Here is a 72,089-nt window from a genome sequence, read left to right on the forward strand (position 1 = left end):
ATTGAGATAATCATATGGTTTCTGTTAGTTTTGTTGTTGATATAATCAATAATGCTAACAGTTTTTCTAATATTGAACCAGCCCTGCATTCCTGGTATAAATCCTACCTGATCATAATGTATTATTCTTGTAATAAATTGCTGTATTCTTTTTGCTGATATCTTATTTAAAATTTTGGCATCTATATTTATTAGAGAAATTGAGTTATAATTTTCTTTCTCTGTTTTGGTTCTTCCTAGTTTAGGTCTAAGAACTATATTTGTACCATAAAAAGAATTTGGTACGACTCCTTCTTCCCCAATTTTCCCAAATAGTCTATATAATATTGGAATTAACTGTTCCTTAAATGTTTGATAGAATTCACTTGTAAATCCATCTGGCCCTGGAGATTTGTTCATAGGGAGTTCATTGATGGCTTTTTCAATTTCCTTTTCTGAGATGGGGTAGTTTAAGTATTCAACTTTCTCTTCTGTTAATCTGGGCAATTTGCATTTTTAAAAATACTCATCCATCTCATTTAGATTATTGAATTTGTGGGCATAAAGTTGGGCAAAGTAATTTCTAATTATTGTTTTAATTTCCTCCTCATTGGAGGTGAGTTCACCCCTTTAGCATTTTTGATATTAGTAACTTGATTTTCTTCTTTTTTTAACCAAATTGGCCAAAGGTTTATCAATTTTATTAGTTTTTTCATAAAACCAATTATTGGTTTTATTTATTAATTCGATAGTTTTCTTAATTCCAATTTTATTAATCTCTCCTTTGGTTTTCAGTATTTCTAATTTGGTATTTACTTGGGGATTTTCAATTCATTCTTTTTCTAGCTTTTTCAGCTGCATGGCCAAGTCACTGATCTCCTCTTTCTCCATTTTATTTATGTAGGCATTCAAAGATATAAAACTTCCCCTAAGAACTGCTTTTGCAGGATCCCATAAGATTTGGTAGGCTGTCTCATTATTGTCATTCTCTTGCATGAAATGGTTGATTGTTTCTATGATTTCTTCTTTAACCCATTCCTTCTTTAGAATTAGATTATTTAGTTTCCAATTGATTTTTGGTTTATCTTTCCATGGCCTTTTATTACATATAATTTTTATTGCATTATGATCTGAGAAGAATACATTGATTATCTCTGCCTTTCTGCACTGGATTGTGAGGTTTTTATGTCCTAGTACATGGTCAATTTTTGTATATATGTCATGTACCACTGAGAGAAAGGTATATTCCTTTCTATCCCCATTCAATTTTCTTCAGAGTTCTATCATATCTACCTTATCCAGTTGTATTCACCTCCTTATCTTCTTTCTTGTTTATTTTGAGGTTAGATTTATGAAGTTCAGAGAGAGGGAGGTTGAGGTCCCCCACTGTATACCTTTGCTGTCTGTTTCTTCCTGTAACTCCCTTAACTTCTCCTCTAAGAATTTGAATTCTATACCACTTGGAGCATATATGTTTAGTAATGAAATTGTTTTGTTGTCTATGGTGTCTGTTAGCAGGATATAGTTTCCTTCCTTATCTCTTTTGATTAGATCTATTTTTGCTTGCTTTGTCTGAGATTAGAATTGCTACCTCTGATTTTTTTACATCAGCTGAAGCACAAAATATTCTGCTATAATCTTTTACCTTTACCCCATATGTATGCCCCCATTTCAAATGTGTTTCTTGTAAACAAAATATTGTTGGATTATGGTTTTTAATTCATTCTGCTATCTATCTCTATTTTATGGGAGAGTTCATCCCATTCACATTCACGGTTATGATTACTATCTGTGTCTTTCCCTCCATCCCATTTCCCCTTGTTTATGATTTTAGTTCTCCCTTCTCCACAACAGTTTTAATTCTTGACCACCCTCAGTCTTCCCTCCTTTCTTTCAGACCCACTCCCTTATAATCCCCTTTTCCTTTACTACTTCTTCCCTTCTTTTTAGCCTCCCCTCCCTTTTCTTTCCCCCTTCCCCTCCTACTGCCTATAGAGCTAGTTTCATTTCTACACTGAACTGTTTGTTGTTCCTTCCTTGATCCCAGTCAGATAAAAGTACCTCTCAAACAATGCTCATCTCCCTCCCCTCTTTCTTTCTACTGCAATACATTTTTGCGCCTCTTCCTGTACTGTAATTTATTGTTTTTCTGCCTCCTCCTTTTCACATCTCCCATTACAAACCCTTCACACTCTTAAATTACATCTGTTATCATCACATCATTTAATTTATACTCACTCCCTCTATGTATATCCCTTTTATATGTCCTAATAAATATACAATTCTCAAGATTAACAAGTATTATCTTCCTATATAGGGATGTAAACAGTTTGCCCATATTGAGTAACAAGTTTTTTTTTTTTCCTGTTTACCTTTTTATGCCTCTCTTGAGACCTGTTTTTGAAGATCAAATTTTCTATTGAGTTCTGGCCTTTTCATCAGGAAGTTCTAGAAATCTTTTATTTCATTGAATGTCCAGCTCCTTGCCTGAAATATTATGCTCACTTTGGCAGTGTAATTAATCCTTGGTTGTCATCCCAGCTCCTTTGCCTTACGGAATATCATATTCCAATTCTTTTGACCTTTTAATGTAGAAGCTGCAAGGTCCTGTGTGATCCTGACTGTAGCTCCTTGATATTTGAATTGTTTCTTTCTGGCTGCTTGCAGTACTTTCTCCCTCACTTGACAGTTCTGGAATTTGGCAACAATATTCTTTGGTGTTTTTAGTTTGGGATCCCTTTCAGAAGGTGAATGGTAGATTCTTTAGATGACTATTTTGCATTTGGATCTAGGACTTATGGACAATTTTCCTTGATGATTTCTTGGATGGTATTGTCCAGGCTCTTTTTATCATCATGGTTTTATGATAGACCAAAAATCTTTAGATTTTCTCTCCTGGATCTAGTTTCCTTATCAGTTGTTTTTCCAATTGGATATTTTACATTTTCTACTATCTTTTCTTTCTTTAGATTTTGTTTGACTGATTCTTGATGTCTCATAGATTCATTAGCATCTACTTGCTTGATTCTAATTTTTATCAAATTGTTTTCTTCAGTTAACTTTTGCATCTCCTTTTCCATCTCTTCTATTGTTCCTTTTAAGAAGTTATTCTCTCCAGTTAGGTTTGTACTTCCTTTTCCATTTGTCCAACTTTCCTTTTAAATTGTTCTGTGATTTCTTTTTTCATATTTTAAAGTCATTGGACAATTTTTCTTCTATTTCTCTAATCTTGCTTTTAAAATCCTTCCTGAGCTCTTCCAAGAAGGCTCTTTGTGCTTCAGACCAGTTGATATTCCCTTCTGAAGTTTCAGATGGGAGTACAGTCTCAATGCTGACCTCTTTAGCATTTGTGTTTTGGTCCTTATCCCCATAGAAAGATTCTATGATCTTTTCTTTTCTCCTTTGCTTCTTACTCATGATAGTCACCCTCTTCCTGGCTTTTAAAGTCAATCTCTGCATCTGGGGCACAGGGAGCTCTGTCCCACAGTTCTTGTGCCTAAAACTTGAGGCTTTGTGGCTGTGGCCTCAGCTAGAAGCTAAAGTACTGCAGCTTACCTGGTACTGAACTGGCTGGTGTTGGAAAGCAGAGGCCAGGTGAGGTCTTTTGGGGTTTTCCCCACAGTTACCCTGGAGCTAGCTCGTTAAGTGTGGGGGAGGTTCGATCTGGCCACAAGAGGTCTCCTCTGCTGAGCTAGAGCATAGGCAAGCTCAGTGGTTGGTGATCCCATCTGCGCTAGTGTCTTCTCAATTCCCCTGGGGTGTGGAATCATACCTGAGGTCCTGGTGTTGGTGGTTGCTGGCTTACCCCCCTGGGGCTCAGGACCTTCTCCAGGGTTGCTGAGGTGGGGTTGTCTGGGACAGCTCTGGTCCTGCACTGATCCCCTTCAACCACAGCAAAAGGGATCCTCCTTAGTGATCTTCCTAGCCTCATGGGCTAAAAGACTACTAACCCCTTCTGCTGCTCCCACTGTTCCAGGGTTTTTCCCTGGGAGATATTCTCAGGGCTTGCCAAGGTTAACAAGAGGAGGGAGCAATTACCAATCACTCTACCTTCTTGGCTCCCGGAATCAGAAGTTCCAGCATTTCTATATATTACCAACAAAGCTCAGCAATAAGAGGTAAAGATATTCCTTTTAATATAACTGTAGGCAATATAAAATATTTGAAAGTCTTCTTGCCAAAAGAAAGTCAGGAACTATGTGAAACTATTACAAAACAGTTTTCACATAAAGTTAAATTTAAACAATTGGAAAAATATCAATTGCTCATGGGTAGGCTGAGCTAATATAATAAAAATGACAATTCCACCTAAATTAATTTACTTATTCAGTGTCATACCAAACTACCAAAAATTATTTTATAGGGATAGAAAAAATAATAGCAAAATTCAACTAAAGCTCAAGAATATCAAGGGCATTAATTTTTTAAAATGCAAAGGAAGATGTCCTGGCCATACCAGATCTAAAATGATATTATAAAGCAGCAATCATCAAAACTATTCAGTACTGGCTAAAAAACTGAACAGTGGATCCATAGAATAGATTACATTCACAAGACAGTAGCATATGACTAATAACCTACAGTTTGATAAACCCAAAGGCTTCAGCTTCTGGGATAATAACTCACTTTGACAAACACTGCTGGGAAGACTGGAAGATAGTATGGCAGAAAACAGGCATAGACCAACATCTCACACCATATTCCAAGATAACATCAAAATGGGTATATGATTTAGACATAAAGGGTGATATCATAAGCAAATTAGGAGAGCAATAGTTTACCTGTCAGATTTATGGGAAAGGGAAGAATTCATGGCTATACAAAAGATGGAGAACATTATGAAATGCAAAATGGATAGTTTTACTTACATTAAATTAAAAAAAGGTTTTGCACAAACAAAGCCAGTGTAAACAAGGTTAGAAGTAAAGCAGAAAGATGGGAAACAATTTTTACATAAAGGTCTCATTTCTCAAATGTATAGAGAACTGAGCATATTTATAAGAATACAAGTCATTCCCAAAAAGACAAATGGTCAAAGGATATTAACAGGCAGTTTTCAGATGAAGAAATTAGAGCTATCAATAGTCTCATGAAAAAATGCTCTAAATCCTATTGATTAGAGAAATGCAAATTAAAACAACTCTGAGATATCACCTCACACCAATCAGATTGGCTAATATGACAGACAACAAAAATGATAAATGTTGGAGAAGATGTGGAAAAATTGGAATATGAATGTGTTGTTGATAGAGTTGTGAACTGATCCAACCATTCTGGAGAACAACTTAGAACCACGCCCAAAGGGCAATCAAAGTGTGCATACCTTTTGATCCAGTAATACCACTACTGGGTATGTATCCCAAGAGATCAAAAAAGAATAGAAGGACATACATGTACAAAAATATTTATAGCAGCTCTTTGTGTGGTGGCAAAGAATTGGAAACTGAGGAGAGGCCCATCAATTGGGGGATGGCAGAATAAGTTCTGGTATTATGAATGTAATGGGATATTATTGTGGTATAATAAATGATGAGCAGGCGGATTTCAGAAAAACCTAGTAAGACTTACATGAACTGATGCTGAATGAAATGAGCAGAACCAGGAGAATATTGTTGTACACAGTTACAGCAACATTGTGAGATGACCAACTCTGATTGATTTACTTCTTCTCAGCAATACAGTGATCCAAGATAATTCCAAAAGACTTGTGATGGAAATGCTATGCACATCCAAAGAAAGAATAATGAATAGAAATGAATACAAATCAAATAATAATATTTTCATTTTTTCCCTTGTTTTTCATGGCTTTTCCTTTTTGTTTTCTTCTTTCTCAATATGACTTATGTGGCAATGTGCTTACATGATTGCACATGTAAAACCTATATGATTGCTTGCTGTCTTGGGGAGGGGGAATTAGAGAGAGGGAGCAAGAAAAAATTTGGAATTCCAAATTTTATAAAAAATGAATGTTGAAAACTATCTTTATATGTAACTGGAAAAAATAAAATACTATTTCCAAAGCAAAAAAAAGAAAAGAAAAATGAACCCTGAGTAAAACTGTCAGGAGTGTGGTATTGAATTCAGGTATCTGCCAAAGGAAACTTTGAAGCAGTCCTCATTTACAGAGGGGAAACACCACTGGAGTCTTATCTTCTTTAGCTGTTTTCCTTGCAAAATTTCTAGCATGAACTCAGCATAGTTTCTCACTTGACTTTCAACCTCATGGCCTTTGCCTTGCCAACTATTATTTTCTTTGAGGCCTTTCACACTCCACCCACAAATTTTGTTTTTCAGAACAGTAGTCTCATGTTTCTTCTTGTCACTTTTAGTTTGCAATTCTGGTGTTTTTTTTTAAAGGTCTTGGTCAATAGGCTTCAGAGGTACCTAGAAAAGTAAGGCATTTTCAATGATAGGAAGCTAACCAGGCTGCTGCTGCCCAGAATCTCCTGTGGATGTTTTCCTATACAATCTTGTGGGACAGAAATCAGTCCAATCTTAATGTTGAAGGCAAGGACTATCTTTTGCTTCTTTTTGTATCCCCATTGCTTGGCACAATGCTAGGCACTTACTACAGGTTTGATTGAACGTCCCAGGGCTCAAAGGTTAAACTACCTCCACTCCCTTCTCCGGTCTTTCTTGTTCCCAAGTGCAGCTCCAAAGAGCTTGGACTACTGAGCTGAAATCACTACCCACCATAGTCTAATTTGGCACGCACAGATACGGACTGAAAACCTTTCCCTTTCTTCTCTATTCCCAGTGAGATAAGGAGAGAGTCAGCTAAGGGGATTGCTGTTCATGCACTGAGATGGGTTATTTCCTCCAGAAGCAGAGATGGGAGTGGGGGCGGGGGAGAAGGGAATAAGCAGCAGTTCTCAAGTGATAGGAGGGCACAGGTGCTCCTGCGGCAATCGCTCCTCACACCCATAAAACCACCCACTTCAGACCAACTGCAAAGCTCCTTCCGGAATAATCAGCCTCCACCAGCAAACCCTCTCCCCCTCCTCGCCAGCCGGGGTGCGGGCGGGAGGGAGGGAGACTCCACGCCTCAAGGTGCTAGCCTACTGGGAGAGAACCCATCGATCCCAGGAGAGCAAAGGCTTCCTCCTCGAAACCCACAAACCAAGCAGGACCGAACGTGCTCTTTGCTACTGCCCGGGCTCTCTCAGCCCTAACGGTGAGGAGTCCACCTCTCCGCGTTTTCGTGGCTTCTGGGAGGGGAAGTCTCGAGAAACTGACAGAACTGGGCTTCTACGCGGGAGCTAAGCCGGGAAAGGCGTGGGGCAGTGTACCGAAGGGAAGACGGACAGGCGCGAAGCCAAGGTGGGGCGATGGTTTAGGTCTCCCTGGCGTTGCTCATGTCGTTCCTTGCTGTCTGTCCAGCACGCAGTTTTCCCTGCTAGGTTCCCCCACCTCACTGGGAACCCACATGAAACTAACCGGCAGATTTGGTTTGTTGCGAGACAGGCAACCCTGGACCATCCAAGAGGTGGCTTTTGTATACTACTGCTAATCTAGAATTTCCTTAGAGACGCAAGGTTTGAAAAGCCGTACAGACATACAGATGCCAACAGGGCACTCTGTTTGAGGGTAATCAATCAGAAATGCATGCATTATCGTTGGGGACAGTGAGACCAACTCCCTGGGAATCACTCTTTAAACAAAGGTATCTCTAAGACGAGTCTTTATGATTAGAGAGGAAACTCGTGGGGGCGGGGGCGGGGAAGGAAGAATGGTAGCTTTCCCTCCCTGCTACGTTCTAAAGGGATTCTCTGGCGTTGGGGATAAAACTGCACCGCTAGGGACTAACAATGAAGCCCCATTGTTCTCCTGGAGTGCGTCCTTTACGGTATAAATGAACCCTCTCCAGCTCGGGGACCAAACCTGCTTGGTCCCTCCCTTCTCCTCGCCTAGATCTCAGGGGGGCGACCACTGGACCCTGGCAGCGGCCGGAGGCAGCCCAGGTGGAGTGGGCTTGGCTCCGAGGCTGCTTTCCCCAGCGCTCCTCCCATCTTCTCCTTGGTCCCTCCCCTTCTCCGCGCCGCCTCCACCCTTTTCAGGTTCTGTCCCCTGTGTTGCAGACGAAGCTCCCTCAGTCTCCCTCCCATCTTTTCCCTCTTGGCCTCGGTAAGAACGACTAGAGGGCTGTGCAGTCTCTCGTTCGCGCGGCTTGTGGGAGTGCGGAGCTCAGCCGGCTTTGGAGGACGTCTCCAGATAAACTGGTGCTAGCTGACACCATCCTGTACCTCCACCTTCCTCTCGGTGTTTGTTTCCCCGAGGGTGAAAGCAAGCGAGACAGCGGCACCGGTTCTCTATAGCAACTGCGGCTGCGGGAGAGGCAGAGAGCTCCGCAGCCAAGCCGGGGAGCGAGCCCGGGGACTGGGGGCAGCCGGTCCCAAGGGGCAGCGGCAGCTGGGCGGGGCAGCCAGATTCAGAGGCCGAGACCCGGAGCTCAGCCGGTGGCTGGGGATCACCAGGGATAGACAGCTCGTAAGTTGCTTCCAAACTCACCACCCTTTTTCCTTAAAGTCCACAGGGATCAGAAGCTGCGGTGTCGGGTTCCGGCTGCCGCTTGGCTAGCCCGGGGGTGGGGGTGGGTGGGAGTGGGATTCTCTTTGCATGAGAGGGCTGTAAAGATCTAGGGAGGAGAGCTGAAAAAATAGCGTTACCAAAGGAATCACAGTTTCCAGTGGTCCCAGAAGGACACAAGGGGGCATAAAGCCTCTTGGCTGGGTAGAAGGTTTGAAGGCTTTAAGCCAGACAGCTATATGATTTGTGCCCACTAGTTTTCAGGGTGCGGCTGCCTGGGTACAATGCACTCTCGCTGGTCTGGGGAACAGAACCATTCTTGGATGCCCATTGTGTTTTCTGGTTTGGTAACAGCACCACACATGACTGTGGGGTTCTCTCTGGGCCAAGGGCACTGGGTAAAAAACTGCGGACTCCCACTGTGCCCTGTGATCTAGGGTTGGCATTGCCCCTATTGTACCCTCCCTGAGAGAGAGGGAATTCAGCCTGGTGCTCTAACCTGCTGGCTAGAGCACAGAATTGTGCTTTTTAAAAACTGGTTTCTGAACAGCTGAAGCAATTTGAAAGACTCCCCCTCCCCCCAAAACTTCTAAGTGGCTTGTCTTAAAGGACCATCACTCAGATGGAGAGGCGAGTTGATCTAATTAGAGCCATTTACTGAGGAGGGATTATTATACCGGCTCGATTCTCCTCCATCCACTCCCCCTTCCTGCTTTGAGAGGCATGTGTTTCATCATAAAAATAGAAAGGAGCATATTTTTTTGGCAGGACGTCCTTCTTACTGCTCGGTACAGAAGGGGTCAGTTTAAAAATAAATACATACTTGAACGTTACATTACCTAACCAGACTGAGATTGTGACTTTAGGCTACAGTGTAAAGGAAGATCAAAGCCAGGAATACAGCTGTGCTGAAAAGCGCAAACCCCCCATACTCCAGGGCTCTATTGACAGCCAAGCCGTTACATTTGACTTTAAGACAAAGCAAAACAAGAAACAGTAAGCAAATGGATTAGAATGCTGCTCCAGCAGCAGCGCTGTCTAGGATCTTGATATGTTGAGGTGAACAGGATGCTTTTTGCGTGCACCCTAGAGAAGAAGGACCAGGAGAAACGAGCTGGGCCAATGTTAACTAAGCAAGGGCTCAAAGCACAGAGGTCTTTCAAGTCAGTGAAGAATTCTCTTTTGGGTGCTATCTTTAAAGCAATCAGTGAGAAATCTCCTCCCTTTTAATAAGAGGAAGTCCTAACACCGCAGGCAGATGACAAAGGCGGCTGTTGAAGGTCCTGTAGTAAAGAATCGATGACAGATTTCTTGGTATCTCAGAGGTCCAGAGTAATGACTTGAAAGAAATAGACTAACATTTTTTTTTTTTTTTGGTGAAAGCGCTTTCATTTAGCAGTCAGAGAAAAAGGTACTTCTCTCCCCACTTCAGTTTTGGAGGGGGTTGATCAATGGATAACAAGTATTGCTTAAGTATTATCTGCTGGGTGTTTCAGGATTCCAAAAGAAAAACAACAAAAGTAACCCAATTTAGCCCCTCCCCTCAGGGAGCTTATTTCTATGGTGAAAAACATGTACACTTGTTAGTAAATACAAATATATGTTTATGTATATGATATAGGCATTTAAGAGGCACTAGTAGCTGGGTGGGAGGTGTGGTGCTGGGGAGAGACTATATGCTTGAGAAGCTTATGCAAAAAGGATTTATTCAATTCCTGTATTTCAGGCACAGGGCCAAGCATTGGGAGAGGTCTTTCATGGAAGGTGGTACTTAAGGTGATCTTTGAAGAGAGCTAGGGATTTCAAGCAGCAGAAGTGAAGAGGGCCCTACTGAACTCTGATTCCACTGGTAATCGAGATAGATTTATCGCTCCTTTTTTTTTTTTAAAGGCTGTGCAGTCTTTTATTTAAATGTGTAGATAATAAACTTTCTGAACACCTTTTAAAAACCTAAATCTAAGGTAGGGAAGCTATGTAATTTTTGGAGCTGGCATATTAAAAAAAGTGATAGAGAACTTTGTATTAATATACACAGTATGGTAGTTTCTTCATTATGTGTCCTGGCAAGTGTACATTTTCCAACAGGTCCCAACACCTGCTGAGTCTACCCCACAATTCCAGGTTAACTTCTATCCTGGGTGCAGAGATTAAAGCTTTCGCAAGAAAAATGTCAGAATGGATGAGTTTCTATTTTTCTTGAGGTATAATCAACTTATTCATTTAAGCAGTAAGATGTTGGTCTAGGCACGTATATTTTACATGCAACAGTCAGGAGATGAAATTAATTCCACTCCCTCCTCCCCCCCCCCCCAAAAAAATCCCTGATCATTGAAATAGTATTTTGTATCCTAATTCAGAGAGACTCAGCTAGAGTGCTGTTTAGGGATTTTTCAAGGTCTTTTTATAATAAATTTACATGTGATACAGGATGAATAAACATTCAGTCTTTAAAAATCCTGCAGAAGGGCCTCCCATAAGTTGAATTGCCCTATCTGCAATGCAGACTTTTCTTTAATGTGGTATTTGGTTTTACATCCAACATCTTCCTAAAAGCAACTCTTCTTGCTGACAAAGCCCATGGTGTTAGCCAGCCTTGCCGATAGAGTTGTTTTAACTTTTCCTCCAGAAGTTTTTACCAGACCACAGAACTTTCACAAGCTCATCTGACACTTGTCAGCCATAGCAGTGATGCAGCAGATGGCAATGTGAAAAAGGATCATGAGAAGTCCAGGACCACTGTTCTGGATTGTATCTTCCATTGTAACTTAAATTATTGCTTGAGTCTGGTTTTATTTAGGCCTAGCCCAGTTTCTTTCTGGCCATCACTCAGTGGGCCTGTTCCTGTTTTTTCAAAGAAGGAACAAGAACTTAAAACTATATTTAACTGTATTACTTTTTAAAAAAAATAAAATACAACCTCTGTTAGGATCAGCCATTAAATCTTCTTGCCAAGTATTGAATTCCTGGAATTCTCCAAAAATATCCTGGCATAAGAATCTAGCCTAGTATTAATGGGGGGGGGGGGGATATTTGGAGAGGTAGTTTAAATGGAATTACAACATTGTTCTGACAGCAGTATTACAAGTACACCAATTTTTGTAGGAAGCAAAGTGGACGGTAGAAAAGGTCAGAGGCCTGGGTTCAAATTCCAGTTTTGCTGTGATCTTGGTCAAGTGTTTACCTTTCTTGGCCTTAGTTTCTTAACTAACAAACTTTGTTACGTTTTGCTTTGTTCTTAGAGCAAAGTTGGACCTCTTGTAGTTCCTTATATCTCTAAATCTTTTCTAATACTGTGATCTCTTTTGGTTTTTGGAGAGAGCTTCTAATCATAATCAACCAGTGTTTATTAAGTGCTTAGCTAATGACTCCTTGGATAGAATACTAGGTCTGGAGTCTTGAAGACCTGACTTTATATCAGGGCTCTGATGCTTACTGTGTGGGCAAGTCACTTAACTTCTATTTACCTTAATCCACTGGAGAAGGAAATGGCAAACCGCTTGGGTATCTTTGCCCAGAAAACCCCACAGATGGCTTTGCTGTGAAATGGTCTCGAAGAGTTGTACATGACTGAACACCAACAGCAATATGCCAAACTCTGATGCAAGTTACAAAGAGAGGCAAAAAACAGTTTCTGCCCTTGAGGAGCTTACTTAGAGCAAAGTTACTGTTCAGTCTTTTTTGTCTTGTCTGACTCTTAGCAATCCCATTTGGGGTTTTCTTGACAAAGATCGGAGTGGTTTGCCATTTCTTTCTCAAGCTCATTTTACAGAGGAGGAACTGAAGTAAACAGGGTTAAGTGACTTGGCCAGGGTCACACAGCTAGTAAGTGTCTGAGGCCACATTTGAACTCATGAAGATGAGTCTTCCTGCTTCCAAGCCTCGTCCTCAATGTGCCACCTACTGACCCTTATGGGTTAAGCAATAAAACTCGAGGGAAGTAAGGGAAACCTGTAGATGCTGAGGTAGACTCCCCTGGTACAGGCACAGTAATCTGTGGTAAAGATATAAAAAGGGACTAGACTTATGGACCACAGAATAAGAGCTCTAGAATGCCCTCCACTCTCATTATTCAAGCTTCTGGCTATGAAGCTATGACTCCCCTCCATTACTTCCTGCTAAATGAGAGTTATAGTTACCAGCCTTTGGCAATGTGGTATGGATTGGTTGGTTAGTAACTGTAAAATACCATGTAAGTGTCTTTCTTGTGGATGTGGGAAGTTTACAGTATGACAAGATGGATCAAGACTGAAGAAAATGAAGAACAGTAAAAATGATGGATTTGGAAAGGGTGCCATGCCACGACTAGGAACAAGGATATTTAGGGGAATTCTATTGGAGATAGCAACTGAAATCTTAGTAGGCATAGGGCTGACTCCTGTTCAAGATCAAGAAAGCAAAGGGAAGTAGTTTTCTTGGAATAAAACAAACAAGTCTGTAAAAAGAGCTAGAAATAGCCTTTCTGCAGATGTTTCTGTCAGATGTTTGACTCCCAAGATAACTCACTGACTCACCATCCTTCAGATATTCCAATAGATAAATGTCACAAAACTGGCTAGATAAGAGGCTGGTGCCAAAGATACAGCAAGAAGTCCTTTGAAACTCTGAGAACTAGAGTGGATAACCCTAGTGGCCTCTTCTGGCCAGTGATATCTTTAGATGCCTTAGGTTTGTGATTAGTAATGGGACTCTACTAAGGCAGGCCATGGTTATGTAGTAGAGTAACAATTTAAAAGCAGTTACACTGCCTTTGGAAAGAAATGGAAAAGTCATTGGAGCTGTCCAGCCCTATTTGGATCTTTTAGTTCTTTCTATTCCAGTGTGAGAGAGAGAGAGAGAGAGACAGAGAGAGAGAGAGACAGAGAGAGACAGAGAGAGAGAGAGTTAGTTACTTAATGTAATTAGTCCAACAGTATTCTAAGAGACATTCCTTCCCTCTAAGAATGCTTTGCTGTCTTTCTTCAATGAACTTCAACAGCAACTAAGATTTCATTATATACCATGTACCAATTACCACATATTTGGTGCTTCTAGAAGAATTTGGGTAAGGCTTATAAGCTTTTTCCCTATTCCATTTTAGAAACATAGAATGTAGAAATTAAATGGAAAAGTTGACTTTCAGCAAGAGATGGAAACTGATAAAGCAAATGGTTTTCTCTAGAGAGAATGGGTGGTGTTCACTAATACTTAGTTGTTGTGTATATGAGTTCTAAAGGAGGTCACAGACCTCAGATTTAGGTGGAAAAGAAAGAGATTTTTCATTTATTGTTGTTTCATGTATATGTTTAAATTTTCTTTGGGATTAGTTGTCATCTGGTTTTGGAGTCGCTGTTAAACAATTGTGCCCAGGAGCAATGATCTGGTATATTAAGACATTAGTGGGAATCTACAAATATTTTTGCAACTAATTACTACAAGGTGTACAATCAGAAGCCACAAGATAGATTCTGGTCAACACCCAGAAATCTTTCTATTTGACAAAGCTAGCAAATGGCTCAAAGTTGGAAGGGACCCTGTAATCCTAATAGGGACCTGGGGTCTAGTCTCCGATTTGCTGTCAGGTCAAGGCACTTAATTTTCTTGGAAGCTTAGTTTCCTCACCTGGAAAATAAGTAGATGCATTAGATTTCTAAGATTCATATACCTTTAAAATCCTGTGATTCCCAGTCTCAGGAGAACTTAGGCCTGTTGAGACATTTCATATAGTAAGGTTAAATAAAGTTAAAGTAGTATGTGGACGCCTGTGTGGACAAATAAACACATAAGTAGCTTTTGTGAAAGTTAAAGAAAGCAAATGCAAAGAGCTGTGTAAAGTGGCCATTTGGATAGCCTGTAGTACTATTAAAATGAACTTTACAGTTTATTGGAATCATAAAAATGATAATAAATTCTTGAATACTTCAAGTGATCTATTACCTAGCAGTGTGAATGTTCCCTCCATGGGGTGTATATCAGAACTCATTTATGCCCTTTTTTTTGTCTTGTGCAATTCTTGTTTAGCGTCTTTTGGAAGTATTCCTTAGAGGGTCTGGCTGACATGCTCTAGGCTTTCTTGAGGCTTTTTTACATTCCTTGGGTATGAAGGTAACCCTTAGTCTGTCAATCTGTTAAATTCTCCTCTTTGCTACATGCCCAGCTCTGCTTCTGATCATCTATTTCCTCATATTTTTATGTCAATTATTGTGCATTTTTAGAAACATGCATCACTTATGTGTGCCCACTGTGCATCTCTCCATCACTCCTTGAGTCATCCACAACTCTGGAATTCTTCAGAGAATTCTAATTTTTGAAATCATCCAATATCATTTGTGTTCTTTTTACAAAAGGACTTTTGTGCAGGAAAACAGTTTTGTTGTGGTGGTGGTTCAGCTGAGTCTGACTCTCCATTAATCCATTTGGGGTTTTCTTGGCAAAAATACTCGAGTGGCTTGCCATTTCCCTTCAACTCATTTTTACAGATGAGGAACTGAGGCAAAAAAAGGCTAAGTGACTTGCCCAGGGTGTTCACAGAGTTATTAAGTGTATGAGGGCACATTTGAACTCAGGAGGGTGGGTCTTCCTGACTTCAGGCCAGTCACTTTATCCACTTTGCCATCTAGCTACTCCAGTAAACAGCTTAGTATCTTTGAAAATGCTACATAGTTTTCACACATGAAACTTAGCTTACTCTTAACCTCTGAGTTCTGGGCCTAACTCATTTTCCGTGTGCAGTACCTGTCCCAGATATTTATTGATAAATTAATGCCCTGGAGTGGCCATGCTATGGTATGTGAATAATCTGGGAAAGGGGAATTTTTAATGTATTTCTTTATTCCCATAATGATGGTATGGTGACATTCTTAAGTAATAATGGTTCTCCTTTAGAGCACCTAATAGTCAGGAGACTTGATGCACCACTACAGTATCATCTATAAACAGCAGCATCTGGAGAGTTGGCTTTGCCGTTCACAGGGAGTCCTTCTTCCACCTGACAGTGGAAAACACCTTTGGCAGGCTTGAGTCTTCCTGTCTAATCAGACTAACACTGAATAGAGTTTTTCCTGTGATTACGTTTATCAGTGAACATTTTAAGAATTTACCATGTATCTGAGAGATTCTTTACTGGAGGGGAAGCCTTTAGGACTTTATTTGACTCTTCTATTTGACTTTATATTGACTTCTAAGTCAAATTTTTTTTAATGTAATTAATAAACACAGGAGACATCTATTCATTGGTTGTGTGAACATTAAAAGATATGGTCTGCTGCCAAAAGACCTTTGTAATCCTTCTTATCTTTTCCTCAAAGATACTTATGGTGCAAATGTAGAACATTCTTATCACTATAGAATGATTGGAAAACTAGATACATAGTTGGAATCAGGAAGACCTGAGATCAAACATTGACTCAGACATTTACTAGTTGTGTGACCCTGGGCAAGTCACTTCACCACATCTACAACATGAAGGTAGAGTGGACTTGATGGTCTCTGAGGTCCCTTACAGTTCTAATCTATAATTCTATGAAAATCTTTGTCTTACGGATGGAGAGTTATTGATGTCCTCTGAATCAAAATTTTTGTGTTGTAATATCATCCATATGTTTTTTTTCCTATCTTCCCTTTTCTGATAAATCTTACAAAACATCCCCCTAGAGCTACCAAAATTTTGCTGTTTCTAAGTTGGGTGTTCTCAATGTCTGTAGCAGTCCAGCTGTTCTTGTGAGTTTCATCTCCTACACATCTGGAACTAAGGTGTTAAGAGTCTAAATGGGGGTAGACCCATTGTTACTGATAAAAATAGATGTTATAAAAATGCTGATGGATGGAATTTCTTTTCACTTAGCTGTCTTCTAATAATTTGTTTCATCTTTGAATACTTTGGGATGATGTGGCTTATTGGGCCTCCCATCAGCTCTTTTGTAGACTTGTTAATTCCACTGCTTTCCACTGTCTTTTAGCTCCCACCATTTTGCTCCACAGTGTTTTTGTCATTGTTTAGTTGTTTCACTTATGTCCAATGGAGTAGTTTACCATTTCCTTCTCCAGCTCACTTTATAGATGAGGAAACTAAGGCAAACAGGGTTAAGGGAGTTGCTCAGGGGCATACTGCTAGTAAGTGTCTGAGGTCAGATTTGAACTTGGGAAGGTGGGTCTTCTTGACTCCAGGCCCTGGAACTCTACCTACTTCACTACCTAGCTGCCTCTAAACTGGTACTTGTCATTACTACCATCTATTATTATATATCTATTGATATGTATATAGTATACATTTATGTATAGGATACATATGTAACATATATGTAATAGTAGTGTACATACGATCATAATATGTATGATATATAATACATGTATAATATATAGTATATTAATATTAAATATAATGTATGTTATAATAGATGCATAATATACATATATTTCCACTTGGAAAGATCAACATTTGCAGACTATAGTGGTGTCTTTTCTCTTTTGGTATCCTTGTTATGGCACATTTCACAGTCAGACTTCCAGGAATTGATGATAAAGTTAATATACGTTGTAATTTTTTTCCTTTCACTTTTTTAGCATCACAGCCCACTTGAACGAGTCTGGTTGAAGGTGTTGCAATTGTACAAAGTAGCTTCAAATATTTATATTTTACACTTTGATGATGATTTTGACCTTTGTTCTAAGTAGTTGACAGTCTGACCTCCTCTCCCCAGCATATCCCCACAGATACAGTTGATTTTGCTAGGAGTCACTTCAGCAACGAGTCAAAGCTGGACTTTCTGAGTCTCTCCCAAAAGCTCTTATGATAGATGAAGTTTCTTGGTAGTTCACTCTTTGACCTCTTATATCTCATGACTGAGTCATCATTTTCCAGCATATTTTTCACCATCCTCCCATGCGCCCACCTTCATGTTAAAGTTACCAACATTAATAGATACATCAACTTGCTTTGAATGATTAGTTTCTATCTCTTCAGATAAGCTACAATTATCTATATGGTTGCCTTTTTGCTCATGCTTATTGTGAGCAGAGCAAGACAAGATAATTAAGAACCTTCATGAAAAGACGTTTCTCATTGACTTTGGGAAAAGGATGAAATCAATTCCTTCATCTCTGAAAGAAAACAGGTGTCCTCTCCTCTCATTTAGCTTCAACTTCCTTTTGTCTTTGGATTTTAATTATGAGAATATCAGCGTTGACAGGGCTCACTTATCATACAGTGTGCCAATCAATATGCCAACACTGGACATAATCTCACACTTAGACTACTTACAGTTAAGTTAGGTCAGCTAGATGGTGTAGTAGATAAGAGTTCCCACCTGGAGTCAGGAGGACCCAAGTTCAGATCATCCAGTTCCAGACACTTACTAGCTATGTGACTCTCACCAAGTCATTTCACCCTGTTTGCCTCAGTGTCCTCATCTGTAAAATGAGCCAGAGAAGGAAATGACAAACCACTCCAGTATCTTTGCCCAGAAAACTATGATCATGAAGAGTAGGGCATGACTGAACAACAATATTTGTAGATGATCCAAGAAGTGTAATTATTTTTACCTTTTCTTCCCTTTTCCTCACTCTACTATTCATTGTGAAAGGGTGTTCACATAGGACTGAAGACCACTTATCATATTTCTTTGTTTCATGAGTGGTTGCCATTTCCAAAGAATCCCATTGGTTTTATCGGTGATTATCCTCATACTTAGCTGGCATATAATCCTTGTACAGCAGAATCGATCTTGAAATACATGGAGTATCCTACAACAACAGAGCTCTCCTGTTAAGCCCATTGGCATTGCTTTCAAGAAACCAGTCACTCCTACATTACAGTGAGGAAGAAGATCAGGGTTTTGTGGAGAAATATAATAGTTAATAATGAAATTTACGAAATTTGTCTACCAAATACAACTATTATTTTGAAATCTTCTTTTTTTCATTTTTGGTTTTGCCAAGAGTCAATCTAAATTTCAAAGTTAAATTAATAGGAGACAAGTTTCTGTGTAAAATCCATACAAAACCCCAAACTGAAGTCGACAGATCCTGACCCTTCTCTCATTTCTCCCACTGTGTAAATATGGGCAAGCCAGGTTCACCTCTCTTGGCCTCAGTTTCTTAGTCTGTAAAATGATGAGGTTGAACTTTATACTTTCTAAGGCCCTTAGGAAGTACTATTCTAATATTCAATTATTTTATGTCAAGGTCCACAAACCAACCAGACCAGCCACATCATTATCTGTTCCTTCCCTTGAAATAATCTTCTTTGAAGTTGTTATCTGGTGAGAACATGTCCCTGTCATTTATCTGGTTTCATGTAAGTATTCGACACCATTCATCTTAAGTGCAGAGAAATTGAAAACCTTTGCTGCCCTGGTGAGGCTATGGAACATTCAGTTCCACTGAGTCCACCAAGAGGTTGCTGTAGCCCTCATGATAATATCTAAAGGAGGGGAGTACTCCTCCAGCCAGTCATCAGAACCCAAACTACTGTGAGCAGAATTTGGACTAGTTGGAGTACTGTGCAGAGGAGGATTAGAATTGCTGGGGTTTCTTGGTCATAGGTGGTACCCCATACCTGAGCCAGCTTTTTCAAATATGTATGGCATTTTGGTCATAAGGTAGGTTGGATTCTCATTCATCGGAGGATCTATACAAATCTAACACTAACTTCCCCTCCTCCTACCCCTTACTGAAAAACACCACCCCTTAAAGTGAGAGGTAGCATAGAATAAATAATAATAGCTAATATTTACATAGCACTTACTAAGTGCCAGAAAAATGTACTACATGCTTTATTTGATCCTCACAACAACCCTTTGTGTAGGTGCCATTATTATCCCCATTTTACAGATGAGGAAACTGAGGTAAACAGAAGTTTAAGTGACTTATGGTCATATTATATCATAAGAACATGTTAGTGCCTTCTTATTCACATGAAGGGAAGGAATTAATCATTTATGGAGCACTTACTGTTCATGCAGCATGGTGTTAACCACTTGTTATAAATATTATCTCATTTGAGCTTCACAACAACCCTGAATTTCAGTGACTCAGCCTATGGTTAGTAACCAAAAAAGTGTTAGAAAAGGTATCTTAGACTCGAAAATCTTTATAGCAGTATTTCCTGTGGTAGCAAAGACCTGGAAACAAAGTAGATGCTTATCAACTAAGCAAGGTCTAAACAGTGTGGTACATGAAAATAATGGAATGTCAACTGTTCTGTAAGCAATTATGAACATAATGAATACAGAAAAGCATGCAAAAATTTACATGAACTGATGCAAAGAGCCAAGACACAATGACAACAACTTAATTGGAAATAGCCATCATAAAAGAATTGTAAACTGAATGTCGTAAAATTATAAAGACCCAAGCTTGGTCCCTGAAAAGATATGAGAAGACATCCCTCTGTTCTTCTTCCCTCCCTCACCCAGAGGTAAGAGTGGGTTCCATGGATATGGAACACTGGAAATAAGGTTGTGACCAAGATCACAAAGCTACTAAGTGTCTGAGGCTGGATTTGAAATCAGGTATTCCTAACTACAGGTCCAGGGCTCTATCCATTGCATCATTTACCTGCTGAAAACACTGGACAGAGGGCTAGTTTACACTTACTGCCTCTGTGACTCTGAGCCTCAGTTTCCTCAACTATAAAATGAGGGGACAGGAATAGTTGGTCTTGTAAGCTTTCTTCCAGTTCTAAATGAAATAAATGATCCTATGAAACTGTGATGAGGAAAATAGGTGGCATCATCTCTATAACCATTTCCATGTCTTAGAAAGGATTCCAAGATTAAGTGCATCCCAAAGTAGGTGAGAAGAAATGGACTTTAGTGTAAGATGCTGCTTTGTGGTCTTATTTGCCTTTTACTTTCTATTGTAGCCTCATTTTTTGAAGAAGGAAAAGGGAGATCACTCCACTGGATAGTTAACTGGCAAAAATTCTGCTGGGCTTGGGTCTAGGTTTCTAGGTCTTCTTTCCCTACCACTTTAAAAGGCTTAATCTATTCAGATCATTTGAACTAACACTTGCTAATTTCCTATTTAGTTCTAGGCATTGATATTTCTGGGAGACAAATAGAAACAGACTTTACCCTCCGGGAGCTTACTTGACTCTAAATCTAAATAAAACTGTTTAAGTGCTAAAGGGAGAGGAGGGGGAGAGTGTTTCTTTTTGGGGACTGGGTCACCATGATGAGAAAGATTAAACACTGTTACCTGACTTGTTTTTAAATCTGTCTTGGGGAATAATCGATCAACTTTGATCTAAGACTCTAGAATCCTAGAGTTGGAAGGAACCTTACCCAGTCACCAATATCCTTCTCTGCAGAAATCCCAACATGTCTGACTCTTGAAAATTTTCTCCATTGGCAAGTACCCTACTTTGGAAGATGATTCCATGGTTGTACAGGGTTGGTTTTAAGGAAGTCCCTCCTTGGAAAGAAGGAAGGGAATAACCATTTATGAATTAAGTGCCTACTGTGTGCCAAGCATTGTACTAAGCACTTTACAGATAACTCATTTGAGATTCACAACAACCCTGTGAAGTAAATGCTATCCTTGTCCCCATTTTACAGTTGAGGAAACTGAGAAAGATCCGAGGTTGTGACTTGCCCAGGGTCACACATCTAGTGAATGTCTAAGGTCAATTTGAACTCGGGTCTTCCAGACCTAGCTGTCTCTGTTCAAACTTCCCATGGTAATACTAAATCTATCCTGTCCAGAAACCCCAGAGAAAATGAATCCTTCTTGGACATGAAAACCCTATTTGTATTTGAATCATGTAATCAAAAAGTCTGAAGGGACTTCTAGGGCATCTAGTCTAACTTGTTATTTGAATAATCCTTGAGAACAGAAGCTATTTTTGCCTTTCTTTGTATCTCTAGCCCTTAACCCACTCTGGGAGACATAGGAAGTATTTAATGAATACTCATTGATTGTCAGAATAAGAAGCACTTCTATAGCATCTGCAGCAAGTGGTCACCCAGTCTTTGCTCAAAGACCTAAAGTGAAGGGGGGGGGGAACAACTCGTTCTTTGCCAAAGCAGTACATATTTCAGGTAACTGATTGTTAGGCAGTTTTTCTTTTCATTAAACCTAATTGACCTCTCAGCAACTCCTACCCATTTCTCCTAGTTTAATCCCCTGGAAAAAGGAGTGGAATACTTCCTCCACCTAACAGTCTTGAAGATGGTTTTCATACCTGACTCCTGGTAGACTTTTCCCCGTACTAATTATCTCAGATTTAATAATAACAAATTATGCTATGTTGCCTTTTTTCTTTCTTCAACTAGATTTCATTACAAATCTAGTACATATGAGAGAGAATATTTATTTGGCTTTCCCTCTTTTCTCTTTCTCAGCTCTATAATGGTTCTTCTCCCATATCTCATTTCTCCTTGTGGGTTCCAGTCAGGTCTAGAATATCAGTTCTGTTTGTCATTTGCTTCACCTTTCTAAGGATGAAATGATCATAAAAACCAGCCACATTGTTTAGTGACTGATTTTGGCAGAGGGAGCTGTAGCAGATGTCCCCTATCACCACAGACTCATCCTTCCATGCCAAATTTATGGTGTTTCTAGAACTGTGATTCCAATTCCTCTTTCTGTCTTGGTCATCTGTAGTATGTCCCCCATGACCGAATAGCTCCTGTTAGTCTCTATATTAACACATTCTGGCTGTGTGACCCTGGACAAGTGATTGATCCTCTCAGGGCTTCAGGCAACTCTCTTTAGACTTCCATCCAGAGGAGCAATTTTCTCCCTCCCCTTCCTCTGTTTACTTTAAAGCCTTCTTGATTAAGTTTATAGGAGTCCAGCCAATTTTTTCTCCCTAGCCACTATGTGCAATCCATCCCTACCCAGGAACCTTGGGTTATGATATTTTAATTCAGGGTCCTGAAACCCAAACCCTCTTCTCAGACATCTTCTTGGTCATCTGTTCACTTTCCAAATCCTTTTCTTTTGAATCCCCTACATTCAAATGGGAGTGCGTTTAAAAACATATATGCCCATAAGGTCTTTAGTTTTTTGGGGTTTTTTTTGGTTTAGGTAGGATTTTCATAATACTTAGCAATGCTTTCTAGGTTTCTTATAGTGGCATTTCCCTGCTTCCGCCCCTCCCAAAATGACAAGAAGTGAATAATCATTAGGTTTAATAAGTTTAAAGGGGAAAAAAATGACCAGAAGTGAATAATCATCAGGTTTAATAAGTTTAGAGGAAATGTTTTCCTGGCTAGGGTAAGTATTACAGGAAGACAGACTTTTCTATTGTTTAGTTCCAGTTGACAGATAGCTGCCTCAGTGCCCTTAGGAAGTTCCCCATCACCATTATTCACCCTTCTTCTGATGATTCCTGGATGATCTCTCTACTAATGACACCTGTGCATCCTCATCATCATTTATCAGAGCCCTGGAAGCTGTTTCCTCTTCAGGTGTTCCAGCTGCTCCTGCTACAACATTTCTATTGTTTCACTCCAAATGAAACCTACAGATTCATTTCCTGGTGGTCCTCCCACCTCCTTAGGCTTCTTGGAGTAGTGTTGGACATAGAATCAGGAAAACCCAAGTTTAAATACTGCCTTATGCATTAACTTACTGGCCCTGTCAAGTCACTTGATCTCCCCAGCCTCAGTTTCCTCATTTGTAAAATGAAGATAATAGTAGACTCTACTTCACGGGGTTATTGTGAGAATCATATGAGAACACACATAAAGCTGTTTACTAAGTCAAATATTTATAAATCATTCTCATTATCATCTGTATCACATCCCTCTAGCTTCTAAACTCCTTATCTAGGTTAGAATTCCCCTTTTCATATCCTTTTAATTCTCTTTAGTTTCCTTGAAGTCTTTCATTCTTTCAAAGAGCACTTCATTCTTGCAGATCGCCCAGATCATAGAGAGACATTCCTCTTGCCTGTCCACTTTCTACTCTAGGATTATGCTTTTGAGTATCATGGAAGTTATAATAATTTAACATAGTACTTGAAGAATTGCAAACACTTTGCTATGTATATGTGTGTGTTGTATGTATATATGTATAGGTTGTATGTATATATGTATGGGTATATATATATATATGTTTTGAGAGAGTATGATACCTGTTTTGGAGATGAAGAAACTAGGTTCTCAATTAAGTCATTTGCCCATAGCCCTGTAGCTAGAGCAAGGCTTTTTAATCTGGGTTCTGTGAACAGAGAGGGGTTGGGAGTGGGGGCAGAATTATATACTGATTTTCACTGACCTTTTGGACTCCTTGAACAATCCGATGAAGACTCTGCACCTCTTCTCAGAATAACATTTTTAAATACAGAAAATAAAACAGATAGGATTGCAAAGGAAACCAATTATATTGAAAAGTGTTCATCAAAATATTTTTAAAAGTAATGGACTTCAAGTTAAGAACTTCTGTTCTAACTGAAATTTTAGGATTTCCTTTAATTGTGATTTTTTTAAAAATGATTCTTCTGAGAGGGGATCTGTAGCTTTACCAAACTACTCACGGTGTCCATGATACCGAGGTAAGAACCAATGATCTTGGAGACACAGAGGTAAATCTGGACATAGGGCTTCTCACTCTAATCCAATATAATCTCCCTCTTTCACCTCATTGCTTTATCTATGTGTGTGTGGTGTACATGTGTGTATATGTACACATATGCATTACTTGATATTGACAGACACGTCTTTTTCATCTTTTACTAATAAAGAATTATTTTAAGTGTGTGTGTGTGTGTGTGTGTGTGTGTATGTGTGTGTGTATGTATGTCTATCTATGTCTACGTGGAGGGCTTAATTTCTCCTGTGTTCTCTTGGTCATTTTATAAACCTGAGATGCTTATGTCAAAACTAGGCCTTTGATAGAGAGTGCATGAAGGTGTGAAGTATTTATCAGGTGCTGTCCAGGGCCCACAGAGACAACTGGTAACAAGTACTGCCAGATGGCCCCAAGGTTAGGGGAGATAACAGGAAGACAATGACAAAATGGCAGAAGGGGTCTGAGGTCCAGAACAGGAAGATGCCAGAGACACAACCAAAGACTGGGAAAAGAGCAATAATGAGCTAAGCTTTTCCTAGAGCAGAAAGTGGGCACAGAGAAGAGTAACTGAAGACCTGGCACTGACTGGAGCAGCCGGTGTGTGGGTGTTCTCTTTTTCATGTTTGTATAAAAACTGGGACTATAAGGGGCAGATGGATTTCTCGAGGTAAAGGAAGCCTTCAGAGCCTTGCTATGGGGGTTTCGAGGAAATGTAGCAATTTTAAGAATTTTTTCTTGAGTTTTCAGTCCTGTCTGACTCTTGGTGACCCCATTTGGGATTTTCTTGACAAAGATATTGGGGAAGATGAGGAAACTGAGGCAATTGGGGCTAAGTAACTTGTTGAAGATCACACATCTAGTAGGAGTCTGAGGCCAGATTTCAACTCAGGAATATGAGTCTTCCTGACTTCAGGTCCAGTATCCACTATACCACCTAGCTTCCCCTAGGAAATTTTAGGAAATAGCAATTTTCTTCACATCTTGGGAGCGAATGAAACTATGGTGAGGTTCCAGCCAGGTGCAGTTACAGGAATGTGATTAGTGGGCTGGTATTCTGCCATGCCAGGAGTATGGCAGCTAATGGTTGAAATAGTGACAGGGGAAACTGGTTATGGTACCCTTGGTAGTAAAAACTTATCCTGTTCCATAAAATTACTTTTATAATTTCTGTTCAAGTAGTTGGAATATAATTTTGCCAACTAGGTAAATCCAATTGCTCTAATTGGTGTTATCTGTGTGTTACCTTATTTTTAAACAGATGTAGTTGGGAGGAACAGTGTGTGGATATTGGTGTACAGAGCTACAAAAAGGACCATGGTTTGAGCCCTAATCTCCAAAAGTTCCAGGTTTCCTTCTGGTTTAAAGGCTGAACAAATTGAGATAAAATCTCATAGTTGTGATTCATTGATTTGGGATATGCTTCCCAAAAGGCAGAACTAAGCTGAATCTAGGATTTTCTCTTCTGCTCTTCAAGTTAAATTGAACAACAGCATTATTTTGGTACCTAGAACAGGGCAGAGTATCATGTCATGGGCCTCATTCGTCTTCTTTCTCTCTCTCAAACACAGGTAGAATCACTGGTGACTAAGGATTAGAAATTATTTGATGGGAGAAAAAATATGGCTGGACGTAGCAGTGTCTAGTGTGTGTGTGTGTGTGTGTGTGTGTGTGTGTGTGTGTGTGTGTGTGTGTGTGTGTGTGTGTGCGCGTGCGTGCGTGTGTGCCCGCGCACATGTACACACGTGTTTGTCCTTCGTTCTTGAAGACGACCATTCGATCAGGGAAATGATGACATGACTTGCAGTTGACTTTGATTTGAGTGAGGGAGGGCCGTGCAAGGTCACCAACCTCACCTTCTTCTCCTGAGCCCCATCTGGATCCAGTGGCCTGATATTCATCAGGATGACTGGAGATGGCCCAGGATGCAATGTGAAACCCTTGCCCTTTCAGACTTAGGTCTTATCATAATCTTAATGGCTATATTACAAAGGTGGGAGCCTCAGCAGGGGAGGGAAGGACCTTGTGTGCGAGCGCGCGCGCATGTGTGTGTGTGTGTGTGTGTGTGTGTGTGTGTGTGTGTGTGTGTGTGTGTGTGTGTGTGTGAGAGAGAGAGAGAGAGAGAGAGAGAGAGAGAGAGAGAGAGAGAGAGAGAGACCCCTTTGGCAGTCTGGGGAAGCCCAAGGATTCCTTCCTAGAATTTTTTAAATACATAAAACACATGGGATTATACAGAAAACCAATCCTATTGAAATAGGATTAACAAAATATTTTTTAAAAGCAAGCTCCATTTGACTATCCATACCACAGCCATTAATTATGGAAATCATCTAAGTCAGTGCTGTCAGACTCAAATAGAAACTGCTGAATATTGACTTACAAAACTACAAATTAATATGATCTGTGTTTTATTGTCTTTTAATTGATTTGATTCAACATTTCCCAATTACATTCTTAATCTGGTTCTGGTTTAGCCTCACTTTGACACCTCTTTCCTAGACCACTTTCTTCATTTGACAGATGAAGAAGCTGAGGTTAAGTGACTTTTCCCAAGGGCACACAAGTTATTCTTATTGGCGTTGTTTTTAATAACCTAGGAAACCTATATTCTGAATCTAAATGACTCCAACTGCAAATTCAGCACCCCAGCATCATGCTGATGATTCCCTTTAGATAGTTGACCTATATCAATATATATGGAGAGAGGATAACTTTTCTTTTAATGGCATTTTCCTATTCACTCTCCCCCTCCCAGGGTAGAGTAAAATAACCAAAAGTATGAAAGGCATGCCACCAGAATACTGCTTATTGGATATTTGGCAATAGCTACATTTATTTATTCATCTTGACTTGTCATTGAATTCCCATGTTGGATTTTTCTTTTAGTTTTAATATTTTTAAAATTTAAGGAGACATCTTGTCAATCCCCCTCATACCCACCCTCCACCCCACTGCAACCTCTACCTGCCCCCTCCCCCCCCACAGTAATCTCCAGATGGCTCCTTATCACCTTCAGGATCAAATATAACATCCTGTTTAGCATCCCTCCCCTTCCTCCCCCTCCTTTCCAGTCTTCTTACACCTTATGCTTCAGTTCAGTGATACTGACCTCCTATCTGTTCCATGAACAAGATGCTCCTGGCATTTTATTTGACAGTCCATCATGCCTGGAATGCTCTCCCTCCTCATCTCTGTATCCTGGTTCCTTTCAAGTCCCAACTAAGATCCCACCTTCTACAGGAAGGCTTTTCTAATCCTCCTTAATTCTAGTGCCTTACCTCTGTTAATTATTTCCTATTTATCCTGAACATCCTAGTCCATACAAATACTTGTTAACCTGTTGTCTCCCCTATTAGATTAGGAACTCCCTGAGGGCAGAGACCATCTTTTGCCTTTTTTTCCTATCCTCACAGTGCTTACCACAGTGCCTGGCACACAGTAAGCACTTAATAAATGCTTTCCTTGCTAAGTTCGGGGACAAGGGATGTGAAACACTGTTTACAATAATCAAACTGTTTTGATGTGTTGGTTAGTTGGTTAGTTTTGTTGCCCTTTTCCCCTCCTGGAAAATGTAGGTGATGTTGAAACAAAAGGTGTCGATTTTTACAAACTGAGTCAGATAAAGGTCTGTGAGGATGAGGTCTGAAGGAAGGACTCTAGAGTTCACAGTGAAGGCAGAAGAAGAAAGTGTTTAAAGCACCAAGACCTTTGGGACACTGTCTACATGGACATAAAGCAGAGTCCATAAAAGGAAGTCAGGATGGATTGGAGAGCTGTGGTGCAAGAAACAGAACAAAACTGTACTACTTTCTACAGCAAGCACTCCTCCCACCTGCCTTGCCTCCCTCCTCCCCCCACTCTCTTCCCATGTGTGTTTTAAATTAACATTTCAACCTATTTTGTAAGATGGAAGAAATACTTTTTCTTCTCTCTCCACGGAGAATAAATTTTTTTAACTTGAAAGACAGAACAAACATGCCTTTCTTAAAATAAGTGGAATCTTTGAATACCAGCATCTTTCGCCCAACCTCCCTCCCAACCTTCAGAAGTTGCCAATATAGTCAACTTTCAATTACTCAGTGACTGATTTATCCAGGCTGGCAGTAATCCATACTCTTTGCTTCTCCTCCTTCCTTCTGTTGGCCTTTTCACTGTTCCTTCTCCCCTTTTACCAGAGGCAAGACAGGAGAGAGGAAAGAAAATGAACCAACATTTGGACCATTTGCTACCTGCTGTCTTACCACTGACATCCCCACTGTCGTTCATATTATAGTCTCTGTTCAGCCACTGATCAGAAGGAGTCTGATCCAGTCCACTTTGCTCTGTCTCATCACCATCTCCCTTTGGTTGTGATCATGCCCTGGCCCTCTCCCCTCCCCATTTAGAAGTTGGCTCAGTGTTTCAGGATGCCCTCATGCCCTCCATGCCTTTGCTTTCCACCATAATACTTTCCTGTGGAGCCTGTGCATTTCAGCTGGGGGACCTGCCCTAGAGCAAAGCTAACCACTTCTTTTTGACCTTGACTGAGGTAGAAAAAGGACTTAGCTGAGACTTGAATCTCTTTGTTGACAAAGTCTTTCTAAAGTCTTTCTACCCACTGCCCAGGACCTTTGGTAGGCATCTGTTTTCAAAGGAATCTAATTTCCAGGATGAATATTATCTAGGGTGTCATCTAGAGGAGAGAAGAAAGAAAAGAGCAAACATATTCCCAAGCACTCTGAGAGGCATTAGAGATTGTGGGGAGTTCAGATTTCAGGGTCAAGAGGAGGGTTTGAGAGAGCAGAGGAGACATAAGAAGATTTTAAAGATTGGGGAGAGATAGCTGAGGTGAAGGAATGATGGTAATGTGAAGGAGCTGAGGGGAAGGATGAGAACAGAAAGGGACAAAGGAAGAGTCCTTAATGCCTCAAGTGATGCCAACAACAGGAAAAAACTTCCCCAAACCCAAATATCTGCACTCCAGAGGCAGGGTCTGACACATTTTGGTACTTTAGTAAATGAAAAATGACCACAGAACTGTCACTTGAGAGCTGGACAGAATCTCAGGCTATCTGTTCCAAGTCTGTTATTTTACAGATGAGAATATTGTGTGAGAATATTATATTATATCATTGGAATATTATAAGAGGGAACAAGAAAGAATGTAAATTAGTGTAGGAGCAGTGGGATTGAAAAGCGGGAGGGGTGGTTGGTCTAGGCAGCCCATGGTTGAGTGGACAGAGCATTAGACTTGGAGTCAGGAGGACCTACCTCTGACACTATCTCTGTGACCTTGGGCAAGTGGCTTAATCTCTGCCAGCTTCGGTTTTCTTATCTGTAAAATGGGGATAGTAAATGGCACCTATCAAATAAGATACTATTTCTGAAGCACTTAGCCCAGTTCCTGGCACATAGGAGGGGCTATATCCCCTTTTCCATTACCCCATCTCACTAGGTTGTCATGAGATAAGATACCAAGCACTACATACATACTGTTAATGTTGGGAATGAAGACATTTTTTAAAAAATTTACTTTATATTTAATTTGTGGGATAAAGCAAACATTTTCATAATAGAGTATAATAAAAAAGATGATAGTACATGATAAAATAATTACAAAATTCATTTGGAAGAACAAAAAGTCAGGAATGTCAAAGGAATGAAGAAATTCCATTTGGGGTTTTCTTGGCAAAGATACTACAGGAGTTCACGATTTCCTTCTGCAGCTTATTTTACAGATGAGAAAACTGAGACAAACAGGGTTAAGTGACTTGCCCAGGGTCACACAGTAAGCGTCTGAGGCTTAATTTGAGCTCGTGAAAAGAAGTCTTCCTGACTTCAAGCCCAGCACTCTGTCCACTGCACCTAACTACCTATAATCTTCCATAGAATACCCACAAAATGTTTTTCCTCTGATTCTTTTTGTGCTTTGGGAATAACAAATTGTCTCTGACTGGGGGTGGAACATTTTCTTATGTATGACAAGATCTCCTTAACACTCTTCCAATGCTGTAAATTCTGTGACTCTGCATCTCATCCCTAAGTTCTAAAAATCCTCCCCGTTGTTCAGTGAATCAAATCTAGATTCCTTAGCTTGTCCTTCCAGGTTCTCGACAACCTACAGTTCCCATGATGCTATTGACAAACCCCAGGTTCTAGCCAGATTAATTTGACAAAGTAGAACAGAAGCACTAATTCAGTACTGTACTGTTCCCTCCCCTCCCCGCACCGCACTCATTCTGGGATTCCATCTGTCCCATTTTTGCTGATTTGAATCCTACCTATTACTTTTGGCCCAGCTCCCTTGAGCCTAACAGTATTATTGGCTTTTACCTGGCTCTTCTGTCTTATTAATTGATCCTTCACCTGCTGTTCCAGGGAAGTGTCCTCCAAAATTCTAACTATCCTTTGGCAATCTTATGACTACATGATATCTGTGTATCCCAAGTCTATATCGCTAAACTTTTTCTCTCTCCCAACCTCCAGATCTCCATTGCCTTCTACCTATATAACACCTGCATTTCAAATATAAAATGTCCAAATCCAAACTTAGTGTCTTTTACTCTAAACATTTTAATGATATGTTTTGAAGGTGTAATGAGTATTCTATTTCTTTACTTCTCAATGGATAGAGGAGGAAGGAGAGGAGAGAAAATTTGGAACTGAAAATAACAGATTTAAAAAAGAATACATTCTAATCATAAGAGCTCATTAATTTATCATCCTATTCCTCCTTCCACTCAATCCATAGAACTCCAAAAAGCTGCCCCAGATTGGAGGCACTTTTTGGTTCAACATTCAGAACCATCCTCATGAGTCCCCATCAATGTTTATACTTTACTAAGACATAGGGAAGATGTGTTAGTTCAGAGCAAAAGACATGGACTCACACAGCACAGTATAGCAAATGACAAAAAATTCCTTTATGCCCACAGGGGTACATTCTGCCAAAACTTACTGCATTATCAGTTGGGGAAATGTTTGTATGAAGGGTGTATTTGTGTGTGTGTGTGTGTGTATGTGTGTGTGTGTGATGTATGTAGAGACCTATGTGTAAGGAATACATGTATGTGGTCAGGGCACAGTTAGGATGGGGCTGGGACAGTTCACAAATCTAACACTGTCCTCTGATGGATATTTATTGCCTCCCCTTTCTCTACTATGTGTTGTTATCTCTCTGCCGGTTTCTATGAGCTGCTCTCTGTCTGCTGCTAATCTTTAGCTTAAAGGGTCTCTGTGGGTCATTAGCTGCTCTCTCTCTCCTATCATGTGCAGGGATCTAGTGATTAGTAAACCTCACCCTTTCAAGGGAGGGCTAAAATTCTTTTGCTGTGTGTAACATAAGGCCGATATGGCTGCACGCCTCCAGATGGCTAGCATGAGCCAGCAGATAGGGTCTGGGTAAGGTTTTCTCGCCTTTTATCTGGCACATTCACACAAAATTTTTGGGCCCAGCCAATCACATTAGAGTTAGAAAATTCCTTCATTCATGTCAAATCTGATTGTCAGTTTTCTTTTAAGGGACAATGTCCAACAAAACTGCAAAGACTATTTGGGGCCAGTGAGGTGTCCCTCCTGCCACCTTAATGCTCCTTCCTACCATGCAAATGAATCTGGGACCAGAAAGAATAGCAGGTGTTTTTCTAGGTGAAGTTATGTGGGCTGTTGACCTTGACTTTAGAACCTTTGAAGAAAAATTACTGCCCTTATCCCTAACACCCAGAGACAGAATTGTTCTCTGTTTAGCAGACCTGTCAACCACCATCTTGGATGATCTTTTCATTCTTAGTATGACAAAAATGGCATGTACATAACCAAACATGTCTGCTTAACACATATATACATATATATGTATAAATACGTGCACACATATACATACACATATGTTGTGTAGATAGATAGAGGAATAGAGATAGTTGGTCTTCCTTTCAAGAGAAAAGACCAACAATGGGAGCAGAGCTTCTATTCAGAGTAGATGTGGAAGATGGAAGGCAAAACTACTCAGCTCCTATTTTGCATCTGTTTTTCTCTATTGGAGACAGGACAAAAGTTCAAGGAAAATGACCTCTGGATTAGGAAAGAGGAGGAGGGAAATGGTTAACCGAGGCAGTATTATGTAGTAGGAAGAGAAATGTTCTTGGAATCAGATCTGCATTGCAGTCACATCTCTCATTCATTAGCTGAATAATCTTGGCCCAGGCATCTAATTTCTCCAGGGTTTTTGTCTCTTTATCTGTAAAATGACAGGATTGGGTTTGATTTCTGAACCTTCATCCAGTCCTGAGAACCAAAACAGAAGATAAGAGGGGACCTGATAGGGAACGTATCAGGCTTCTCTTTCTGACCAGCTAAGTTCAAGTCCCTGGGATCAAACTCTCCATCCCCCAAGTCCTGAAAGAATTGGCAGGTGTGATTGCTGTAGTTATCAGCAAATTCAGAAAAATCATAGGGAATATAAGACATTGGTCCCTATTTTCAAAAGAAAAAAGAATGCGGTCTTCAAAGAGTGAAACTGATCTGAATTATGAAAGAATATTTTATTTAAAAGGGGAAAGGAATAAGCATCTCTATACTATATGCCAGGCACTTTACAAATACTATTTTATTAGATTCTCATAGCAGCTCTGAGAGGTAGGTACTATTATTATCCCCATTTCACAGTTGAGAAAATTGAGGCAAACAGAAATTAAGAAACTTGTTCAGGGTCACACAGCTGGTCAGTATGTAAGTATAGATTTGAACTCAGGTCTTTCTGATTGGATAAAGCTGTGAGCCTGGACTCAGAAGGACTTATCTTTGTGAGTTCAGATCCAGCCTTAGACAGTTACGAGTTTTGTGATCCAGAGCAAGTCACTTAATCCTGTTTACCTTAGTTTCCTCATCTGTAAAATGAGCTGGAGAAGGAAATGGCAAATCACTCCATTATCTTTGTCAAGAATACCCTGCATGGGGTCATGAAAAGTTGGACAGGATTGGAAACGACTGATGTCCTGATTCCAGGCCCAATTCTCTCTCCATTGAGCCCCACATAGCTGACCCCATTTAAAAGACAGTTTGTGAGCATTTAGAAAGAGAATCACCTTTTACTAAGAGCCAGCATAACTTTATCAGGAACAGATCATGCTATACTAAACTTTTGGGTTTTTTTGACAATTACTTCTAAACTGTCTAATCAGTGAAATGTGACAGACTTGGATTTCAGCAAAGTATTTGACAGCCACTCATGCTATGTATATGGATGCAAAGAGAGAAGCAGTTGGTAGAATGATTTCATCCAAAGAACAGTCCTTAGTGTATTGATGGCAATGGGATAGGAGGTCTCTGGTGGAATGTCCAAAGACTCTGTCTTTCACCTTGTGCTCCTGGGTATTTTTGTTGTTTTATGTCAAAAAGAAAAAGCACCTAATATAATCTTTCTTCTAATAGTAGAGACGTGATGTTCAAGAATGAGAGAGATAATGGAGACCCTGTCCTTCTATTTATCATTCTTCCCTAGTTAGGACCCTGATTAAGTCTGCAATATTGCTGACAATTCTGGGAGCCACATTTTAGGAAAGGTACTGACAGAATGGAGTAAGCCCAAAAGAAGGTAACTAGAATGGTGAAAGAATGAGAGAATATGCCATTTGAGAATCAGCTCAAGTGTTTGAAGGCCTGTTATGTGGACAGCTAGGTGGCACAGTGGATAGAGTGCCAACACCTGGAGTCAGGAAGATCTGAGTTCAAGTTCAGGCTTTGACACTTACTAACTCTGTGACCCTGGGCAAGTCACTTAACTTTGTTTGCTTCAGTTTCCTCATCTGGAAAGTAAACTGGAGAAGGAAATGGCAAAACACTCCAGTACCTTTGCCAAAAAAAAACCCAAATGGGGTCATGGAGAGTCAGACATGGCTGAAATGATTGAACAACAACATGTGGGAAAGTGATTAGACATGTTCTTTTTCTTGGCCTTAGGGTTTTAAAAAAATTCATCATTATGATATTTTTTTTAAATCAAAGAAATTCTGCTTTCTTTCCCTCTTACCTCTTTCCCCCAGCACTGAGAGAGCAAGAAAAAACAAAACTATTTCAAACCCAGGTAGTCAAGTAAAACAAATAGCTATTTGGGTCATGTCCAAAAAGCCAATGTCTCAGTCTTCATGCACTCTTGAGTCCATCCCTTCTCTATGTAGAAGTGGATAGTTTATGTCATTATTATTGCCCTGGAACTGGGGTTTCTCATTACACTGATCAGATTTCCTTCGTCTTTCAAAGGTGTTTGTCTTTACAACATTGTCATTGTATAAATTGTACTCCTGGTTCTCCTCATTTCACTGTGCATCAGTTCATACAAATCTTCTCAGGCTTCTTTGAAATCATGCCTTTCATCATTTCTTACAGCACAATAGTATTTCATCACATTCATATACCCTAAGTTGTTTAGTTACCCCCCAGAAGATGGGCATCCTTTTATTTTCTAATTCTTGGCCACCACAGAAAGAGCTGCTATAAATATGTCTGTATGTATTGATACTTTCCCCTTTTCTTTGATTTTTATGGAGTATAGACCTAGTAGTAGTGTCATTGGACCAAAGTGTATGTATAGTTTGATAGCTTTGGGGGCCATAGTTCCAAATTGTTTTCCAGAATGAATAGATCAGTTCACAGATTCAACAACAGTACATTAAAGTACTGGCTTTTCCAAAACCCCTTCAGCATTTGTCCTCCTCCTACTTCTTTTTCTTCTTCTTCTCTTCCTCCTTCTACTTTGTAATAAGGGTTCTTAATCCAGGTCTGAAATTCAGAGAATTTTTGAATTCAGATGGGTGGGGATATGGAGAAATCATCTTTATTTTCATTAACCTCTAATTTAAATTTAGAATTTTCTTCAATTATTTAAAAAAAACATGATTTTGAGAAGGAATCCAAAGGTTTGGATTTGAGATCCTTGTAAGGAGCCTCTTACCAAGTAGGGCTATCCAGAAGCAGAATAAGCTGCATCTGAAGGTTGAAGAAGGTTCCCGATGACTGGGGTTTCTAAAGTGGGGGTGCAGTGAGCACTTATCAGGGTTGTTATAGGAGGCATTCCTGTTTTGGGGAAGGTCGGCCTCTGAGGTCCCTTCCAATGCTGCTATTCTGCAGTGTGGTTCTATCCCTGTTCCAACTTGACCATTCACCCAGTCCTCTGTATGCAAAACCTTGATCTTTACTCAGGCCTCACCTCTAGTATCCCCACTGCATGCTTGTATTTGATCAGTTCTCCCTTTGCAGTAGTGCTTATGTATGACTCTCCTTGATCTTTCTACTGCCGCCACCCCGATATCAGGCCTTCCTGCTGAAGTAGTCTAATAATAGACCTTCCTGCTCTTGGCTTCTTCCCACTCTAATCCAGTCTTCCTGCTTCTGCTAGGTGAGGCAAAAATCTTCTTTGGCTCTGTTACCTACCATCTAAAGTTCATGCATATAGATGATTGTGTTTTCCTTGGAAACCATCGAAATGTCTCAAATACCAGTATTTTGCCAAATAACAACTGAATATATAATTGACATTTGCATAGTGCTTTCAAGCTGGCAAATCATTTTGCAAATATCTCATTTGAATGAATCAAATCAGTGGACATTATAACAAAAATGTCACACAAGTTTGGGTGCCACAACAGATGAAGAATCTCATTCTTGCCCTTATCCTGTTCATCTAGAGCATGTACACCATGTTTATGTATGTGTTGGGTGCAGTGCGCATGATTGGTACAGCACTGACATGCCTTATGCTCTGATTTGCAATTCATAAAATATGGTCATAAAATATATATGACTATATAGAGGTATTTGCATGCCTATCTTATCTCCTCTGTGTCAAATAGAATCTCCTTGAGGAAAATGACCTTGTCTTCTTGTATCTTTGTATTCCCAACAGAGTTCATTTAGCTTACTTCCTACCTATGTGACCTTAAGCAAGTACCTTTCTGGGCCTCAGTTTCCTCATCTGTAAAATGTCAGAACTGTAACAAAAGACTTTCAACTTTAGAGCTAAGATCTGTGAATGGGCCATAGTAGATGCTCATGACATTTGCTAAATGAAAGTTTCTTCTTGCTCTATATGGGCTAGACATCCAAAGGGAGATTTTTGGGTTTTTTTGGTTTTACTTGGTGAGCTGACCATCAGTGGTTATGGGAAGTATCTAAACAGATAAGGCTATAGAGCTCTCCAAAGTAACCAAGTACTATTTAGCTTATATCACAAATGGAATCAGACATCTGGCATAGGGGGTCAGAAACACCTGGACTCACGCCTCTCCCTGCAACACCCTGGATAAGCCTCTTAATCTCTCAGAGATCTGGGAAACTCTAGTGGCTGAGAAACTGTTGACCTTCATAGGTACAGGGAGTTTATGAATGAAATCACAGGTCCCATCCCTATCCGCAAATGGGAGAAAGGCTGAGACTATAGAAAGTGCACTTCTGTCCTGGATAGTTTGTATTTTGACCTTTCTGGTGCTCAAGAGAACATATTGCCAAAGAATCAAGCCCTTGGCAGCATGAAAACAAAAATAATTTTTTTCTATTCTTTTCCAAACATTCAAATGCTCTCTTCCTAGGACTCATCTATCGTCCAGTCTCATCCTTATCCTCCTCTCTATGCTAAATGCTTTATATGTGTATGTGTATGTGTGTGTATATATATATACACACACGCACATACATATATACATATGTGTGTACATACACACATATGTTACACATACAATGTAATATATATTATGTATCTATATATTATATATCATATTATATATATATTAAATGTGTGTGCTGTTATTAACATCATCATTATTTTGTGTATCATAGACCCTTTGGCAGTCTGGTGAAGACTATAGACCCCTTCTCAGAATAATGTTTTTAAACACATAAAATACATAGGATTACAAAGAAAACCAAGTATATTGAAATGCTGTCTGTAAACAGAATGAGTGCAGTCTCACACATGAGCCAGCAATGGGTCGAGTAGTTATAGTCATTTTGAAGGAGTGATGAGTTTAAACAATATTTCAAGAGAGTTGCAACAACTGTAATGTGATATGAAAATATCTGATTTCTATTGGTGACAAAGGCACATTTGGTGACATTATCACATCACTACTTATGTGATTTGTTGCTTATATTCATAATTAGGGGAAATGCTAAATTTCAGTTGGGAATTTAGTGAAAATAAAGATGTCATTTTTTTCCCATTCGAGTTCATAGACCTCTTGAAAGTTATTGACAGACCTTATGGGGACCATGGGTCTCTGGTTAAGAGTCTCAGGTCTCTTCCAATTCCCTTAGATTACAGATGAAAAAACTAGGTCCTAAGGAGAGAGGTTAAGCATTAGAAATGGGATTTGAACCCAAGTCTAGTGACTGCAGAGTTTGTGCTTTTTCCATACTGCCTCCTCAATATGGGCAGCTAGATAGTAGATAGAGTGCTGGGCTTGGAGTCAGGAGGACCTGAGTTCAGATCAGCCTCAGATACTTACTAGCTGTATGACCTTGGGCAAATCACTTAACCTGTTTACCTATTTCCTCAGTTGCTATTTCTCAGTTGGTTTTTTTTTGTAATCCTATGTATTTTATGTGTTTAAAAATATTATTCTGAGAAGGGGTCTATAGTCTTCACCAGACTGCCAAAGGGTCTATGATACATAAAATAATGATGATATTAATATTAATAACGGCACACACATTTAATATATAAAAACTGTTTCCTCAGTTGTTAAATGGGAATGATAATAGCACCTCTTAGGGTTATTGTGAGGATCGATCGATTGAGATAATAGTTGCAATACACTTAACACAGTGTCTGGCACAGAGTACACATTGTATAAATGTGTATTCCTTCTTTAGCCCACTGATTCCACTCATCTATCCACGTAGCCATCTGTCCATTGGGATAGTAATATAGTAATAGCCCTCCCTTGCAACATTGTTAGAATCAAATATAATCATCTGTAAAGGATTTAGCACAGGACCTGGCACATAGTAAGGATTTAATAAATGCTAACTAAATTCTCATTTTTTCTTCTCAGGTTTCAGGGTCAAGTTAGCTTAGTCATTAGACATATAAAAAGACATCTCAACCAAAAGTAAGGCCCTATTGTGTGTAAGGCACTGTGCCCTAAGGGTTTCTATCCTTTCTTTGGCCTTTTCCCTTTCTTCTGGGCTTCTTCGCTTTCTCCATCCATCATCTACCAGTTCACTGCCAAAGATCAGGCCTTCTCATGATGGCTCCCTTGAGAATCCTTCTGCATGTGATTCAATTCATAGAATTATTAAACAGTGCTGTACCACAAGATTGGTGCTGCTACATCTTCCTCTGCTTTTGGATTTGCTTGTAAACTTGGTTTGGCATCACTCTCTGTCCCCATATAACCCACACTCCACCAGTCAACCACAGATGGGCCTTTTAAAGCTTCTGAGATGAGGAAAACACACTGCGTGCTCTCTTTTCTATGGCTGCCGTACAAGGGACTTCACCTCCCTGTGGGGATGTTAATCAGGGATCTCCCACAACCTTTTATAGAGATTGGCTCACAGTTGCTGTTGTCTGAGCTTCAGTCACTAATCATGTTAACAGCTTTATGTTTAATGGCAGAAACAGAAATACTACCCAAAGAAGCTCTGTCTTATAGAGTGAGGAGTACAGAAAGGGTCTTTTCTGAAGATTTACTTATGTGGCAGTAAGTAAATACCAGGGAGTTTTTTATGACATTGTTTCCATAGCTGGAGGTGGAATTTAAATACGTTTCTGCTCCACAGGTCCAAAGAAAAAAACAGTAAAGAATTTCATGATTAATATAGCCAGAAGTATGACAACACACTTTATTTTGTTTGATTGCAAACATTTTTCTTTTTTACCTAGATTTGTGAATTCATTGGTATAGAGTAATCCCAAGGTAGGAGCTCAACCAATGTAGATGGGCCCCACTCTCCTCTGTAATGTAAAGTCATAGAGTTGCCTGGGGCTCTGAGGGATTAAGAAACTTGCCCTGGGTCACATATCTAGTATGTATCAGAGGCAAGACTTGAATTTGAGTCTTCATCCTGCCTCTTAAAAGAATATTGCTAAAATTTGATAATGGTCCTTCAAACCTTTTATGGTACTCCAAAAGAAGAAGATGAACTTTAGGCTTTCTACTGACTTCAATCTGGCAAGATAATCTTGAAGCAGTAAAGTGTCACCTTCATAAAACACACATTCATCAAACATCTACTATGTGCACAGAGCATGCAAAAGCAAACAGAAACATTCCCTCAGTGAGACTGTGTTTCTCCAACAGGATACAAAATTTACATAAGCAAGTGAATGCAAAGTAATTTCTAGAGACAGAATGCTAATAACTGGATGAGAATGAAGAGATATGGAGAGCAAGAAAGGCCTTCTATTAGGATATGGCATCTGAACTTCCTGGAAGGAAGCTAGATCTTCTGGTGGAATACATTCCAGAGATTAGGTATCACTCATGCAAAGTTAGGAAAGTGGAATGTCATGTACAGAGGCAAGATAATTTGCCTGGAAAAGAAGGATTTTCGGTTTTGAGCTCGAAAGGGAACTTAGAGGTTATTTATTTACTAATAAAGAAACTGAGGCCCTGAAAAATTCCACAACTTGCCCAAAGACACACAGGTAAGAAATGGAAGAACTGGGATTTGAACCTAGGATTTGCTGACTTCAAATACAGTATGTTTTCCACTCAAATTACTATGGAATACGAATGGTGACATATATGGGCAGCATGAGATCTTGGAGGACCTTAAAAATGTCCAGTTGACCTAATGCTAGGTCAAGGATTCTGTGTTTTATCCTAGACAATAGGGAGTCATTTGAAGTTTGTTTTGTTTGTCTGTTTGTTTTTGAGAAGGGGGTACTGCATACTTCTACTTTACATTTGGCAGCCATGGGGAAGATAGTTTGGCAAGGGTAAAGACTGTAGACAAGGACCCCAAATAGACTATTACCATAGTCTAGGTGAGAAATTATGAGGGACTGAACTAAGGGGAGAGATTGAGGGAGCAGAGAAGGGACCAGTGTATTGTAAAGTTGATAAGACTTTGCAAATGATGGGATGTTGGGGGTGGAGAAATTTCTCAAAGAGTACATTTGTTTGATCTAATTTTTGTTGTATAGAGGGGAAGACCTTATGGAAAAAGACTTTACAAGTAGTGGAATATTGGGGTAGGGGTGGAGAATTTCTTAAGAAATAAATTTGTTTGATCTAGTTCTTGAGATCTGGAGGGGGGAGGGACTAGGGAAGATCTTATGAGAAAAGACCTAAACTGGGACTTCAGAAGGATTTCAGTAGTGATGATGATGATGATGATGATGATGATGACGATGAAGAAGACAGCTAACATCTGCATGATGCTTTAAGATTTGCAAAGTGTCTCTCCTATTTTAACAGGCAAAGAGGTGGAAATGGTGTTCTGGCTGTGCATAAATACATATAAGTATACAATGGGACAAAATTGGGGAACAAATTCTAGTCCCTTTGGTTAAAGTGTAGAATGCATAAAAAGGGATAATGTGAAATAAAACTAGACCTTAGGCAGACCCCTAACCTCAGTGTTTTAATATAGTTCTTTAAGACTATAAGCAGAACATGGCTAAGATGGAAATATGTTTAGCATGACTTCATATGTATAGTTATTCTGTTGCTTATCTTTTCAATAGGGATGAGAGGGAGGGAGAAAATTTAGAACTCATTTAAACTCATTCATTTAAAAATGAATGTTAAAAATAAATGAACTAATCATTTTTTGAAAGACTCTGAGTATTATGAGAGGGACCTTCCTCATCTGGGAGCTCCTTTTACCACCTGAATTCACAGGCACAGTCCCTATCTCCTGTTTTGCTTGGAGAAGGAAGAAATATTTATTCCATCAATAACTGATTCTTTCTGACTCCCTGCATCTCCTTCAGACTCCAAGTCCTGAAAAACTTTTCTTTTCTTTTTTTTTTTTTTGGCTACTCACTAAATGTCTTTAGTAGTTCCTACACATTCATTTCCCATATAGGACAGACATCAGATGCGGTATGTCTAGGACACAGAATAGTATTTTTGAAGACCTGGTTACTCATTTCTCCCCCAACTCAAAGCTCATTAACTTTTACATCTAGAAGTTTTATCTTTTTTTTTGAGGCAATAGGGATTAAGTGACTTGCCCAGGGTCACACAGCTAATAAGTGTCTGAGGTCACATTTGAACTCAGGGCCTCTTGACTCAGGGCCTGTGTTCTATCTACCCGACAACCTAGTTGTCCCAGACATCTAAGAAATTTTAAAACCAGCAGCTGAGATTTCTGGAGGAAGTTAGTGACCAACCAAAGAAAAAGACCAGAATCTTGGGTTTTGTCCAGGAAATTGTGTTTACTGAATGAATGAAAAAGCATTTATGAAATGCTCTGCTTAGATTAAGAGGATAGCAAAGAGTATAATCTACTATTTGCTGAGATCCTAAGTCTTTTTGAGGTTATTGACTTAAGGGAACTGGAAAGTTACCCACTCTTTCTTGCTTGAGTTACAAATAGAAAAAAAGAACAAACATTCCCTACTCCCAAGAAAGTCATACTCTATTTGGAGGAGATGGCACTAAGGGGAAAGTTCAACTGAGAGTAGATGGAACACCCTAGAGATTTTAAGGGTGGGCCAAGGGAAGGCCCAAGTTCTGATTACTGGAGATTTAACAAAACAACAACATAGCACAAGGCTGAGTGAAGCATCGTGAGTCAGTTAATGATACCTGCTTTGGTTTTCTACACAGGTTTCCTCATCTCCCAGAATCATCTTGACCACATGTTGTGACTGATTGACCTGGCAGCTGGACCCACACATCTAAAACCTCAGGAAAGTTTCCTTTGTGGACTACTCTCATGTCAGAGGCCTTATTTGTTGTCTGAGCCTTTGGGAAAATGATGTGATAGAGCCCACGTTGAAGGTCTTTTTGGAAAAGTGCCCATTCATTCTGCAAAGAAAGTGGCTTTTTTTCTTATCTTGCAAAACAGACAGTTTCCAATTCAAAGATGCCAGCCAAGACACCGATTTACCTAAAAGCTGCCAACAACAAGAAGGGAAAGAAATTTAAACTGAGGGACATTTTGTCTCCAGATATGATCAGTCCTCCACTAGGGGATTTTCGACACACAATTCACATTGGAAAAGAGGGACAGCATGATGTGTTTGGGGATATTTCATTTCTTCAAGGGAATTATGAGCTGTTACCTGGGAACCAGGAGAAAATGAGGGTTGGTCAGCTCCCTGGGCATAGTGAGTTCCTAAGGGCAAACAGCACCTCTGACTCCATGTTTTCAGAGACCCCTTCTCCAGTGCTCAAAAATGCCATCTCGCTTCCTGCTATTGGCGGTTCCCAAGCTCTCATGTTGCCTTTATTATCCCCTGTGACATTTAATACCAAACAGGATTCCTTTGGGCCCTCAAAGCTCCCAAGGCTTAGTTGTGAGCCAGTCATAGAAGAAAAAATTCAGGAGAAAACCAACCACTTGGAGAATGGAACTGGGCATTCTGAGGATGCCCCATGGAAAGGCAATGGTACCGCATCCCACTATAGTAATGGAAGAGACAGCCACTCATCCAGTCTCTCTGAACAATACAGTGACTGGCAAACAGAGGATATGTTTGACAGTTCTGTTCCATGTGAACTCATCAAGAAGACAAACTCAGAAGAATCCCTCTCTGAGCTCACAGGCTCTCTTCTCTCCTTGCAGCTGGACCTTGGACCCTCACTTTTAGATGAGGTTCTTAATGTCATGGATAAAAATAAGTTATAGAACCACAGGCACATTGTCGATGGTACTGACAAGCCAAAACCAACCCCAGTTGAAGGAAATGTACAGAGAGCTTCACTAGCTGTATTTGGAGTTATGCAACAGGTTTTCTAAAAATAAGTGTTCCTAGAAAATATTTTTTTACCTGTTATGTTGTTTACTGTTTGATATGCTCAGAGCTCTACTTGCGAAACAGAGGAAATGGGTCAGAACCAGTTTTCTGTAGGTATCCTTGATGAGCAGATCAAGAGTTTGCTAGTTCAAGAGTTTGCTAGTCAATACGCAGGGAATCTGGTTGGGGATGGCACTTGGGAAGACTGCCTGCCTCCATCATCATAAAGAACTTTGCAGTACTCTGATGTTTTCCGAGTGTTATCAGAGAATCAGCATAGGGAGGGAAGAAGGAAGCATTAACTCTGTCCCTCTTATTTAACATCTAAATCTTTTTCTCAATATAGACAGTTTTCTAAGAATTATATCTGTTTGGGCTGCACTACACTGTAGCTAAGTCTTCAGTGTTAAACTACTTGTATGGTTTCATATTTGAACAACTTTATGGGGTTGGGATTTTTTTTTCTTTGCAGTTCATATATCCCTATATATTCTATATCTCAGATTTTTGGACCATCAGATACATGTTGGGAAGATGACTCAAGCAAAGTATTAATGTAACTAAATTATTTTTAAAGTTAAAATATATTTTTATGTGCCTTTGGCTTTTTATTGCAAAGTCTACATTTTATAGAAATTGCATCCAAAAGTCATCGCTTGCCTTGTTTCTGTTGGGGAGGGGGTCCATTGTAAACTGTGTATGTGTGTGCGTGTGTGTTTTGAGAAGATATATTAATACTTAGCATTATTTTTGTTTCTTCATCTATTATCACATAAGCGCATAGCACTGCAAACAACAGGATTGTAAAGTTTAAAAAAATAAAAAGGCACTGGTTATATTCACTGATGCTTCTGCGGAGACTGAGCTGCCCCATGGAATGTTTGGGGAAATGTGGCTCTCAATACAATACTTGCATTAATTACATAGGTATTTCATGCAACACAATAAAAAATAAATGTTCAAATGAGCCTGCCTTTGGACTGTCCTGTAGAGGTGGGGCCAGGGCATCTGAGGAGGGGAGGGAGGGAAGAAAGCAGATGATAAAATGGTTACTTTAAATCCAGGGTAGAAGAATTTTACAAAAGCTCTTGAAGCAAGTCAGCAGATAAATAATTTTCATTTGTTTGTGTTAAAAGATATATATTTTATTATCATTTGGATTCCTGAGGCTCCAGAAATTAGTCTTATTAACGTCAGAAGAATCTGTCTGGCAAATGGAAATCCCATTTATAGCCAACATGGGCTAATAAGATTTCATTGCCACTACCAGAATCTAGTTTCTTTTCTCTCTCTCTTTTTTTTTTTTTTTTTTGCTTCCTTCTTTCCCAGGACTGTAAATATGGCCTCATCATGAGCTACCATGGTTTCCCTTTCCCTGTGCAAGAAATGCTTTTCCTAGCTGAATGGACTAAGAGGCAAAGTGTGTATTTCACAAGGAAGCATTTGATAACCAATGCTCTATGTTGGGCAATGTGTTGGGTTCTGAGGATACAAAGACAAAAGTGAGTCTTCCTGCCCTCAAGGGGCTTACATATATATAGTGAAACATACATAAAGTAGATCCAAGGCAACATTGGTGGGGAGGGGAAGACATGAACAGCTTGGGGGCAGGGAGTACAGGGAAAGGCTCCATGCAGAAGACCTTGATTCCTTAAGCAGTCTAAGAGGTTAAGAGGATAGCAAAGAGTACAATTCGTTTTTCTCCTGGGCTCCCCAAATACTTTGAGGATATTGACTTGAGTGAACTGGAAAGCTACACACTCATTCTTGCTAAATTTGGGACTATGCTTCACCACTAAGGGGAAAATATTTTCAATATGAAAGTTGATAACCTTGTATTCCTTGGTCCTATCACCTACCCTAGCACCCACTCATTTTAACCAGCCTTTGGTGTAATGGAGAGACTGGCCAATGAGACCCCAGTCTATAAAATAGGCACAATATTCATCCAGAGGCTTCATGAACCTACTTGCAGAAAATCTCAGTAGAGGGATTCCTTCCTTATTTCACAGCATATCTATAGGCCAATTAGTGGGTGAAGAAAAGTCTTTTAAATGGCTACTTATCTATAATTTAATATGAATACAAAAAGCAGGAACCGATGAAGAGTAGTTCCTGGTGGTGAGTGCTGTGAGCCTGTCTGTGTGAGGTGGGAAAAGTAGCAATTGGGCAGTATCAGGCAGTCTGCTACTAGCTTAGCAAACCTCAGGGCTCTGTAAATGCTAATTATAAATATTATTATTATTGGTCTCACCTGGCCTCCACGTGTGCATGGCTGAATGCATGACTACCTCTATTTCTTGTATGTTAAATTTATTCTTATCTAAACCTAGGTGGATGAGCTCAGACCCAGAATGGAATAGCTTTTGAATTTCCGACCTTCAAAAGGTCATAAAAGCCATCAAAAGTCCCTTTACCAACCAGAGCTGGTCACAGCAGTAGCTGAGACTGGTGAGAAGCCATTTCCTTGATCCAGCCTAGTAATGAGTTGATCTGGCAGTTGGGACACTGTGTTTTGTAAACAAGGGAGTAAATAGTCCATTGGGTGTGCCTCCATCCAGAAGTGAACTTGATGGGGAACTCAGGGAGAAAGAACTCTCAGGGTCAAGAAGTACAACCTATCCACACCCCTCTACCCAGCTGGGACAAGACAAGGCTGGATGTTTCATAACAACCACTTTAGGTTTGAGTCTATATCTCTGAAACTCATTTTTAGAAGACCAGGAAAGAAGAAACACAAGACAGAAAAAACAGGAGGGAGGGTCATGAACTCATAGGCACATGGCAGCAGGGTGGGGAGTTAAGTTCTTCTGCCATTGTCACCCAGGAGGTGTACTCCCATACCAATCTACTCCATTTCCCAGCTGCCTTGAACCCTTGTGGATGACTCAATCCTGGGGCCTACTGGATCAGTGTCTGAACAAAGCTGCCATATTGGGAGGAGCCCCAGCCTCCTTACTAGTTCATTCTAGATCTAGTTCATTCTCTAGCACATTCCACCTGCACATCACCTACCTTGAATGTAATCTTCCCAAGAGTAGGGACTGTTGCTGTAACCCTAGTGTTTCTCATAGTAGTTACTTAGTAAATGCTTCAACCTGTCTACTCACACCCAGAAACACAGCATTTTTATAAACCTCCTTTTCCATCTGAGAAGTGAGTTTTAATTTTCATGTTTTTTATATGCACACTCGATTCTAGTTTAGCCAATTAAAAAGCTTTTCCCTACCACTCAGTAAGCTAACAAAACAACTGATTATCTCCATCTGCTCCAAAGCTGAGAAAGAAAGGGCTACTCCCTGATGAATTTTTCCAAGTAGGCTCACCAGTCTGTATTGGGGGTGCTCGTTGGCTAGCCTCTCTACCACACTTAAATCGCTTCCTTCTTCCTTTTCCCCTGCGGGATCTCCACAGAAATAATTTAATAACTGCTCCCAGTTATATTGTACTTAATCATGATACTCAGCAACTCTGTGTGGCAGGTAATATGAATATTTTACAAATGAGCAAGCTGAGGTTTAGGGGTAAAGTTTAGGGCTAAGCTCAAGCAACAAACAAATGGCCGAGCTCAACCTTCCAATCCAGGTCCTCTGGTTCTAAGTTTGGTGCTCTCTCTGTGACACTCAAGATGTCATTTTTTACCTTCTTTTAAGTTTATATGCAGTGACATAGGGTCTAGCCCTTTCATGATGACAGACAACTAAATGAAATAGAAGAATTAACCTTTCAACGGAACTCTACAGTTTTTCAAGATTTCCCAACATGAAAATACCAGACAACCCCATGTCTTCTGCTTTGTAAGAGCCATCCACTTAGTAGCTCTCTATGGAGATCTCTGCCATCCTTGAGTGCAAGAGTCAACTCTCTGTCACTTAAGTGATAATTAAACAATTTATACATAACCCAAACACTGAGCTTTCCTTTATCTTGGCTGCTTTCACACTGGTTTTTGTCCACTTAGGATTAGAGTCAGAACATTTTCAGTCTTTCTTTGCTCAACACAATTATTAAGCACCTAGTGTGTGCAGAGCATTAGGGAAGATGCAAAGAGCAGACAACAGGATCCCTGCTGGCAAGAAGTTTTTAATCTACTGGGCATGGGTGATACATCTATAGATATTAATACAAATTAGATCATAGGAACTGTTTGAGCAGAGATATGAGATTTTTTTATAGATTAGGAAATTTTAGAAAGATATTGAATAATGGATGAAGTAAGTTTTTATTCTACAATATATTTTAGTTTGTGCATGCATTCACTGTTCTCTTTAAGAAGAGATGAAAGAGTTGGCTGTCAGATTCTTAACTTGTGTTCAATTTGACAAACATCTATGAAGTTCCCACTATACAAATTATCCTGTAAGATTCTGTGCATACAAAGACAAAAAGGAGTCAGTCTGTCTCCTCAAGCCACTTACCTTCTGCTAAAGAAATATGATATAGATAACAATAAATGAATACAAATTAATTTGGAGAGGAAGAGAGAACTAGCAGCTGGAGGGGTGGAGGAGGTGGGGAGAGGTGATCAGAGAAGACTTCCTAGAGAAAGTGGCGCCTGAAGCTGAATCTTGAAAAATAAGGATTTTGAGTCAGAGGTGAGGAAGGAATGCAGTGTGTGCTTGGGCAAATGCCCAGAGACTGGAGATGAAATGTCAAACTCAGAAAACAACTAGTAGGGCAATTTAGTCAGAAGAGAGAGTCTGTGAAGGGGAGTAATGAGAATAATCATGAAAAGGCAGGTTGCAGCCAGATTGCAAAGGGCCTGCAACACCAAATTGGTATTTTATCCTGGATGCAATAGGGAGCTAGTGACAGTTTTTGATGCTTGATATGATCAGATGGAGCTGAGAAAGATTATCTTGCCACCTGTTGTTGGTTGGAAAGGGGAGAGACTAGAAGCAGGGGACCAATAAGATCATTTCAGTAGTACAGGTGAAATATAATGAGGGCCTGAACTTTAATGGTGATCACATAATGGAAAAGAAGAACATAACTTTGAGAAATATTGAAGCAGATTAGGTTACACTTTGCAACTGAGGTTTGTTGTTGACTTTTAAATGATAATACTATGCAATATTTAATGCTTTTTTATATTTTTGAATCCTGGGCTATAGTTTTTTGTGTTTTTGTTTTTTGTTGATTGGGGAGGGAGATTGTTATAGGAGAAAATGCATTGGACTTGAAATCAGAAACTGGAGTCAAGTCCTAATAGAGCTGATAATAATTTTGAAATGGAAGCCACCAAATATCTCACAGCCTTAGTTTCCTCATCTTTAAAAATATGTTAATGATAGTTTATCTGACAGGGTTGAGGATCACATGAGCTAATATATTAATTTATCATCATATCTCAATGAAGTCAGTGGGAAATGATAAAATTCATCATTTCACAGATAAAGAAAGAAATTCATGGATACTGTATCAAAGTATAACAAAGGAAACAAATTATTTCTCCTTATAGTCTATTCTTCTACATCATGAAATATAATAGGAAGTAGAAACTGGTTTCAAGGTTGGAAAACCTAGGTTAGAACCCCAAATCCAACAGTAGCTAGAATTGATAAATGCACAGGTAGAGTCATTATGCATAATTACTTATGTATATGTAATATGCATAGCAAAATCTGTATTTTATATTATAAACTATTAAACTAGTCAATAGTTTTAGATGATAAAATTTTACTTTACTCAGATTTTTCCCTCTTGCAAAGAGAGATTCAATTTTTAAAAATAATCATAAAACCTGAAAGGAACCCTAGTTAGCATCCTCCACCCTACATTATAGGTGAAGAAACTGAGACTTAATGTATTAAAATAGTAGGTATTGTATATACATTCAATTTCCAGTCCTCCACTGATCAACATGGGAGGACACAACTAGTTTGGCATCTATGCAATTGAGGACATTAGGGGATTGGGTCAAAGTAGTTGGGTGTTACCAAAATAGGGTTTGGCTATGCAGATCTAACTTAAGTCACATTTATTCACAGCAATATCATTTCTGCTGGATGGCATGGCAGTACCATTATTCTCTTGTTAAAAAAAAATAAATTTCCATTGAATTCCTGGGGTTTTTTTACATCACCACTATCCCTTCTGAGAGAGCTATCCCATATAATAAGTTGTATTTTTTAAAAACAAAAACAAATTTAAAAATCAACATAACTGATTGGTATATTACTTGTGGACTTTGCATCTCTGCAAAGGGATGGGCTGAGAATATCTTCTCACACCTCTTCTTTAAAGCCATGCTTTTCTTTATAATTATGCAACATTCACTTTGGTTGTGTGTGTGTGGGGGGGGGGGGGTTCCTTATTTTTTCCATTGTTGTAGTCAGTATATATGTTCTTTTCTTGACTCTATTTACTTCACTATCAATTCAAGTCAAATCAATTTCCACATTTCTTTGCATTTATATTTGCCACTTCTTACAATTCATATGCCACAATTTGTTTAGCCATTCCCCATTCAATGGGCATCTACCTCATTTCAGATGCTTTATGATCACAAAAAGTGCTCCTGTAAATATTTTAGTTTATATGGGGACTTTTTTCTTATCAATGGTCTTTTTGGAGTATAAATCTGGTAGCAGAATCTCTGGGTTAAAGGTTAGGGACATTTTTATCATTTTATTCCCATGATTCCAAATTGCTTTCCAAAATGGTTGCACTAATTTACACACAGCTCCACCAACTATGTACCAGCGTGCCTATCATCCCTTCCTTCCAACATTGACTCTTTCTATCTTTTGTTATCTTTTGCAAATTTGCAAGGAAGATGTGTTCTTTAATTTCTAAAGAAAGAGGATGCCAAGAATTCTCCGAGGAAGGGGAGACCACCCTGCCTAATCTAGCAATTGTCTCCCTCACCTTTGTCTGAAGCACAGGCTGTCAATGACTGAAGGCATGTTCTCCCATCTGTAACTATTTAATTTTCACCTTATTCACAAAAGAAGTACTCAGATAATAGATGTAAAACGTTCTTTGCTTGACTTGTCAGAGTGTCATCCTTTTGCAATCAAGATTGGCTAGAGATTGGCATGTTGAAGGATGAGAACAAGGTTTTGTTGATGAGGGGCCATGTAACAAGACAGTAGAGGTTTTACAACTACTGTGCTGCATTCAATTATCTCCCATTTGGACTTGAAAGACAGACCCTACTGTCACATCTGTTTGCTTCCAACAGGGATCAATAACCATCATCCTTTGAACGTCAGCCAGATTTTGTTCTTGGAAAATGGACTGTCACCAATGACAGATAAAAACATATGCATGAGCTCAGGCCACTGAGTAGAGGGGGAGTTTGATATCCCAGTGCCATGACATACAAATGGAGAAGTCATCAGTAAGTCAAAGTTAGACCATGCCAAGTAAATGAAGCAATTGTTAAAATTGAAAGCTGTGAAAATTAAAAGCTGTGAAACAGCTTTGGGGCTACGTCACATGACATGTGTGGTTAATTTACAAATAAGTCATATAGAAAATGAACAGCAGCAGTTTCAGAGGAAGAAGAGAGAGACCACTATGGGCTGGAGTGAGTTGAGGCAGTTTCATAAAAGAGAGATTTAATCTAGGTCTTAAGTAATGGACTGGTCTGGCCAAGTTGAGAGGAAGAAGGACAGTGCTCCAGGAGAGGTAAACTCCCAAAGTGGGGAGGAAAGAAGTAGGGGGAGGGCACATCTATTCCACCAAGGATCCTGGGGTGACCAACTAAGAGACAGAAATGTGTTGCTCTGAGAAGTAGGAGGTTCTCTTTCACTGAAGGATTTCAAGCCAAACCTCCATGACTACTTTCAGGATTCATTGTACAGAGAATTCCTGTCCAGGCCCAGATTGGACTAAATGATCGCTTTAGTACCTTCATACTCTGATATTTTGTGTGGAAATGCTTCTAGAGGAGATTCAGCTGAGAACTCCCTTCTGGGTGATGAATGAGGAGACAGGTGTCCAGGGAAGGGATCCCAAGGAGGCAATGGAGGAGTCTCCTTAGAAAAGCAACAGACTGCTAAGGATGATTATTCAACATCTGTAGAATTCTGTTAATTACTCACAAATCAGAATAACCAGCACAGTTAGTAGATCTGTTTTCCAAAGCTAGGGTTCACTTGGATCTTTAAGCAATCAAAAGATAGGTCTTTAGCTTTTTCGTCTTTAAAATAAAGAGGTTAAACTAAGTCAGGAGCTTTGATTTAGGATCCATGTACCTCCCTAAGAGGTTCTTGGATAGATTTCAGGGGACTTGTGAATTTGTATAAGAAAAAAAACATATCTTTATTGCAGTCTCTATTTGTAATTCAGCATTTCCTTCAATTGCGGCTTTTAAAAACATAAAAATATCATTCTGAGCAGGGGTCCATAGGCAGTTGGAGATCTAAGATTGGAGGTCAAGAGAGAGGGTATGGATGGATAAATAGTTCTTAGAACCATTTTCATAGAGATAATAATTGAATCTATGGGAGTTGATGAAATTACCAGACAAAATAGTATATGGGGAGAAAAGAACAGGGCCCAGGACTGAATCTTGGAGGACACCCAAAGTTATCACTGTGATCTGGATTGAAGAGCCAGCAAAGGAAGGATTGAAAAAAAAAGGTTATTTGGTAATTAGGAGATTCTTGGTAACTCTGGAGAGAGTAGTTTCAGTTGAATGATAAGGTCAGAAGCTAGACTGTAGAGAGTGAAGGGGGGTGGGGCGGAGAAAGGACATGATGGCATCAGTTGTAGAGAGGATGATAGCTGGCAGGGATGAATGCATCATGAGATTTAATGGCCCAAGGTCATACTAGTGACAGAACATAAGACCTCTGACTCCAAATAGAGTGCTCTCCCCCCACCAATGGTTCCCCACTTTTTTAAAGTACAAGCACCCTATGCCTACCATCACCACTTTTTAACCTTAAAACATTTCATTGACCTCTCACAATAGTAGCCATATTGCTTTGCTGTTGAGTCATTTTTCAGTCATTTCAGACTTTTGTGATCCCTTTGGGGATTTTCTTGGCAAAGATACTGCAGTGAGTTGTCATATCCTTCTCCAGCTCATTTTACAGATGAAGAAACTGAGGAAAACAGGACATGCTCAGAGTCAGAAAGCTAGTAAGTGTCTAAGGCTGGATTTGAACTCAGGAAGATGAGTCTTCCTGACTCCAAGCCCAGTGCTCTATCCACTGAACCAGTTAGCTGCCCATGTACCGTTTATAATCATTGGTTAAAATAAATACACAATGCAAAAAGATAGCATGAATTCAGTAACACCTTTAAATAAATCTGAATTTTTATTCATCACAACAATAACTGCATATAACTGGAAATTTATGTTACTAAAGCCAAATAATGTCAAAGCAGAAGTTCTTATGTTACAGCCATTAAATAAAATCCAAATGGCAATGCTTGAATTTAAATTCATGCAGTAATTCAGATTCTCAGGCCCTTTGAAATAACCAGAGCCTCACAGGGTTCACAGCCTGACTGTTGGGACCACTGAACCACCCCCCCTTTCTGTTATTTGTTATGTTTTTCTTTTATCCTGTAAGCATCACTACATGTTTCTAGCATTCACTTCTACGTGATCCCTTTGAAATTTCTCCAAAGCTTTCCTTGAAGTCGGCTGTCTCCCTGTGGAATTCCTCCAGTGACTCAGGAACCACCAAAAATGCTGATGAAGGTGTCTTCAGAGGCAGAGCTGACTTTAGGTATGGGTAGAGTAGACAGCAGCCTAAGCAAAAGTATTTGAAGTGTAACATGGGTAAAGTGGCCTAAAGAGGTCATTTGATTTTGTATAACCTTAGGTCATCCATTCTTCTGACTGAGCAGACAATGGGGGAATGCCATCATCAGAGTACAAATTCTAGCTGGAAGTAGAACCTCCTCCCACCCACCGCACCCCACAAGTGGCCAGTAGGTGCTCTGGGGGCAGACAGGGATCAGCCTCATGTGCTCCAAGGACTGGCCCCCTTAAGTCTGGTTCACCCACATGACAGAGGAATTGGCAGGCAGTCCTTCCCGATCCAAATATCTCTCTCATGCAGCTGCCTCAGTGGGTGAAATTACACCCTCAGAAATTCCTTTCTTTCTCCGCATGCTGGTGTGGCAGACTGGAAAGGACACTAGATTTGGAATCTGCTCTCACCTTCTACCATCTCTTCCCTTATTTACATGAATTCAGATGTCAGTTCTGCTAATTGTTACCTATGTGTGACATTCCTGGGTTTTACTCATCTGTAAAAGGATAGAGTAGCACTCAATGATCTCTAGGGTCCCTTTCACCTCAAGGTCACATACAGAGCCAATAACTAAGGTGAAGTAACTGGGACTTTGCCCCAAAGCACAAACATTCAGGAATCACCCTTCCCCCACCAGAGAATTTGCTTCTTCCCTTGTTCCTCATGCCTTGCGGTCAGTTCCCTATAGGTCTCCCTCTACCACCCCTAGGTCACCTCACTCAGGGTTCTATCACTGTAATGCACCTATCTTGACATGTCTCTTCTCCCTCAAATTCCTGTGGGGAGATAGAAAATGCACTCTGGGTTATAGGCCATCTCATTTTCTAGTGTACCCACAAAGTAGAAATATTCTCTTTGATCATGATGACTTCCTTACAGATTATTATTTCTGTGTTGATGCCACTATCCAGGCTGCCCTCCCACCTCACCCCACCACACATAAAACAATCCCTAGTTAGAACTCTGAGCCTATTTTCCTTTTAAAAGGGGAAGGGTGTTAGGAGTTAGCATACTGGGGGCACTGTCTGGCAATTGTTTTATCAAATCCTGGAGAAAACTGCCTCAGAAGGAGGGTGCTGAATACTTGAATGTGGGAACATTGTGGAGAGGAAACAAGCTGAAATGGAGGAGCTCCCCCAAAGGCTTGGGGGTAAGGGCGATGAAGGATGACCTCCTCTGTCCAGCTCATGGTTCTTCTTGGGCCCGGGCCACAAAGGAGCAGAGTGCTTCAAGCTCACTCATAGCATCTTCTGCAGTGGCATGGGGATAAAGCTTGCAACTGCTTAACTGGTGCTCTCTGACTTTCTTTAGTATGTATGTGTGTGTGTGCATGTGCGTGTGGGTGTGTGTGTGTGTATAAAATTGATGTCCTTGGTTTTATAAGTATATATACACATACTATACACACACGTATATATGTGTATCTATATATAATATACATATATATATACACATGTATATGTATATATATATGTACATATATATACATACTATACACACATATATGCCCATACTATATACATACATATGTATATACTTGTATATATGTATCTCTGTGTATATATATATATTACATATATGCATATGGTTCCATCCCTCTCCTCCCCCAGTCAGAAAGCTATCCTTTGAAGAAAATATTTTTAAAAAAAGAAAGTGAAAAAAGAAAATTTAGCTCATCAAAACTCCACCACAAACACCAAACCAAGAGGGAGATTATATGAAGTGTACCACACCCATAGTCCTCCACTCCTACAAAGTACAAAGGAAGGTACATTTTCATCTCTCTTCTTTGGGGTTGAACTCAGTTATTGTATTATTATTATTTCCTCTTGTTTTAATTTTAACTCAAGAAATATTTATACATAACTTGTGTTCAAGACACAGCTAAGAATACAAAGATTAATGAGATCCTGACCTCAGGGAACTTACTATTTAGAAGGAGAATCCAACAAAATGTTACTTTAAATAGACAAACATTAGATTGTACAGAGGTACGCAATTTAATAAACTTAGGTTGGAGACCAGCTTTAATGCTTGTAGCAGTTGTGTTCGTAAATAACTTTTCTGACTCAGGTTTCTCAGCTGTAGAAAGGACTTATTTGTACCCAGCGTCTCACAGAGTATTTAGGGCAAAATCACTTTCCAAGTCATCAAGTGTTGTACAAAGAAGAAGAATTCCTACTCTAAATTCTTGTTGATCTGGTTCTATGAATAGTAACATAAACCTTTACACCAAATATTAGCATTTCTAAATATGAGCTACCATTCTTTGTGTTTGTGTGTCTCTCTTTCTCTGTCTCTGTCATTTTCTGCATGTCTCTCTCTCTCTCTCTCTCTCTCTCTCTCTCTCTCTCTCTCTTTCTCTCTCTCTCTCTCTCTCTCCCCCTTCCAGAATTTAAGTGACTTGTAGATGATAAATATGTATATAATGTATAAAAATATGTATATAAATATATGCATACACACATATGTATAAAGCACACACACACACACACGTATAAATCCTACCAGCTCCTTTTCAGTTGAATTTTCTGTATTCTAAGGCAAACCGTTAGCAATTCCCCAGAAACTCATGAAGGCTCTGGAAAGGCAGAAACACTAACATTAAAAATTATATATTGACTTTTTCATCATGAGCAAGAGTATTCACGTAATATTGGAGACTAAACATGAGCAGGGATGAAAGTGGAGTAGGGAATGACTATTTTCTAGCCCTTATTCCCAGTACATGAAAAATAATGGATAATAATGCTAATGATTACCCAGAAACAGCATTTATGTGCTTGCATAACTGTTTCCTCATAAATGACAAGAAGTGAGGGTAGAGGAACTCAATCTTAGATATTAGATTAACAAGCTAAAGCTTCTCTCATCCTGGTAGGAGGGACATGATGACTACAGTGACTGAATAAATCAGGATATTGGAGAAAGAACAATGTCGTACCCTTTTAAAATTAACGACCGCAAACAAAGCCGGGTACTCACTCAAGATCACAATGTACTCAGCCAAAATGGTATTTTTGGACTTCAAAAGCACAGTCAAGGCCCAGGGCCCTTAAAATTCAGTAGAGATTCCCATAGAGGCCTCTAGTTAAGCTTCATTGTCTTCCCTTAAGACATTCTCATAAACAGGCCAAATGAAAAGATCTGTTGCTTTAGGTATTGCCTGGCTTGTCAAATTCTTCCTCCAAGCCTAGTTAGTCAGAGCATCAGCTCTGTCTCCACCCCCCACCCCCTCAAAGAGGTTCCATGGATCAGGTAGGGAGTTAGAAAACATGGCCTCTGGGTCCCTTTGAATGCAAGGATCTATGATTCCCCACAATCCTATGCTTTCTTGCATTCCTTTATCTGCATTTTAGAGTTTTTTTCATCTCCACTCATGCTCTCAGGTCAGCTGTCTGGTGTTGCTGCTGTCTGTCTGCCTGCCTGACTGCCTATCTCAAACACGGCCTTCTTGTCTCCTCTGATGAGAGGTTGATTCAGAGCTGGCTCTGGAATCAGAACCATCTAGGTCCAAGGTAGACCTCTTGTATAACTGTCTAGGTGACTCCAGGAAAGCTATTTCAACTCACAGGACAACTCTCTAAAAGGCAACACTGTAGCTGATCTAACTTGACAGATCTTTCCTCACCAGGAGTTTCCTAAATCAATGTTATCTCTGGTCCAGACCCTTTTCTCTCTTCTCCACCTCAAAAGAAAAGATTGGATATAGGCTAGGAAATTGGATCATAAATTCTGTGATTCAGTGATGAACCTATTTCTCCTAAAATCTGCCATGAATTCCTCTCCAAATATCCCGTCTCCTCTTCACTTGAAAAGAAACCAGTTCACAAGACTATACAACAGTGAATACTATTTAGACCAGTCTAAATGGGGCAAGTATATCCAAACACACTGAATTATTTGGTCTAAGACATGTTTTCTCCCTGCAAAGTATGTGTCTACAGGCAATGAGGGATGACAAGCCATGTGTTGAACCTAATGGGAAGGGATATTCCCAGTGTCTGGACCAGTAACAGACAGATTTGCTCCCAGACTTAAAACTCCCAACTTGAACTTCTTCATGCAGGCCAAATTACCATAATAACAACAGGTAGCATTTGTAGATCACATGAGATGAAATTTATACTTAGCATAGTTCCTGGCGCACAGTGAGTGCTTAATAGATGATTATTCCCTCTTCCTCCCCTCCACCTCCATGTAGTGCTTTAAAGTTTTAGTCTTTACAACAGCCCCTTGAGATAGGCACAATCATTATCTTCATTATAAGGAAACTGAAGCTGTTAGATATTGAATTATTTGCCCAGGGTCAAATAACTGGCAAGTGTCAGAGGCAAGATTTGAACTCAGGTCTTTGGACTATGAGTATAATGCTCTTCTCCTTCCACCTCAAATGTGAGAGTTGGACTGGTCCTCTAAGGCCTCTTGAAGCTCTAAATCTATGATTCTCTCAATAACTGTATCACAAATTCAACTTATCCCAAACTGAACTCGCTACTTTCTCTCCTAAGCATACCCTTCCTTCTTAAAAAGGCCAAGTGCATTCTGCGCCATCTCCTGTTGTCCTGATCCATACCTGGCCACTGGCTCTGGAGAAGAAAGTGAAGCAGGTGAATTTGTCATACTTGGAAGAGTGGACTGGAGGAACACAGTCAGTCAATATGCATTTATTAAGTATATACTATGTGCCTGGTAGAGGTAGCCAGGTGACTCAGTGGTTAGAGTGCTGGGTCTAGAGTCAGGAAGACCTGAGTTCAAATTAGGCCTCAGACACTTACTAGCTATGTAACTCTGGTCAAGTCACTTAACTTCAGTTTGCCTTAATTCACTGGAGAAGGAAATGATAAACCACTCCAGCATCCTTGCCAAGAAAACCCCATGGGCAGTATGGTCCATTGGGTCATAAAGTGTGGGACACTACTGAATGACTGAACAACAAATGTTCCAGCTGTTGTGCTGAGCTGTGGGGATATAAAGGAAGGAAAAAGATAGTCCCTGCCCCTGAGGAGCTCACAACCTAAGGTTTTCATCTTTTTTTTTCTTCTTTTTTCCATTCATTGCCTGAAAGATAGAAACTCCTAGAGCCCAGCCAAGGGAGCTGACCTGAAGCAGCCTTGTAGTTCCCAGGCTTCAGGTTTTTATTTTTGTATTACACTACCCCAGCATCCCAGAAGAGAGGAGGCAGTGGATAAGCAAGCATTTCCCAACAGTAGATTGATGGGAACAAGACAGTTTCTGAGAAAGACAAAAGATATTGAGGTCCACATTCCAGAGTCATGACTTGTCCTTGGCACATGTGTTCCCTATGGATGTCTGTCTGCTATGGTTCTGTAAGTTTCATTCCTTGCCCTGTTTGCATCAGTGGGAGAGTATATCCCTCGTTTGTAGGTGGAATGTTATCCTGTTATTATTTTTGTTTTATCTTCTGTTTAGTTCATGTTTTTTGATCGAGAGTTGACAGTTTAGCTGGCTGATTTGTCAAATGTCAAGCTTAGAATCTAGAGTGTACATGAGTGGACGTATATGCCTCTCCTCCTTCCCCACACCCACCAACAAGAGAGTGGGTTGTAGTTATGGCTCCCCATCCAGTAACCTTTGACCCAACAGCATCAGGGCCAGTTAAAAATGAAAGTCAGCCCTGAGAGAGAGAAAAAAAAGGAGGTTAGGTTCCATGTCTACAAAGCAGAGATTTTGCTATTATGATATGGAAGAGGAAGAAAATAACTGTTTTCAGGGCTCTTCTAAGATCAGGCTGTCTCTACTTTGGCCCATCTTCCTCCCCCAGCCTTCTCTGGGAGCTTTCATGTCCTGTGATTTTGGGAGATGCAGATGGGCGATCCCTTGCCTGTCACCGATTGTGGTATCTGAGATAGGCAATCTGGCAGACATTTATAAGCGAAAACCTGCCTCTTCTTTAACACGAACAAAACATGGTCTTTGACTATACTGATGTAAACATGGGATTCATTGACTAAGAAATCCATTCAGTCAAGGAATTTCACTTTACCTGAGTTCTCTCATTCCTAAACAGAGGATATAAAATCTGCCCTCATATATGTGTTGTGAATATCAAATAATATACTGTATATGTACATTGATTATAATGTTAAAGTCCTAGAGGAAATCCTAGGAGGTTGGCAAGGTTGGGTTAGTTTTTTCCCACCACACGGAATAATTGGACTTCAAAAACCCACAAAAAACAAAGAATAAGGCTACCAATGACCAAAAACAAACAAACAAACCCTTTATTGATAATTTTTATACAAAAAAAGAGCTGAAGACCAACTCAGCAGCCGCCAGAGCACTCCCCTTTTCCTATTGCTGGCCCTCCACCCCCTTTAGGGGAGACCCCATAACACTCGTGGTTGAAGAAATATGGAGTGCCTGCTTTTTGAAATTAACTTTTTTTATTTTCCCAAGGAAATCCTGGCTCCAGCTGGTGGCTTTGGAATATTTGGATCACCTCTTGACTCCTCCCAGTCCCACTCACGTGTGAGGATCTTTGTTGTTGAGTCATTTCAGTCCTGTCTGACTCTTCATGACCCCCTTGGGGGTTTTCTTGGCAAAGATACAGGAGTGACTTGCCATTTCCTTCTCCAGCTCCTTTAACAGATGAGGAAACTGAGGCAAACAGGGTTAAGTGATTTTCCCAGGGTCAGAGGGTTAGTAAGTATCTGAGGCCAGATTTGAACTCAGGTTTTCCTGACCTCAGGCCCAGCTCTATCCATTGTGCCACTTAGTTGCCCTAGGTGTGGGCACCTATCCAACTTGAATAAGTGCTGAAATTTTGAGGCACCAGAATTTTAGAATTAAGCCTATATAAGAGTGTTACTGAGGGAAACCCATTATAAGAGTGAGTCGAAGTCTGTGAATCAGAGGCTTTGAGTCATCCCCTCCCCTGCCAGAAAAGAAAGGGGTAACTGTAGAGGAGTGCGAATTTTGTAGAAGAAAAAGGAGCAGGGAGGGCACTAGAAACTCACCAATGATTGAAAGGAATGTATATAGTCACAGCAACTGAAAGATGGCAGAATCATTACGTTTTACAAACTGCTTCAACCCCCAAAACCTCAAAGGAAAGGAATTACATTCCAGATGTAAATCAATGACAACCAACTCCACAAAAAAAAAAAAAAAAGACTCACTCCCTATAAGGAAAACCTTTTTGAGTTAACACTGAACTTTAATACTTAGAAGCCTCACTCACAGCATCCCTCCTCCCCAACAAACGTCATGCTCTTAATACAGTGAGCACGAGCGAGCTCTCAGAATTGGGACTGAGATCTCCCATAGCAATGGCATTTCCCAAACCCCACCTTAGACCTCACAAGAAATGGCAGACACTGTGTCCAGCCACTTGTAGGAGAGGAAGAGTGAAAATAGAGGAATTGGGTAGGGCTCGAAAACATACAATACTGTATGTGTATACTGTTTGCAATATTAAAGCCTAGGGGAAATCCTGGGAGGTTAGTGAAATGAAAAGTTTCCTTTGGGTAGCTTTTTCCCAATGCATAGAAGAATTCAACTAACACAATAAAACAAAATTAGTGGAATGTTTAGAGTGCAGATTAGAAGGGAACAGATTATCTGGTCTGATGGAAAGGTGACGGAAAACTAGTTAAGGTCAATTACTCAGGGAAGGGGTCCAGTCTAAGACAACTCTCATATTCCTTGACTTGAGCAAGATGAGGCTGCTCAGAAGCCCTGCCATTGGGATGTCTACACCATTTCTAAGGTCCTTAGAGGATGATGACTGACAATTCAGCAACATGGAATACAAAAGAAAAGCTAAAACATCAACTTATAAAAAGGAACCAACAGAGAGAAGCTTAAAATAAAAACTCAAACAAGCCAAACAGGAGAATGGGTGAAATGTCACAGACAAAGCAAAGTATGTTAAGTAAGTATAATAGGAAGGAAAGTGAACAAGTATTGCCTGATGAATGACAGAATCCTGTGGATTCCCAGATTCCAGAATGATTCAAATGAGAAATACCAGATTTATATAAAAATAAAAGAACATTTGACAAAAATAAAGGGAGACAAATACTAAATCAATGCATACTAATTAAGATTATGCTATGCCAATATGATAAAAATGACAATAATATCTAAATCAATGTATAAACTTAAGAAATAACCAAAAGAACAGAGCTAAACATAAAATAACCAAACTCGTTTAAAAAAGCAAGACATCTAAAATATAATGAGAAATAATGAGAAAAATTGCAATATAGAATTTCAAGAATATTAAATTCTAAAGTGATATTCATCAAAACTATTGGGAAATGATTTAAAATTTTTAAAAAACAGGTCAGCAGAATAGATTATACAAGGAAGAAACAGAAGGAAATGAAAACAGTAGCCTAATGTTTGAAAAACCAAAAAATATGTATTACTGAAGGAATTCTCTTTTGACAAGAACTTCTGGGAAAACTGGAAAGCAATCTGGCAGAAGCTGGGATTAGGTCAGCCTATTATATCATATACACAATAAGGTCACAATAAGGTCAAAATGGACATCCAAACTTAATTTAAGGTCAAATTTAAAAAAAATAGAAAAGAGTGGTCTAGGGGAAGAACTTGACTTAACAAAGAGTAGAAATCATTAAAGATAAAAAAAGAGAAACAATTTTGACTACATAAAATGAAAAGCTTTTACACGTATAAAATCAATGAAGACAGAATCAGAAGTAACAGAGTGGGAAAATATTTGTATTTAATATTATAGATAAAAATCAGAAATCCAAAATATAGAGGGAATTGACACAAATACAGAGTATTCCATGAGTCTTAGAGTAGTTGTAAATTCAAATAGCTCACTGAACTATTGGGAACTCCCTCCTGGATCACTGCCTTTTTGTGGTGGAGAGACTTACATAGCTCAATGAAACTATGAGCTATGCTGTGCAGGGTTACATAAGATGGATAGATCATAGTAGAGGGTTCTGACAAAAGGGGGTTCTGATCCATTGGAGAAGGAAATGGCATACTACCCTAATATCTTTGCCAAGAAAACTCCATGGACAGTATGAAAATGATAGAAGAGATAATACCAGAAAATGAGCCCTTTAGGTCTGAAGGTGTGCAATATGCTAAAAGGAAAGAGTGCAGGACAACTACAAGGAGCTCTAGTGTTCATGAAGCGATTGGACCTAGACCAAAAGGGAATTCAACTGCATATATATCTGGTGATGCAAGTCCAATGTTGTAAAGATCAGTATTGTATAGGAACCTGGAATATAATATCTCCAAACCAAAGTAAGCTGGATGTAGTCAAACAGGAGATGGAAAGATTAAACAATGACTTCTTGGGTGTCAGCAAACTTAAATGGACAGGAATGGGTTAATTGAATTGAGATGATTACTGCTTATACTAGGGTGGGTGAAAATTCCTTAGAAGAAGTGGAGAAGTCTTTATAGAGAATAAAAAGGTGAGAAAAGCAGTACCGGGGTATGATCTCAAAAATGACAGAATGATATCTGTTCTAATTCAAGACAAATCATTCAACATCACAATAATATTTGGTTATGCTCCAACCATGCTAAAGATGGTGAAAGTTGATTAGTTCTATAAAGACCTATAACACCTAGAAATAATACACATACACACACATACACACAGAGGGCATCATTTTCATCATAGAGGACTGGAATGCAAAAATAGGAAATCAAAAGGCAATTGGCATAATAGGCAAGTTTGGTCTTGGAGTACAAAATGAAGAAGGGAAGAGACTAATAGAGTTTTGTCAAGATAACTTGCTAGTCGGAATAAACATTCATTTTCAATAGCTGAGAAGGTGGTTGGTTCTACACATGTGCATTACCAGATTGTCAATATAGAAATCACATTAATTATGCATTTTGTAGACAAACGTAGAGAAGTTCTATATAGTCAGTCAAACCAAGACCAGGAGCTGACTGTGGCTCAGATCATGAGCTTCTTATTGCAAAATTTAGATTTAAATTGAGGAAGGTATGAAGTGGAAGTGATGCATAGATTTAAGGGATTAGATCTGGTAGAGTGTCCTGAAAACAGAGGGTCGTGATATTGTACAGAAGGCAGCAAAAAACAAAAGATCAAAAAGCAAAACGTCCGTCTGATGAGGCTTTACAAATAACTGAGGAAAGAAGGGAAGGGAAAGGAAAGAAGACAGGGAAGGGTAAACCCAAATGAATGCAGAATTCCAGACAACAGTGAGGAGAGGTAAGAAAGTTTTCTTAAATAAGAAGACAATGCAAAGAAGCAGAGGAAAACAATTGAATGGGAAAAATAACATATCTCTTCAAGAAAATAGAGACATAAGGGAACATTTCATGCAAAAATGGATATTAAGATGAAAATGGTAGGAATTTAACAGAAAATGTTTTAAAAGATGTGATGAGAATATACAGAAGAACTATACTAAAAAGATCTTAACATCACGAATAACCATGATGGCATGGTTACTAATCCAGAGCTATACATCCTGGAGAATGAAGTCAAGTGGGCCTTAGGATGGATTGCTAACAATAAGGCTAGTGCAGGTGATGGAATTCCAGCTAAGTTATTTAAAATCCTAAAAGAGGATGCAATTAAAGTACTGCCCTCAAAATGCCAGTAAATTTGAATAACTCAACAGGGGCCACTGCATTGGAAAAAATCAGTTTATATCCCAATCCTAAAGAACAGCAATGCTAAGGATTGTTCAAATAGCTGAACAATTGTCCTCTTTCACATGCCAGCAAGGTTATGCTTAAGAGTCTGCAAGCTAGGTTTCAGCAATATGTGAAATAAGAATTACCAGAAGAGCAGGCTAGTTTTTGAAGAGGAAGAAGAACTAGAGACCAAATTGCCAACATTTGCTAGATTATGGAGAAAGCAAGGGAGTTCCAGAAAAACATTTACTTCTGTTTCATTGACTGCACTAAGGCCTTTGACTGTGTGAATTACAACAAAATATGTTGAGTCTTCAAGAAAATGGGAGTAGCATATAATCTTACTTGTCTCCTGAGGAGCATGTATGTAGGCCAAGAAACAACAATTAGAACCAAACATGGAACAACTGATTGGTTTAAGATTGGGAAAAGATTATTACGAGAGTACATCATAAGAAATGCCAGAGTGGATGATTCAAAAGCTGGAATTGAGGTTGCTGGGAGAAATATCAATAATCTCAGAAATGCAGATGATACCACTCTGATGGCAGAAAATGAAGAAGAATTAAGAATGTTCTTAATGAGGGTGAAAGAGGAGAGTATAAAATCTAACTTGAAGGTTAAAATTTAAAAAAAAAAGACTAAGATCTTGGGAACCAGTCCTATCACTTCCTGACAAATAGAGGGAGAAGAAATGGAAGAAATGTCAGATTTTATATGCCTGGCCTCAAAGATCACTGCAGATGGTGACTGCAGCCATCAAATTAAAAGACACTTGCTCTTTGGAAGGAAGGTTATGGTAAATCTGGACAGCATACTAAAGACATCACTTTGCTGACAAATGTCCATATAAGCAAGGCTATGGTTTTTCCAGTAGCAATGAATAGCTGTGAGGTTTGGAAAGCTAAGAGTAATGGGAAGATAAAGAGGCCAAGCACCACAGAATTGATGCTTTCTAATTGTGGTGCTGAAGAAGATTTTTGAGAGTCCCTTGGATAGCAAGGGAATCAAATCAGTCTTAAATCATACTTAAAGAAAATATTAAATATTTTGGCCACATAATGAAAAGACAGGACTCATTGGAAAAGACCCTGATGTTAGGAAAGATTAAAGGCAAAAGGAAAAGGGGATGGCAGAGGAAGAGATAGACAGATAGCGTCATGGAGGCAATGAACATGAGTCTGAACAGACTTCAGGAGACAGCAGAGGATAGAAGAATATGGACTGCTATAATCCATGGAGTTACAGAGTCAGAAATGACTGAACTATAGTAACAACATTATATATTACCAAGAGCTATTCCTAATAGCAAATGGTCAAAGTATATAAGCAAATAATTTTCAAAAGATTTGCAACCTACAAATGATCACATGATTCAAATCATTAATAAATAAAAGAAATACAAATTAAAACAACTTCAAGATTTCAGTTTATTTCATGTAAATTGACAGAGATGAAAAAAGATAGCAGATATCAATGATGAAGGGGCTGTGGGAAGACAGGTATACTCATATTTTCATTTGTGAACCTTCTATAGTAGTATAACTGTTCTAGATCTAAAGTTCTAATTATACAAATAAAGTGACCAAGCTGTTAATTCCCCATGACCCAGCAATTCCACTTTTAGACATGTTTCCAATTGAAGTCAAATATATTCCCAAATATTCATAGCAGCACTTTTTGTGGTAGCAAAAAAACAGAAATAAATTGGGCTCTCATTCATTGGGAGATGGCTAAATAAAATACAGTTTATTCATGTAATTAAATATGGTTGCTCAGTAAGCAACAATGAATACAAAGAGTTCTCAGAAATTGGAGAAGGTGTCTATGAAATGGCGCAGAATGAAATAAGCAGAAAAGAGTAATATATAACAACTGCAGCAATACAAATGAACAGATCACTAAAAGGAAGCTGAATTTTGAGCAATGAAAAGGCCACTGATGATCCTGAGAAAGAAAGAGCTACGTATACTTTCTCACACCAGAGTGTGTGTGTGTTGGGGGAACTACTGGAACAGAATTCTATATACATTGTTAGACAAGATTTTGGCTTCAGATATTTTTACTTAATTGTTTTCGTTTGTCACAAGGAAGGGTTCAGATGTGGGCATGGAGGGAGGATAATTTTGATTAAAAAAAAGAATTGATAAAACACTTTTCAAACCTCTAGATACAATATAAGCTGTTATTGTGAAATACTAACAGTTTCAATATTGCTTAAATTCTTTTCAGTGTAAAGGCAGAAAAATGAATACTCATTATAAAAATGATCTTTCAGCAGGTCCAGAGCAAATGACTTACTAGAAATCTTACTGGACGCTATGAATGTCATAAATTCTGACAATTTTTTTTCTGGCATGGAAATTTTTGAAGAAAGACAGAGAAAGATACTCTGCATTTCTCAAACTTAAAACAAATTATAAAATGACAAGTTTGACTGATATCTTTAACAATATATTTTTAGAATTTTCAAAAGAGATTTTGATGGATTTGTAAATAACTTTTTTTTATACTTCCTTCCCTCCTTCCCTTTATTTTCTCCTTCCCTTTTTTCCTTCCTCCCTCCCTCCTTCTTTCTTTCATATACAAATACATATAAAAAGCATTTGATAAATTCTTGTTTACTGAATGACCATAAAAGAAACTAGTCCTGTATGAAATCATTACCATGTATTATTAGAATATGAAGATGTTACAGTAATTTAAAAAAAATATATGCTTGTTTAAAGTAGAGCAAGAACCTACTTTTTACCTTTTCAGCCCTTAGATTGTAGCTCAAGCCTAAACAAATATTGTTAAGCAAGGCTAACACTCAAGGATTGTATTGTCTGCCCATGGAAACACTGTTATGTTTAAGATGGGAAAGAATTATGTTTATATATGCGTGTATATATGTTCATATACTTACATATATACATATACCTAAATCTGTATCTATACATATATGATATACATGTGTGCTATACACATTCATATATGTATACATACTTATACATGGATGTATATAGACACCTACATGCACAGACACATCATCTTCCTATCCCAGAGATAATCAGTGCCACCAGACCATAAAAGCAGCATATGTATACATATATATATATATATATATATATATATATATATAATATTCATGCATATATAATACATATGGGCAGCTAGGTGGCAAAGTAGAATGTCAGGCCCGGAGTCAGAAAGATTCATCTTTCTGAATTCAGATCTAGCCTCGGATACTTACTCACTGAGTGACCCTGGAAAAGTCACTTAGCCCTGTTTACCTCAGTTTCTCATCTGTAAAATGAGCTGGTGAAGGAAATAGCAAGCCACTCTAATATCTTTGCCAAGAAAACCCTAAAATGGGGTCATGAAGAGTCAGGTATGACAGAAACTACTAAGCAATAACAAAAAAATATAATATATGCACATCTACCTATCTATCTATGACACAGTCTGAGACTTAGCACTCAATTAGTTTCAATTTACTCTGTGATCTTAGACAAGGCACTTCACTTTTCTAGGAGTCCATTTATTCCCCTATAAAAATTATGGGTTCAGCCTTTTTCTTGTTGTTGTTTAGTTAATTGGTCATGTCCAAATCTCTGTGATACTATTTGAGATTTTCTTGGCAAAGACACTAGAGTGGTTTGCTATTTCTTCTCCAGCCCATTTTACAGATGGGGAAACTGAGGCAAACAGAGCTAAGTGACTTGTCCAGGTTCACACAGCTAGTAAGTATCTGAGGCCAGATTTGAACTCAGGAAGATGAATCTTCCCTCTTCCAATCTGGCACAATGCACTATGACGCCGTCCACCTGCCCTTCTTGCCACCTAGCTGGCTCACCCAAGATGACCTTCATGGTGTCTTTAAGACCTTGTATTCTACAGACGTTAATTTTCTATCCTAAAGGATAACACTGATTATCTCCAAGACAGTAAATTGTTGTTATAAGCAGAGAAATGCGACTCACTTCCAGAAACGGGAAAGGAAGGTGGTGAGGTGGAGCCCTCTTTTTTAAACACTCCTACAAAACAGGACCTGAAGAGGGATTGAAATTTCTCTTGCAGCTCTCCTGATGGAATTTACAAGCTGCATCTTTAACCAGTTGGATTTTGTAAAAGTGTGTGTGATCTCAAGTTCAAAAACCTTAAGAACAGAATGAAGATTGTGTCTCTAGCCACATATTAGACGAAGTACCTCATGAGCCCATCTAGGGCTGCAGCTGTCACAAGTCACAGGACACTTGATCACCAGGGAAGCCAAAATGGGAGGGGCTCAGTTCTAACCTCAAATCTCAAAGGGCACATTTCTGGGTACCTTGAAGAATTTCCATTTGTGCGATCACGGGCATCTTGGCATTCTCTGCATACTGAGGCCTAAAATTCAGGACTGTAGGGGCTGGAAATGCAGCAAATGAAATCATGGGCCTTAATTACTATAATTACATTATATACAGGTGTCCCTTGCTTCTCAGTCATCCTTCCTATATTTGTCCCTTGGCAACTTGTTGCTCCTCCTTCTTTCTAACTGCACCTTGCCCATCTTGAATTTTTGAAATGAATTCTTCAAAAAAACCCAAATGAGTTTTTAATCATTCCTATTAAATGTTGTCTTTGTACCTTTGCCTCAGTGTTCTAGCATATCCAGGTTTCTTTGAATCCTTTCTGCTCCATCCAACATGTTAGATAGTCCCTGAGCTTTGTGTCATATGCAAATTGGACAGGCTTTCCATCTGTGCCTTTATCCAAGTCATAGATAAGAGAAAATATATATTAAATAACACAGAACCAACCACAGGCTTACCCTACCAGAAACCAAGTTGCCATTAAACCACTAACAACTATACTTTGAGTCTGGCCATTTATCCAAATCCTCCTAATTGTACTAATGACTATTCTACTGCTCTCCATTTGGTCAAAAAGAAGAACATCTTGTCAAATTCTCAGAATCTAGATAAGCCAGTCCATAGATTTCCCTACCCAGTCCCCACCTACTAATCCAATGATCCTTTCAAGTTAGAAAATAGGGCTAGTTAGCAAGATTTATTTTTGATGGAAGCACACCAATTCTTTGTGATCAACTCTTCCTTTTCTAAGGAGATTAGGGGCATAGTTCCAAACCCTTTTAATAACAGAGTTTGGTATTTTGCCAGGAATTGAAATCAAGCTCCCTGGCCCATATTTTGCAGACTCTATTCTCATCCCTGTTTTTGAACATTAGAACATTTATTCTCTTTCTATCCTGCTGCACTTGCTTCCCCCATTTCTCACAGTTTAAAAAAAAAATGATTCAGCATTCCTACCCACTAGTTCTACAAACTCTGACATGAAGTTACCTTGAGTGTGGTGCCCTGATCTCCATAGAAAGTCATCATCTAAGTAGGGGTTGCTTTGTTCTTTGTATGTCCAGAGTCTAACACATTGTCTAGCATGTAACAAAAGGAGAGGAGAAGGAAGGAGAGGAAGGGAGGGGAGAGGAGAAGAGGAGTTGAGTTGCCCAACTCAAACAACTCAGCTCAATCAACTGAAATTGTCCTTGATCTCATCCAAGTGGAAACTCCAGCATCTCTGGAGTAGTAAGTCAAGAAAAGGCACATGATGGAGACTAACCACTCTTTTCAGGTCTTCCCAGGATCCTTTCCTTCAACAATTAGAAGCAGGGTTGGCCCCTTCCATCTTCTTTCTTATAGCTGGAAACTGACTCAGCACTCAAAGAAGATTCTTGCTTGGAGAATTCCCCAAGAGATTGGTGAAGGTTGGAGCTCCCTTACCTCTCACCAACTCTGCCCCACTTCTTACATAAGGCAGAGCTTTCATCACCGCCAGTATGGAGAAAGTTCCATACCAACGGACCTTGGGGTCCATTACACAATATTCCATTTTGTTGTTTTCGTTTTTCTTTCCATTTACATTGCTGTAGTCATCGTGTATGTTATTTTCCTCATTCTCCTTACTTTATTTTGTGTCAGTTCATGTCTGTTTTCCCATGTTTCTGCTTTCTCTGTCTTTGAAATCTGCTTTGCCCTGTGACTTGCAGGGTTTCTGACCAAGCTCACAAACGATATAGTATATGCAGTGTCCTTGATCCAGAAACATGTCTGGACTGGTTGATCGGTAACCTAGTGCATGGTTTGTCCTTCATTCTTGAAAAGGACCATAAGATCAGGGAGATGATGACGTGACTTGCAGTTGACTTGGATTTGAGTGAAGGAGGGTTGTGCAAGGTCACCAGCCTCCCTTTCTCCTCCAGAGCCAACTAGGTCCAGTGACCAGATACGGATAAGGACAACAGAAGATGACCCAGGATGCAATGGGAGGCCTTGCCCTTTTAAGCTAAGGTCTTTTCAAGCACTCACTATTCACTTTCAGTGAATAGGTTTCTTTAAGAAGTGATGGCCCCATTAATCAGAAAAAAACAAATCAAACTGGGAGGGAAAGACCCTCAAGGTTGCTGGTAAAAAGAGAAACAGTTACTATTGACATTCATTCATTAAGTGGTGCTTGGCAAGGGACCTATTGTTGTCCAATCCATGATATCAGGGTGGACCTAGCTTGATAGTTCTTCACAGGAGAGGTCCTTCACTCTGTAGTATCTTGTATATGTTCTCCTATGTTTACCTTTACTGATTTCTGTTTCTCTGCTATTTGGATGAATGGGTTTCTTTGCTATTTTCTATTTTTGTTATTTTCTATTTTGTTTTTGTATTATATTTTATTATCATGTAACTGATATTAAGTGGGAAATGGCTTAAGCCTTGGATAGAGCTTGGACCACAGCCCCTCCTTCCTTCCAGATGACAAAGTGATCAGAAGTTATATCAAGCCCAATCTTATCCACTAGACTAATAATGTTTAAGGGATCAGAAAGATCTCATTCTAGTCTGATCCCCTCTCTTTGAGAAGAGAATGGTGACCTTCAGCACCAACTTTGTGCTTCTCCTCATGGAAGGGATGAAAATCTCTGGGACAGCTAGGTGATACAGTGGAGAGATCACTGGCCCTGGAGTCAGGAGGACGTGGGTTCAGATTTGACGTGAGACACTTAGTAGCTGTGTGACCCTAGGTAAGTCATATAACCTCCATTACCTCAAAAAAGTAAAAAGGAATAAAAGTTCCTTTAGAGAAGAGGCTATCCTGCCTCCCTTCAAGCCACATAAGACTAGTGTCCTTGCTATAAATGGACCTCTCTACACATGTGGGGCCCACCCCCTTGCTACAATAATAACAAAATTTGGTTCCAAAGAAGAGATAAGAAAATGTACCTCTGTCCAGTGGTGAGCTGGTAAAAAACGTTTAACAACTAACTCTCAAAAAAAGAGTGTGCACAACACACTTTTAAGTTTAAACTACATTACTAATATTTTCTGCATCACTTTCTTATATTTAGACATCAAGAAGACCACAAATTAAGCCCCAATTTGTAACATTATCTGATTTCCAGGGTGTAAAATTTCCTGGGAATTGAACCATTGGCTCTCAGGAGTATCTACCGTTGGCTCCAGCACCACCCTGTCCTCTCTCCCTTTTTTTGCCCCATGAGGGATTATGGGTAAGGAACATTGGAAACACACAAAGGGACTTTCTCATTGTGTTGGCTGATTTTGATGAACTGCTGTTTTTTCTTTTTCCCTTTCCCCCCACTATTATGAAGAATAGTTTATAGGGTAGGGGGAAAGGGAAGGCTATGAAAGTGATTTTTAAAACTCAAGATATCAACAAAAACTTTTTAATGATTCTGTGGGCCATATTCCATCTGACAGCCGATGCTTGTGTTGTATGTCAAGATACAACTGCGTGTTCTTTGTCATACTTTCCCAGCTATTCCCTGAAAACATCTATGCCTGAGTGACTTAAACGGTCACAGTCTTCCTCTCCAGATGAGGAAACTAAAGGAGAGAAATGAAGTGAAACTTCACTAGGGTCAGAGTTGATCAAGTAGCCGAGTGGGGCTCAAGTCCAACACATGTTTTCATTTCACTCCATCAATGGATGGAACAGGAGCCACTTGGCAGAGAAGGGGGAGGCTCTGGACAATGCGCCTGGGGCTAAAGTCGATTTTTACATTGACCTTTAAAAGTCAGTCCCTTCCCAGAGCCTGACGCCCATCTGGAACAACACACACAATCCTGCCGTAGAGCTATAAAAAAGTTAGCTATTATTATCATATATGTAAATTATATAATTATCATAATTAGTAGGTAGTAGACTTGGAGTTGGAAAGACCCGAGTTCAAATACTGTCTCAGTAAAAAATAAAAATAAAATATATTTAAAAATAAATTAAAATTTAAAAAAATAGAATAAATCAAATACTGTCTCTGACACTGAATGTGTGTCTTTGGGCAAATTTTTAAACTTTTCTCATCCTCAGTTTCCTCATCTATAGAACGGGAATTAAAAAATAGCACCTATCTCCCAGGACAGATATGAGGATCAGATGAGATAATATATATTAAGTGTTTTACAATCCTCCAATTTCTACGTAAAAGCTGTGACAGTTGTTGTTATTTATGAAGGATTTGTTAAACAACGGAATACAACCCAGGCCTATGCCATTAATCTAAACAAGGCACCAGAGGATCTCCTGTAAGAAATGTTCTCTGTTCCAAGTTTCTCTTCAAACATACATTCCCATGAAAACTGAACAAAACATTCATTGAGTAGAAAGGCAGAGTACATGGGCCCAGCCTGATTTCTTCAGGGCTTGGGCATGTGAGCCTGTGGTAATTGGCACAGCTAAACCACAGTGTTGGCACAGAATGCAGAGTTCCTTCTCCTTTTCCACATTTGGGGAGCTGATTTTGGATGGTTAACGTACCCTGGCAGGGCCAGCTTTAGCGGAGGTGGAGTTAGGGCA

General features: G+C 39.4%; 1 protein-coding gene across 1 annotated transcript; it reads left to right on the top strand.

Annotated features, from left to right (window-relative positions):
* Nucleotides 1–8,018: 8,018 nt before the first annotated feature.
* Nucleotides 8,019–43,849, top strand: CDC42EP3 (CDC42 effector protein 3). The gene is made up of 2 exons (XM_072635855.1): nt 8,019–8,465; nt 41,750–43,849. The coding sequence occupies exon 2, from the start codon at nt 42,009–42,011 to the stop codon at nt 42,771–42,773; it is 765 nt and encodes a 254-aa protein (XP_072491956.1). The 5' UTR covers nt 8,019–8,465; nt 41,750–42,008; the 3' UTR covers nt 42,774–43,849.
* Nucleotides 43,850–72,089: the final 28,240 nt, after the last annotated feature.

This window comes from Notamacropus eugenii, chromosome 1, assembly GCF_028372415.1.
Source record: "Notamacropus eugenii isolate mMacEug1 chromosome 1, mMacEug1.pri_v2, whole genome shotgun sequence".
Taxonomy (NCBI): domain Eukaryota; kingdom Metazoa; phylum Chordata; class Mammalia; order Diprotodontia; family Macropodidae; genus Notamacropus; species Notamacropus eugenii.

Coding starts and splice junctions, on each gene's coding strand:
- CDC42EP3 (XM_072635855.1), top strand. CDS start 42,009: ATGCCAGCCAAGACACCGATTTACCTAAAAGCTGCCAACAACAAGAAG.